The 69,191-nt window shown below is 50.8% G+C and overlaps 3 protein-coding genes across 6 annotated transcripts; 1 reads left to right on the top strand and 2 right to left on the bottom strand.

Moving 5' to 3' along the window:
* Window positions 1-500: 500 nt before the first annotated feature.
* CA6 (carbonic anhydrase 6) lies at window positions 501-17,643 on the top strand. 3 transcript variants are annotated; one of them, XM_039563886.1, is made up of 10 exons: window positions 501-838; window positions 7,557-7,648; window positions 8,602-8,787; window positions 12,087-12,235; window positions 12,628-12,723; window positions 13,237-13,303; window positions 13,787-13,944; window positions 14,815-14,938; window positions 16,098-16,196; window positions 16,716-17,643. In XM_039563886.1, exons 2-10 carry the CDS (start codon window positions 7,570-7,572, stop codon window positions 17,327-17,329), a joined length of 1,572 nt encoding a protein of 523 aa, XP_039419820.1. In that variant the 5' UTR covers window positions 501-838; window positions 7,557-7,569; the 3' UTR covers window positions 17,330-17,643. The 3 variants fall into 3 exon arrangements, with proteins under 3 accessions (XP_039419820.1, XP_039419819.1, XP_039419821.1); XM_039563885.1 differs by lacking the exon at window positions 7,557-7,648; XM_039563887.1 differs by lacking the exons at window positions 501-838; window positions 7,557-7,648 and having other exon boundaries at window positions 8,678-8,787; window positions 12,092-12,235.
* A 395-nt stretch (window positions 17,644-18,038) lies between these two features.
* On the bottom strand, window positions 18,039-29,714 carry LOC104693329 (solute carrier family 2, facilitated glucose transporter member 5). Its single transcript, XM_010405906.3, has 13 exons — window positions 27,631-29,714; window positions 26,460-26,590; window positions 24,787-24,885; window positions 24,264-24,424; window positions 23,644-23,768; window positions 21,736-21,888; window positions 21,528-21,653; window positions 21,068-21,255; window positions 20,580-20,690; window positions 20,212-20,313; window positions 19,734-19,809; window positions 19,296-19,423; window positions 18,039-18,660 (listed from the first exon to the last, which is right to left on the bottom strand). The coding sequence occupies exons 2-13, from the start codon at window positions 26,514-26,516 to the stop codon at window positions 18,433-18,435; spliced, it is 1,554 nt and encodes a 517-aa protein (XP_010404208.1). The 5' UTR covers window positions 26,517-26,590; window positions 27,631-29,714; the 3' UTR covers window positions 18,039-18,432.
* Window positions 29,715-29,809: 95 nt separating this feature from the next.
* GPR157 (G protein-coupled receptor 157) lies at window positions 29,810-46,158 on the bottom strand. 2 transcript variants are annotated; one of them, XM_039563888.1, is made up of 6 exons: window positions 42,320-46,158; window positions 41,688-42,192; window positions 35,719-35,932; window positions 34,294-34,488; window positions 32,799-33,055; window positions 29,810-30,578 (listed from the first exon to the last, which is right to left on the bottom strand). In XM_039563888.1, exons 1-5 carry the CDS (start codon window positions 42,768-42,770, stop codon window positions 32,834-32,836), a joined length of 1,587 nt encoding a protein of 528 aa, XP_039419822.1. In that variant the 5' UTR covers window positions 42,771-46,158; the 3' UTR covers window positions 29,810-30,578; window positions 32,799-32,833. The 2 variants fall into 2 exon arrangements, with proteins under 2 accessions (XP_039419822.1, XP_039419823.1); XM_039563889.1 differs by having other exon boundaries at window positions 41,688-42,581.
* Window positions 46,159-69,191: the final 23,033 nt, after the last annotated feature.

Raw genomic sequence — 69,191 nt, forward strand, 5'->3', positions numbered from 1 at the left:
GCTAATGGGTGGACACTGGGGACAGAGAGTTTGGGGACACATGAAGCTTGTGCTCCCATTCGACAGCCCACTCAGGAACACTAACACAGCAGAGGAACTGCTGATGGAGCAGATGGGGAAAAACCACCGACACAGACCTGGCTCACAGGCATCCACCAGCCAGAAATGGAGGACGACTCTCACCAGCAAAATCCCTCCGCTGCAAGGCCTCGCATTCCTTGTGCTTTACAGGTAAAATTGGAAGTGTGATAAATGTCAATTTTTTGTTTGTTTGCAACACGCTGCTGAGCACAGAAGCCGAGCAGGCCAGCCTTTCCCTGCCCTGTTTAGAGCAGCTGGGCAGGAGCCTCCTGAGCTTTGCAGAGTGTGAAATCACTGGTTCAGGCAGCTGAGGGTGCCAAGGTAGGAGCAGAACCACCACAGATCAGGACTTGTTTGCGATGCATTAAAGTGTTAATAACCATCAGCAGTGCAGGGCGCATTCCAGGGCGTGAGCTCTCAGAGCACCTTGAAAGCACTTCCTGAATGCTCAGGGACTTCTCTTTCTCCCCAGTGCCTCCCAGAACACCTGAAGATGTGTCTGGGTGGCTGCGTGTGCACCTCCCTCGCCCGCTCCATCCGACACTTCGGCAAGTGCCAGCCTGTTTGTGTTCTGATCAGGTTCCTTTGGGAGGGCAGCTCTGCATCTCAGGGAACCAGGCTCTGCACCTCACTCCAGTCCGGGTGGGATCTCCGGAGGGAAGCCATCGGATGCAGAAGTCAGCACTCTGTCCCTCAGATTTCTGCTCTTCGTTGACCCTGCAGATCCTGGTGTTTTTAAGGAACGCTCGTTGGAAAGGTAATGGCAGAGTCTGACTAATGCTCTTTCTGGGTATCTATTAAATTGTGGAGTGACTGTTTAAGATGTTTTCTTCCAGGCATTCAGAACCTCCTCAGACTTGACTTTACATCCTTCTCTCTCACTTTTTATCTCATTTTCTGCCATGCCTTTGTCTCACAGCTTCACCCTGCAATGAGGCACACGGGCTTTAGGCACATGAATAGTGAAACAGCTGGAGGTGACAGACCTCATGGCTTGCTTAATGCTCTTAACTTCCAGCACGTCTCTTCATTATCCTGTCTTCTCCCAGGGCTTTGGAGAAGGACTGGCTAGTCCATACTGGCTAGTGTGGACACAGGTTTGTGTGCAGTGTGGGTTCTTCCTTAGCCTTCACAAGTACACGAGGGCTGTGTGAGACACTCAGGTGGTACCAGGCAGAATATTCTTTACTCCTGTAAATGCTAACCTACATATACAACTACTACATCCATTTTCAGGGTGTGGGGAATGGTCATTTGGAAGGAAACCAATAGGAATCGATTAGCCATTAAGAAATAGTATTTGGAGTTTAGGGTTGGAGTTTTTTTGAATGATAACCTGAAAAAAACAAAAAAAAACAATAAAAAAAAACCAAAAAAAGAAAAGTAGTCCAATAACAACTCATTTGTTTCCTTAATGAGTGCAAAATACTTATGTAAAGCACAAGAGTTATCAAGCAGGATTCTCTTGCCACAGAACAGGTACAGCACAGACAGTAGGATTTAAATTTCCTTCATGTTGTCTTCCTGTCTTGAAATTCAACCTCATTCTCATGGGAAACACTTTTAGCTCTCATCATCACTTTTAGCTCCTCAGAATGCAGTGGTGATGAGGTGCTGGGAGAGGAGGCACTGGGGGCACTTTGCTCCTTCTGAAGGTCCCTGCAGTGACCTTGCCTGCAGAAGAAAACACTGCAGAGCTGAGCAAGCAAACGCTGGGGCAGTGATGAGCTCAGGAGAGCAGGGACCGGTTTCTTGGTCACTGAAACTGGATGCATCTGTCCTCAGTTTGGATCTCTGAATGCATCTCACTGAAGTCTGCTTTTATGATCAAGAGGAACAGGCATGCCTGGGTTGGCACCAAAGGTACCCATATAGAACACAGCTTCTCTGGCAAGGCTGGTTTCCTGCGTGGGCTAGAAAGGAAGTTTAAGGTAGCATCTCCTTACAGTCACATTTTGATTCTACCACTGCATTTCTTAATCCCAATCCACACTTGTGCTGCCTTCCCTACCTTCCACATCTATCAGCAAAGTCCTCTGATGTTTTCAGAAAATCTCTGCAGAAGCTTTTTCCTCAGGCCAGGCCTCTGACAAAGGATCTCTTCCAAAGCCTCTCTGGTCCTGCTGTAATCTCAGCTTTCCCCATCTTTTCCCCTCTTTTACCATGGATTTTTTTTCTCTTGGGAAAACAAGCACAACCTATCCCTCAGGTGTGGCCTCTTCATCAGGTGCTGAGTGAGCTGCACCTTTCTGATCCCTTATCTCTCAGCAGCTGCTCTTTGCCCTGGGGGGTGAAGGTCCTGCACTCTGGTCCTGTAGCAGGCTCTTCTCTCCCTGGAGGGCTGATTGCCATGTCTTTGGAGAGCTTGGAGAGTGGTGTCCCCCTCTCTTGGGATCACTGCATTGGTCTGCCCTGCTGAGCTGTGCAGGGGTTAATGAATTCGTGCTTATACAGCTTTTTGAAGATGAAAAGTGCCATGGAAGGGCTCTGTTATTGTTACCATGTATGAAGAGGTCTGTACCAGACCCAACCGTATTGTGTTTGGCCACTGGATGTCACAGCTGCTCAACACACAATGCAGAAAGGAAAAGTGCTTACCCAGCAATGGGCAGCAGCAGTTTCCAGAGCCTTTCCTTGTTCTGTGCACTGTTTGTTTGTTAAGGGGCTTGGGGTCTTCTCCTCTGTTTGTGCACTGCTGATGTTGATTTTCAGAGAGATTGAGCAGCAATTGTGCTTCCTCTGCCTGCCATTACACCGGGAGATCAGGAGCAAACGGAACACTTTTAAGGGGAGCAGTGCAGATAGGTGTAATTCACCAATAGCACCATGAACAGGTACTGGCACACGCTGCCAAGCTGCTTTGTCACAGAGTCATTCCTCCTCTATCCCATGCAGTGCACAGCACAGAGCCCTGGGATGATGGAAACATTTCTCTGAGACCCTCTCTTGACACAGCTCCTTCAATCCTCACACTCAATGCAGTGGGAAGTTTGGCCTCCCCCTTCCTAATCCTCCCTTCATGCTTTGCTTTCTTCCAAAGTCTCAAGCAGAGATCCAGAACGTGAAATCCCTTTCAGCAAAGTCTGCAGAGCAGCTCTAAAGAGGCATTACAAGAGCTGTATTGACATTTCCTGGAAATGGAAATGAAGGGGGATTATTTGACCGTGTTCTCTCATTTTTATAGCATCACATTGTCCTTTCCTCCACCTTGGGGAAATGGCACTGAAAGGCTGCTCCTGCCCACGGTACAGCGAGGTGATAACCACCCCAGAAGTGATGTGAACATTAAAAACAGAACACTATTTTAAGATAATCCAAGGGTTATAGCTATAACTAAGAGTAATTGGCTGAAACTGAGCAAAAGAAAATTTAGGTTGACAATGAACTGCAGGTAGCTAATGCTGAGATCTGTTAGACCGTGAAATGGAATTCACAGAGGAAACCTCTCTGCTTTCAAATGGGCAAATCCTGCCTTTAGGAGCACTGGTGTAGATCTCTGGTGTCTGTCTCTGACTGCCTCAAAGCCCATTTCTACCACAAAGCTTCAGCAGAATCAATAGAGGTGTCTGAATTTGTATCAGAAGAAAGTAAGAAGGTGTCCCTGCCCATGGCAGAGGGTTGGACTAGATGTTCTTTAAGGTGCCTTCCAAACCCAACCATTCTGTGATTCTATGATTAAATTTAGTCAAATACATCAAAATATTATATAAGATGAAGGAGGTCTAAAGGGATTGTGTGAACTGGAGAAATGAATTCCAGCGCTTTTCTACCTCTGTGATCTCTGTATGTACTTGAAAACCAGGGGCAAAAAGGGGGAAAAAAAAAAAACCATGGGCAAAATTTCAAAGAAAAGAGGGCCAGTTTTGGAAATAAGATGTAGAAACATTACAGGAATTGTTGAATAAAAGAATCTCATGTTTCAATCTGCACAGCTATTGTCAGCTTTCCTCAGGGGTCTGGGCCTGCCAGCACTGGCTGATCTTTGTCTTTCATAAAACTTGTGTAGGCTCTGGATACTTTCACTCATCCAGCACAACCTCAGCAGAGAGGGCTCTGTTTGAAGAGGTTTTAGACTCACTTAGAAAAACCTGGATAGCCTGACTGAAGGTACTCTGTCCATCTCACTTCAAACAGCCTGTTCCTGGTCAAATGTTTGCTGGTCTGGGGAGTGATGCAGCTCTTACTGCAAGCCCTGCCCGAATTCCTGCTGATTCAGAGGCAGAGGAGTTAACCCTTTCAAGTTCTGGGTCAAAGGAGCACTGAGGTTTGAGCCAGCTACTTCAATGCCCTGTCAAGGTTTTAATGTGGCCACCAATACTCAGAATGTCAGACTTGAGCTGAGCTTTAGGCCAGCGAGGACAGAGAGAATAGCCTGGGAGAAGCAGGATTTAAAAGATGGCAAAGAGTCAGGGAAAACTGTAGAGATAAAAGTGAAGTGCATGGAAGCCAATGATGTGGGATAAAAGGCTTATTTCCTACTGCAGTCGAGGCGGGAGGGGGAAGGCTGGAGTCTGTGTGAAAGTTCCCTGCCCTTGGGAAGAAATCATGCCAAGAATATTCATGGCTGATATATACAGCATCAGATTTTATCACTGGCTAAATCTCAGCGCAGAGATGAGTCCTGTTACAGTCTTCACCTGTGAACCCCCAGTTCACCTCAGGCATGGAGTTCCCAGGCACTTTGTCCCTATTTCTCTCTAGCAATTATATCCAGGTAGCAAAAGAGCTGACCAAGACAAGCCTCAGGCCAGCCAGATTTAACACCACATACATTAAAAAAGCTCCAAGATCCAGTAACCAGTGGTGGACGTGGGCAATACGTTATGTGGGAGAAGGACTTCCACAATATTCAGCTTGTAGTTAGAAGCTTAATATCCAAATACATTTAAATCACTTAATTAGAATTATTGTTCTGTCCTAACCCCAAAACAAATTCATGCTTTGTGCCCTTAGTAAATCCTTTCCACAGACTGCTGTCTTCATAGAATCACAGAATGGTTTGGGTTAGAAGGGACTTTAAAGACAATAATTTGAGCTAACAGAGATGTGGGGTTTGGATGTGCTGAGCACCCACAGCTCCTGCTGATGTCAAGTGAAATGTCACAAATGTTGCAAAAGCTCCATTAAAAATTAATTCACTGTCATCTCCAGTTTCCTGGCACTGGTACATTCCCGAATGGGCTTTAGTTCAAGTCCTTTGTGCAGACTGGGCTGGCTGATCAATAAAGCACAGGCAAGGGAAGCAGCTTGTCACCGTGTGACATCCATTTCCACTCCCTGGTGCCCTCACAGGCAGGTGACAGGAGAGGTGCTCCAAGCAGAGGTGAGCTCCTGTGCCTGACTCTTCACGCCCTCCTGTGCTGCTGTGTGGAATCCTGAAGTGCAAAGAGGTATAAACCCCCAAAATTTCACCCTCAGCTAATTTCAAAGCCTATTTACACAACTGGATACACAAGGATTAAGAAGTGCATTGCAGGGCATGTTTGCTTAGTTTGGTCCATACACAGTTCAGTGCAACCGTCAGAATAAATGACTTCTTTGGAGGAGAGAGGGGAAAAAACACATTTGGTTAATCAGCTCAATATTGCACCAGTTCCCAAAGATTAAATAGGCACTGCACCAACAGCAACCCAGGAAAGGCCTTTTAATGTTAACAATTCACTTGCAAAGAACAAAATTTTGAGTAGAAGACCTGCTTCTGTTCTGCAGCACAGAAACCTGAGTTCCCATGGCACCTGTAGCTCACCTGTGGCTCTTAGTGTTGAATTGCTGTTATTATTCATAGAATGGCTTGGGTTGGAAGGGGATCCTGAGGAGCAGCTTGTTCCAACCCCCCACCATGGGCAGGAACACCTTCCACTATCCCCAGTTGTTCCAAGTGCTGTCCAACCTGTCCTTGGACACTCCCAGGGATGGGGCACCTGGGGCAGTTGTGCCCCAGGTACCAACTGTGAAGAAAGAAGTGAATGGAGGGTGGTTCATACTCAGGGAGGCAGAAAAATCTTTCCTCACCTACCTCACTGCCCCCAACTGCCTGTGCTGCAGCATCTCGGGGCCTGTCCTGCCCAAACTGCCACCCAAACTGCCCCAAACTGCCCCAAACTGCCCCAAACTGCCACACCAGGTCTGGGCTTGGGACCCTTCTGTGCAGCTCAACTGACCCTCACCCCTAGACTCACCTGAGTCACCTCGCTGAGTGACTGAAAATCACCTTGTTCCTGAAAATAATTGCCAATTTTATAACAAGAGGCAGGCACACTGCGAACAGAAGTGTTGAGATATCACTGATCTGAGCTGCCTTGCCTTGTGTTTAATATTGCTGCCTGACACCTAAAACCAACAGCCAAGCTATGCTGCTTTTGTTGGAATCGCTAGTTCTTTTCCATAGAAGGTAAAAATTCCATTCCTGGGGAGATTTCTGCTCCCCTTTTGTTTTGGAACCGTGGGTTTAGGAGCTGGGGGCCACGGCTGGGAAGAAAGGGCTGGCAGCAGTGTGTCATTCCTGGAGGGAGGAGGAGGTTTTTCAAAGGGAATGGCATTTGCCTGGTGACAGGATACAAAAAGGCAGGCAGAGAATCCGTGGTCTGTTCCCTGTTCTGCCAAAGGACTTTTACTGGACCATAGACAAGTATTTGCTTGGGACACATTTTTAAGGAAATCAAGTGTCTGAAGAGATACAGAAGTCCACAAGAGCATTTAGACACCTGTCACCTGCTCGTTTTTATTTGCATTCCTGTATGATTTTTGAAAAGCCATCAGGGTTTCAGTCTGTTGTATGGTGCCTGTATCTTTCAAGTCTAAGTGGTTTTTGAGAGCTCTGAGTTTTTCAAAGGTTGCAAATCTCTCCCATTCAAAACTGGATTTTCAGTGATGAGGGAAGGTGCTGAAAGTTGAATGCTAAGGCTCAGGGGTGTGGAGTGCTTTAAAACGCAGTCTCAGGAGTCTGATTTTCAGACAAGCTTATAAGTGTCCACAGTTTCGATTTCTGGTAAGATTATGAATGCTCTGCACTTTTGAAATCCAGTCCTCTAAATGCCCTCTGCCTTGGCTCCTTGCTCTGTGTAAAGGGAAGCAGGTCTGAGAGCCGGGCTGGGTATTTTTGCTTACAGAGCACTGCTGCACCGGTACTTGCAGCGAGCAGCTTTTCAGCCCATTCATGGGGAATGAATGGACAGGAAAAGCGGGCAGAGCTGTGCAGCAGCCGGGGTCAGACAGCGACCCCGAGGGCATCAGCTTTGGCCATCGGGGGAAACGCGTCCCCTCTGCAGGGCCAGCTCAGCCAAGGGGGTCAGCAGAGCTGACTGGCCGGACAGATTGTCTGCGGGCATCGTTGGTGTTACTGCCTGGGGTGGGCGAGGAAAAGGGCAGGAGAGGTGCTGGAAAGGCCAGACCCGCAGTAAATCAGCATTTAGTGGGGGGTTGTCAGCATCCTGAGGGTGTTCTGCAGCAATCACTCCCCTGGGCTCTGGCTGCAGGTACAACACGGACATGCTGATGGCAGCGCTCCTGCTCCGCCTGCTCCTGGCGCCTCTCAGCCACACCCACGAGGTGCCCTGGACATACAAAGGTAACGAAAAACGGGGCTGCTTTGGGGCTGCTGCTGCTCAAGAGGCTCCCTTCCCTTTTGTGCTGCAGAAGCAGCTTGGCTGTCCCTTAGCGAGAGATCACAGAGCAGCTAATTTATTCCACTTTATTGATGCCTCTGTGTCTTGAAAGTGATTCTCCTCAATGTCACCTCTTTTTACTCCTTTGTGTGGTTAGGACACATTATCAGGGTTGGCAGCACAACGAGGTTCAAACAATGGGGGAAACCTTCAGAATGTGTTAGAAGAAAAGCTGCCCTTTGGGTGATCCTGGAAGGAAAAGCTTTAAATACTGCCTGCTTCTTATTTTATTGTCATATCCCAGGCAGTACAGAGCACTGAGAAGTACTTATTTAGGTATTTATATTTTTTGGGGGAAATTTTATCTAAATTTCATTTGTCAGGGGGTTGTTTGCAGAACTCACTGAAGTAAGTGTTAATCCTTTTATGATCTTCAGTGGCCTAAGCTAAAACAAAGGATATTGCTGAAGAGTTGCAATAATGCAATTGCTCTCTCTGTAGTTAAAAATAACTAATTGCTGTCAGTTCCTGATCCTAAGCTGAGCCTTCCTGCCTATTGCTCTGATCCTATTCACACACTGGTTAAGAAGCCAATTCCACACCTCTGGCAGTCGGGACCCGTTTAAATCCCCATTTCCATGTAAACACCGCTCCTCTTCTGCTGGAGGTTCAGTCTCCAGCCATCACTGAGCTGCTGCTGCAATGCAGGTTTCTTACTTTGCAGCACAGTTGTCCTGCAGACACAATAATGTGCATTTTCACTCTGGGGAAGGCAAAGCAACCTTTCATGGCTGCAGTTCCTGGTGTTACAATAATTAGATTGGCATTTCCTGCTGGCAGGTGAGGAGAGTTCTCTGATTCCTGACTAACAGCACTTCCCCCCGCGCCCCTGTCACCTCCCTTGCCTCCCCTCCAGGAGAAGGAGAGCTGGACGAAGAGCACTGGGGACAGCACTTCCCAGACTGTGCTGGCAAGCAGCAATCTCCAATCGACATCCAGAGGAGAAAAGTGAGGTACAACCCCCTGCTGCTGCAGCTGGAGCTCGGTGGCTACGATGGGCCCTTGCAGGGCCAGTTCAGGATGACCAACAATGGCCACTCTGGTAAGGCTGGGGGGTGTCAGGCTCAGGGCACTGCAGGAGCAGATCTCTTGTTTTAGCTATGGAAATGCACTCACAGACAATGCCCTTTTCTTGAACTCACTCTGCCATCTCACTTCGTTCTGCTCTCTTGGGTTTGCTGTTTTCCTCACTCGCCCAGGAAAGCTCTCCAGAAATACATAAATAAACCAGACAAATAAAAGGCAGTTAGGTCTCTGCAAGGTGTTTTCTCTGTTGGACATGAAAAAGGGATAAAATGCATCTGGAGAATTCTAGATTGACCCTTTCCTTTAATGTGCTACGAGACAACAGGACTGCAGCAGTGAGTGGTGTTTGGGCCACACTGACTCCTCTGCATTCAGAAAAATGCATCTCTTGGCCTGTATGTTAATAAGAAGTGACAGGAATGGAAACCTTTGCATCCCAGGTTTGGTTGGATGTAGGTCACCCAGAGTACCACACAGAGCAGGATCCTTCCCTCACAGCCAGAGGATTGGTATTTTGGGGCTCAGGAAGGGAAACTGAAGCACAGCACATGTTAAAAGCCTGGCCTTTGGCTGCACAGTTTCAGGGCAAGGCTTACAATTTAGGAGATCCCAGATTCCCCTGCTGCAATCTGTAATTCATTTCCTAAATAATTCATCAGCTGGTACTGTTGGGATAATGCCTTTGGACTACAGATAAGCAATGAGAGAATTTTCTGGCGGCTGCAGTGGAGAGAGGATGAGTGCTTTTGGGAAGGCGTTGGGAACATAAAGCTGTCGGCTCTTGAATGCTGCACAACAGCTCTTCCTTGCTCTCTGTAACAAGGAGGGAGAAAAACGGTGTGAGGGCAGCGCAGTGGAGAGGTGAGACAAAGTGCCAGCAGAGGAAGACTGTTGTGATTGTGTTCCTGAAAATTGTACCTCCTTTTGTGTTGCCACACAGACTCAGCGTTCAGCTCGAAGCTCTCCTGTCAGCACTACTGCCCTGCCTGCCTAGACATTAATTCTTGCAGGTTTAGCTTTTTTGACTGCGTGTGTGTATTTGCCCATTCTTTTGTTAACTTCCCAACAATGATTTTCTGATGCGGGGCAGTTTCCTAAAGCACAAAGACAAACGAGTGTCCCTATTCACAGCTCCTGTGAGTCAGGCTGGGGTTTTCTATTGGCTTCAGTGAGATGGGACGGGGCAGCAGAACCTCTCAGGGAAAACACTCAGCAGATTTGAAAGGGACAGCCGAGGGATTTATCAGCAGGACTCTCCTTACAGGCTCTCAGAGCCAAACCCCAAATGTCTCACCCAGGAAACCAGGTTCATTTTCTCTGTAGCTGTGTTAGCACCAGGCTAAACCCCACCTGCTAAGGCCTGTTTGCTGTGGTGTGAGTCTGGGTGCAGACACTCACACACAGAGCCTTGGGTTAACAAAACCTTTTGTATTTGGACCTTTCTTTTCGTTTTAAAGAGGGTTGGTCCTCCAGCTGGTAGCAAGGACAAGCACAGCTCTGAAAAATTAAAATATCATCCATGTGTGCATCTTCCTCCAGGGGCAGATTTAAGTGGGACCTGAAGTGTGCCCCTCGTTCACTCGGCCTCCTCAGGGGCAGAGCTGGGCAGGCAGGCTGGCTGTGTGCGCTGTGCCTGCAGGGCAGGGCTGGGCAGAGTCCAGTCTGCAGAGCAGGAACGCTGGGGAAGGCTCAGCTGCACTCTCACTGCACAGCCCCAGCTCATCCTGATGCCTTTTCCTGGTCTTAAAATCAAGAGGCATACACGGTTAGAAGGGGAAAAGGGATTTTACCTTGGGATTTATTTTAAGGATCCTTAGGTGCACACGTCCAGGTCATGTGCATCGAGATGCACCCCGCCCAGTCTGTCTCTGTCTGTGTCTCTGTGTCTCCCAACATTGGGTATAACATTCTAGGTGTTACTAATTAGCAGATCTATCAAAGATTCCCCAATGAGAGGCTCAAGTGAGCCCCCCTCCCCAAGGAGCCTTCCCCTGGATGGTTCTATCTTGGTTTACAGAATGTGTTCTGGAGGGGACCTTGCGGTCTGGGGCACACTGATCCCTAGCTAGGAAGCTTCTAAAATGTTGAGTCTCTTAGCTTGACAAACAAGTCCAAGAATGGAGGCAAAAAGCACTGGGAATACAGAAGTTGTAAAAAGGTATAACAGGGGTATAAAAGAAAAGGCAAAAATCTTCATGGCATCAATCCTCCACCGCCTGGCAGAGCCAGAGCAAAGCAGGAGCGAGGCACTGCCAGCTCAGAGCAGTCACACTTGCCACTCACCTCCACATGGGTGAAAAGTAGCAGCAAACCAGGCTATTCCCTACCTTCGTGCTTGCAGCAAATATTTGCTTAGAATATCTTAGAGGAGCCTTAAGCTTGTTACAAACTCACAACACGATTCCCTGGCTGTGTTTTGTAGAAAGTAGAAACCCTGGTGAGGTGCTTGAAGTAAATAACCCTCATTATGGAAGGCAGTCAGCAGGGAACTTGTGAAGAAGGTAGATTTTTTTTATCCCTCCCACTCTAGACCCTTTGGGATATTACAAGGAAGCATGCTTTTATCTTGTCTGTCTATAAACAGTTCACAAACAAAAGCAACTCCTCAGAAACCCAAACTATGACTAATGAATAATGTGCTGGGCTGCATTTTGCAAGGAGGGTTGCTAGTTTTTATGACATGCTGGGGGCCTCCATTTAGATGAGGCAATTCTCCACTTTCGCTCCCAGGTTTATTAACATAATCTATGATTTGTGGCAGGGAATTAGCAGAAGACAAAGGGTTTGTGACTACTCCTTGGCAAGGAGAAGAAAACAGGTTTGTCTCCATGAATCCTTCAAGCAATGACACAGCCTTTTCAAACCTACAGGGCTCTCCCAGAATGGCTGGGCCTCAAAAATGCAGAGTCCAGAACACTGGGAATTATGGTGACAGATGAGGCCACGCACTGTGTTGATTCCTATTCCCCTTTTCTGCCTTGGAAAGGAAGTGGTTAACAAATCTGTGCAAGATGTGCTGTGCAGTGTGAGAGCTGAGCATTAAAGCCTTTCTTTCGTGCCTAATGCCAAACCCAGAGCTGCTCAGGGAGAAGGAGTCTGCAGGCACTGCTGAGTGCCCAGTCCTGGTGTGCTGCACGAGCCTGAGCCCAGGAAAGGTTTTAAGCACACCCAGCTTTAAACTTCAGTGTTTTCCCTCCCATACTGGGGTCGTGACTGTGCCTGCTCATTTCAGGGGTGCCACTGGCACTGCAGGAAACCACCACAGGGGTGGGCAGGGCTGCACGCTCTGCTGTCTCCAGTGCTGTTATTTTTCAGTTCAGATCGATTTGCCACCCACCATGAACATCTCCAGAGGGCTCCCAGGTGTCTATACAGCTGTCCAGATGCACCTGCACTGGGGTGGGCTGGACCTGGAGACCAGTGGCTCCGAGCACACCATCGATGGGATGAGATACTTCGCCGAGGTTCGTGTGGCACAGGGGCTGCAGGGAGGGGGCTCTGGGCCTCTCACGCTGGGAAACTGGGAGCTGCAGGAAGAGCCTGCAGGAAGCAATGCAGAGGCACGGGGGGAAACCAGGGCTCCCACAAGGGTGGGTGGTTGGTGCAGTGGGAGGGCTGAGCCTGATGGTGCTGGCACAGAGGGCTCCAAGAAAAGCCAGGGCAAGAGCACTCGTGTCCTTCAGAGCTGGAGCTGCTCCCCCAGAGTCACCACAAACCTGTTAAACCAAGGTCCCTTTGGCCTGCTAGGAGGCACAAACAGCAGGAGTTTGGGTGGTGAATGTCCCTTCAGTCTGTTCCTCTAAAGCACCCAGAAGCCATTCATCACTTTTCGGTAAAAGACTCTCTCTCCCGACAGCTGCACATTGTCCACTACAACTCTGCTAACTACTCAAGCTTTGAGGAAGCCAAAGACAAGCCCCAGGGGCTGGCTGTGCTGGCCTTCCTGTACTCGGTAGGTGTGACCCCGGGCTGGGGGCAGGGGGCACTGGCTGAAACCTCCCTCAGGCACAAGCAGCCGTGCCACCTTTGTACAGCTGTCCCAAGGGATGGTGCCTGACACCTCTGTAGGAAGCTGTGCTGCTTCCCCTGGGCCGTCTGGGCTTCACAAGCACCAGCCAATACCACTTGGGAGCCCCAGAAAACTGCCCCATAACTAGTATTATATATACATATATATATAAAGCAGTATCAGGTGTAGCAGCTGCGGTTTCCCTGCTGTGCCTCCCAAGCCTTGCTCTGCTTTGCAGTGGGAACACTTGATTCAGTGTGGATTTAAAAGTAGTGAAAAAGAGTCCTGTTCACTGTTCTACCCAAGCTGTACAGGGCTGACCACGCCTTGCATTGCCCGGCCTATCAGGAGATCTGTGGTGGTCTCCCGGTTCATCAATTAGCCCCTCCCAGCTGATTAGCAGTGAGAAGGACAGGCAGGTCACGCCTTTTGACCAAGTGTCTGTGCTGTGTTTAGGATGGGCACTTTGAGAACACCTACTACAGCGAGTTCATTTCCAAACTGGCAAGAATCAGGTTTGCAGGTAAGAGCTGGGAACGCCCTTCTCTGTCCCTGATGCTCTCACAGCCCGTGTGTACACGCTGGGGCTGGGAACATCCTCAGCCCTGCACAACTCCAGCCAGCCCAGCCCAGCCCAGCCCAGGGCGGTGGGGAAGGTTCCCAGGGCAGCAATAAATACATCCTGGAGGTCTGTGCAATGCACTGCAGCACCAAATATCAGCTTCCTGCAGCCTGCACACCCATTAATGCCTCCTGGGAGCACCCCCAGGGACTGGCAGAGCACTGAGAGCAGCTGCCACCATCCCCAGGACCCAGATATCTCTGACTGACAAACCACAAATCCAGAAAGGGCCATTCATTCCTCTCCATCTCCATCCAGTTACACCAAAGGTCTAATGAGCCAGTGCTCTGGGCAGGGGGATGTGCCAACCCCAGCTCTGAGAGCACTTTCACCTCTCTTCCCTCCCCATTATCTTCTAATACCATCTCTCTGCTTCCTTTTGAGGTCAATCAACAATGCTCAGTTCTCTGGACGTCCAAGCCATGCTGCCAGAAAACCTTGCACACTTCTACAGGTACCAGGGCTCCCTGACCACCCCCCCGTGCTCCGAGAGCGTCATCTGGACCATCTTCCACTCCCCAGTTGTCCTGTCACATGCACAGGTCAGTGCTGGCTGTCACCAGCTTCTCTTCCCTCCACACATTTCCTTTTCTGTCCTCCAGGGATCTTGGGAACAGAAGAGCTCTTAGGGCATCTCTCATACAGAGCTTTTGGGCTGGATTCCTGAGCAACTGGAGTTACCGGTGGCTGTGATTCTACATCACAGCAGGGTCAGGCTGTGTAGCAGGTGACCCGAGGTCTGGTGACTGATAACAAAACTCTCTGCTCAGTTAATCTCAGGCACTCTGAAGCACTATAAAAAGGAAGAGACCAGTGAGAATTAACAAGGCAAAAACTACTGCAAGAGAGTCCCCCTGAAAAGAAAAAAAAACAAAAAAGAGCCATTCATAGCATTAAAATAATTACAGAATAATTGGCAGATTTTAGAAGGTATTTCAGGGGGTTTCCTTGTCTAGACTTACACTGAAAGTAATGCTTTAAAGTTAATAAATAATAAAGAAGCATCAGAAACATTTTCTTCCAGGAGAAGAACAAGATAAAACTGAGACCACAGTAGTGGGGGATCACAGTGTGCTCTCTTTGAAAAAGAAACACTCTTTTTGGCAGGGAAGGCTGCAAGGCACTTGTGAGAAAGGTACAGAATAGCAGCAAAATCTCCATCCATGCATATCATCAGGCAGGTGTTCAGAACTCCCCCCAGGCCAAATGCCTTTATCATGAATTACCTGATAAGAGCCTCACGTTCTGTTCCTTTCCCTCGCTGCTACTCAGCAAGAGACCCTGAGGACTCCTCTCTAAAGAGTTGCTCAGCCTCATCCCGAGCTGCAGGATGTGCACTGCAGCTCCAGGCAGAGCTGCTGCTGTGCCCAGCCCTCTGTGATGTCCCTGTCGTGTCCTTGTGCTGTCCCCAGATCCGGCTCCTGGAGAACTCCCTGCTGGACTGGCACAACCGCACGCTGCGCAACGACTACCGGCACGTGCAGCCGCTGCAGGGCCGCGTGGTGGAGGCCTCCTTCCGAGCCCACCGCGCCCAGGGTAAGGGCCACAGGACCCAGCACACCTGGGGAAGGTGGTGAACTGCAGGTGATTTCAGCTGGATGTGCTGGAACCCCCCATCCCGGGAGCAGCAGTGTCCCTGCTCAGGTGGAGGTGCCCATTGTGTTCCTGATTGTCCTCAGGTGTCCCCATTGTGTTCCTGATTGTCCTCAGCTGTGCCCATTGTGTTCCTGATTGTCCTCAGGTGTCCCCATTGTGTTCCTGAGTGTCTTCAGGTGTCCCCATTGTGTTCCTGATTGTCCTCAGGTGTCCCCATTGTGTTCCTGATTGTCCTCAGCTGTGCCCATTGTGTTCCTGATTGTCCTCAGGTGTCCCCATTGTGTTCCTGATTGTCCTCAGGTGTCCCCATTGTGTTCCTGAGTGTCCTCAGCTGTGCCCATTGTGTTCCTGATTGTCCTCAGGTGTCCCCATTGTGTTCCTGAGTGTCCTCAGCTGTGCCCATTGTGTTCCTGATTGTCCTCAGGTGTCCCCATTGTGTTCCTGAGTGTCCTCAGCTGTGCCCATTGTGTTCCTGAGTGTCCTCAGGTGTCCCCATTGTGTTCCTGATTGTCCTCAGGTGTTGCCCATTGTGTTCCTGATTGTCCTCAGGTGTTGCCCATTGTGTTCCTGATTGTCCTCAGGTGTCCCCATTGTGTTCCTGATTGTCTTCAGGTGTTGCCCATTGTGTTCCTGATTGTCCTCAGCTGTGCCCATTGTGTTCCTGATTGTCCTCAGGTGTCTCCATTGTGTTCCTGATTGTCCTCAGCTGTGCCCATTGTGTTCCTGATTGTCCTCAGCTGTGCCCATTGTATTCCTGATTGTCCTCAGGTGTGCCCATTGTGCCCCCAGTTGTCCTCAGCTGTGGCCATTGTGCCCCCATTGTGCCTCCCTGCTGGCACCCCGTGTTTAAGGTGTGTGCCAGCCCTGCCTTTTGAGTGTCACACACCTCCAGGGTCGCTGATGCTACCTGGCACCACGTCAGGACCCTCAGCTCAGGTGTGTCTGGTGCTTGGACCGTGGCGCAACAGCTCTGGCTGAGCAGCCAGGCACCACACAGAGGAGAGAAGCTGCATTTTAAAACTAAGGGTTTGCTTAGACTAGAAAATGTACCACATGTAGGCCCCAGGCTTCTGTAAGTTCAGCTGTCTGATTGCTCTAGCCCAGTGTCATCCAGAGGAGTTCACCCTCAGGCTGGACCAAATCCAGATGCAGCTCCAAGACATGAAGACAGAGCTGCTGAATGGACTGAGCCACACAGGTGAGAAACACAGGCTGACTCCAGCTTACCTTGTGAGGATGAGGAGCCCGTGCCCTGCCGACCCTGGTGGCCTAAATCATTGACAGGTTTGGTACTGACACCCACAGGTAGAATTTTGTCCCATATCTGGGCCTGCTGATGGAAATCCTGTATCATGAGGGCCAGCCCTAACCCAGCTACTCCCACAGCAACTGCAGCTTTCTCCTGCCACATGGGAGCCCATTTTTACAGACAAGTGAAAAATTTCAGCTCACAGTTCCCCCGGGATAAACAATCATCCTCTCTATTTTACACAACATGAGAAAAGAGGAGGAAGGAGGGAAAAAAGTGATTTCCCTAAACAGTTGGGTGGGGGAGCTCAGCTCAGGTTTTCATCATTTCCAGCCCCTTCCCTGCTGGCACAACACACACCAGTAACTGGAAAGCTCAGACTACACAGCCCTCAGTTCTGTGGGTGTATTCTCCAGGATTTGGACTTATTTACAGGAAATGTAACTGCTGGCTTTTTGGTTATTTCAGGTACGAAATCCAGCACCTTTCCAGCTTTCTACTTCCCCGTGGAAAACATTGAGAGCTTTGTGGAGGTCCATCCCCTCCGTGCTGTGTCCCTCCAAGCCTTCACCTTGTGTTTCTGGAGCAGAGCCCAGCCCGCTGGCAGCCAGACCATCCTGTCCTACTCCACTGGGGAGAGTGACCACGAGCTGCTGGTGACCGTGGGCGCAGAGCTGGGGCTCTGGATCGGAGGCCACTTCCTCAGCTTCCCCCTGCAGCACGGGGCGCAGGACTGGCTGCACCACTGCGTGACCTGGGCCTCCCAGGCAGGAGCGGCCAACCTCTGGCTCAACGGGGCAGCTGGCAAAGCACAGAGTGTCCAGAAGGGCTACGTGAGCCAGGCTGGGGGGACACTGGTCCTTGGCAAAGACAGGGACACTCTGCTGGGGACGTTCTCCAATGGTTTTGCAGGGTGGATGACGCAGGTGAACCTGTGGAGCCGAGTCCTCAGCGCCGCAGAGGTTCAGGCGCTGGCGCTGTGCAAAGCAGGGCAGCTCAAGGGGGACGTCATAGCCTGGGGACAGACCCCCATGGCCCTCCTCGGGGGGGTGCTTCTGCACAATGACACCAGCTGCCACTGATCCCAACCTCTGGGGTTTTTTTGTTGGGAAAACTGAGAAAATCTGAGATTGTTTGCTTGTTTCTGCTCCTGCTTTGTGTAGGCTCACTAAGCACCTCCTGGTGCTCTGGCATGTTTTTCCAAGAGAGCAAAGCCTCCATCAGTGAGATAGAGGCAAAGAACTGCAGGATTTGGCACAGTCCAGCACCGTGGGTTGTTACATCCCTGCCGAGGGGTTGATTTAGGTCCCCATATATGGATCTTTCTTCATGCCAAAGAGCTGCTCTCTGGTCAAAGGAGCCACTTCCTCAAATAAAATTTCTCTCCCATCCTTCACGCAGTCTGTGTCTCACCATCTTCCCTGCATGTGTCCTTCCTTCTGTTTGTCACCATCAGCTCACCACCCCTTTCCCTTGCAGTCGTATCCCACAGGAGGGGGGGGGATGTAAAGCCCTGGCAGGACAGGTCTTGGGACAGGCCCTGTGCAGTCCCTGTGTCTTGGCTGAGGACATGACTTTGCCTCCTTTTCTGTAGTGGATGTAGAGACAGAGCATAGAAACAGCTCCTTTTCCAACATTTACATATCACAAATTTGAGGGCAGAGATATTATATATATAACCTAATTTTCTAAGGTTAAAGCAAATCATGTGAAGGATTCTCCATCAACCACACCAAATCTGTGCCAGGCTGTTCAACATTTCTGCTTTTTTCAAAACAGAGGGCGGCACACTGATATAACAAATTAAATTTAATTTCCCCTTGCTGGACCCTCAAACACACAAGTGCCAATTCCTCAGAGGAATTTAGTGCACTCCTTACACACGACTGCCCCACACCCAGCCCAAGGGCTGGCGTGTGTCCCCCAGGACGTGTCAGTCAGGACACCAGGGACACACATCACCTCAGGTCATCGGCTGCTTGGTCACAGAACTGAGCTGGCTGAGGACATTTCCCTTTCCTTGGGACAAGAGGAGGACTTGGCAGCATCTGGTTTTCGGCTGGGTTTGATTTTAAACGTCTTTTCTGGCCTTAACAGTTCTGTGATTCTCAGATCAGCATCAAAGCAGGAATCCCTGTATTTGTTTTCCTGCTGAACAGATCGTGTCAGGCCAAACACAGCTGGGTCACATCTCAGTGCTGGAGAGTGCTTCCTTCTCCTCCTGCTTGCCTAGGGGGGAGGAATCTTTAAGCTCTTTGTCTTCCTGAATCTCCACTTTGTTCCTCTTGGCCATGATCCTGTTGATTTCCATGAAGGTTTTATTCTTGGTCTCAGGAACAATAAAGAAGATGTAAATCATGGTGGAGAGGCAGATGGCACAGAAGATGAGGAAGCTGTAGGGCCCCAGCCCAGCCTAGGGCAGTGACAAGAGAGAGAAGGGATCAGGGCAACATTCCAGGTGGGAATTACCTGCTCTGGACACGCAGGACCCTGCACTGGCTACAGAAAATGCAGCTCATAGTTTGAGCTGAACGACTCAAAGTTGGGGTGGGTGTAGATTCTGTCTTCTCAAACCACCAGCACGGGTTTATTGGGAACTGACTGGGAAAGGAGGGTGAGGGTCTGCTCCACAAATCAAACCCAACTCAGCAGCTCCCTTTGCACAGGTTAAAGTCAGGGACTGCAGCAGTTTATGGGTCACTTCCTGAGGGCAGTGTGAACTGGGCACCCAGATTTCAGAAGCTAAAATTGTCCCCCCAAGGCACATCCTGCAGTGGGAGATGGGGAATTTGTCATCTTTTCCACGCTCCTGAGCTCAGGATGAGACATTTACCTGGCAAAGAAACTGCTTTCTTTCAAAGCCTGTGCAACAGCCAGGTGTGATAAGAAAATGCTGATGAACATCAGTCTCTTGCCCTTAACACAATCCCACACACAGGTTCTGGGAACCAAGGAATGCGCTTACAGCTCCTCAAAGCCTCTCTGTAAGAGCACAGGGGTGAAGAGGCCGATTTTCAGATGAGGTTTTGCCCTGTGGTTGGTTCTTACCTCCATGTAGAGGAACAGAAGCCCCACGGTGAAGTTGCTCAGCCAGTGCACAGAGCCCCCCACCATGAACGCCGCAGGCCGGGACGACTGCAGGAACATCTCCGTGATCATCACAGCAGGAATGGGACCTGCAGGGCAGCTGCAGGTGAGGAAATCCCAAAGGCAATCCCCTCACTTGGAATTGCTAATCAGACAGCTCATTTCAGTGGCAAACAGTGGTTTCTAACTACCAGTGTTTAGAAGCACTCAGCAAATTAAACAAAGATTAAATTCAAAGAAAACAGCGGGGCAATGAAATGACTTGCATGGGGCATGGCCACACAGAGATGAAATTCAGCCTCCCTGCATGAGCTCCACAAAGGTTTTGGTTTGAAACTGAACGTACCACTTGGCTTTATTCGGCTTGTGGGGGAGACTGGGCAGGCTGTGGGTACTTACTGGGGCCAATGGCGTGTCCAATGATGTAGATGATGACACAGGCTATGCTGAGGTAGGACATCCAGGAGATAGTGGTCTGCAGGGATTGAATCACAGGTTAGACGCGGTTCCTGTCTGAACATCACCAGCACACTCGAGGCACTGCTCCCAGTAAGATGTGAGGGCATTCTGAAGGCAGTGCCACCCTCCAGTGCCAGGTGTGTCCACGATCAGACAACAGAAATCCCAGCCTGGGTATGATCCTTGCTGCCAAAGGGATGCAACAGGGACTATGAACGTGACATCCTGGAAGGAGCATTCAGGCAAGCAGGATCACAGCTTTTCCTGGCTTTTCTCTTGGTAGATACACAGGTACAGAGACCTTTCATATTGTCCCCTCCTCCCCAGGGTGTAGAACCACCCTCAAAATATTCCAATGGCCTGCTCCCTGGGGAGTCCAGAAATCATGGCTGGGACCACCTGAGCCATTCAGACACACCTGGAGATTGAGAGCCAGGGTTAACACTGCACAGGAGGCAGAGCACAGCACAAAGCCAGCCAGGAGAAGGATCCTCCTCCCCAGGGATTCCACAATGAAAACCTGGAAGAGACAGGAGAGGGATGACACCAGGGGCTCAGCACTTGCTGCAGATGTTTTCATCCACGGGCACCACAGGACATCTGTCGTGGAAAGCATCTCCCAGCAAATAACTCTCTACTGAAAGGTTTTGGGACGAGATGATCTTTAAGGTCCCTTCCAGCCCAAACCATTCTGTGACTGTAGGATTCCATGAGCACAACCTAATTTAAACAGGGGCAGGGGAGACTGCACAAGTCTGAACTCAGAGAGCCCCAGCACAAACTTACAGCAAGCAAAGTCATGACGACGTTGATGGCACCTATGGACACCGTGACGTACTGAATGCTGCTGCTGTCCACTCCTGCTGACTCGAAGATTCTGTCTGCGTAGTAGAAGACCTGCAGCAGAACCACAGCTGTGTCTATACGTGGCCAGAGGCAGAACATGGGAACCCCCTTCTGGCTGCTTTAAATCCTGGCACTGGTGCACAGAAGCCTGAGGACTGAATTAGTCCCTTTCTGGAGACACTGGTGTTTGGACGTGGGCACAAGCACTTCACTCTAAAAGCATTCCAATCATCCTTAACAGGGCAGCTTGACCCTGTACCTCGTCCATGGATTTGGTACTGGCCAGGGTCAACCCACGCCAGTGTGACACTGGGGGTGTCCTGGGTGAAGAGGCACTCCCAGGTTTGTCTCCTGGGTCAGCACTGCCCCCATCAGCCCCTCTGCAGCCCCACCCCTTTGTTTGTACCCCCCTGGCCTTCCCCACTCACCGCATTGACCCCCGAGAGCTGCTGCCCCATCATCATGACGATGATGGAGATGAGCTGCCACCTCAGGCCCCTGAAGGTGCACAGGCTGAGCACAGAGAACTGCCCCTCCTCCTTCTCTGACCGGTCCTCTTGGTACATCTCCTCTATCTCATCATCCACGTCCTCCCAGCCCCTCAACCTCTGCAGAGCTGGTGGGGAGAGCACAGGGAGTTGTGAGCCCCAGGTTTACAGAGAGCTGTCCTGCTTCAGACCAGAGCAGAGCAATGTGTGACCCTGGGCAGCAGTGCTTCCGTGGTGGGAACCCGGGGATCCACACATGCAGGGAAAGGAGCAGTGTTCCAAGAATTCCACCCCCCAGCAACACGTCAGTGGAGAATTTCACACTCTCTTGCTGTCAGCCACGTCCCACAGTCAGATCCATCCCACCCCACCTCGCCTTCCAAGGAAGGATGGACCATACCTCTCCGTGCCTGCTCTTCGTTGCCCTTTTGGATGAGCAGGTACCTGGGGCTCTCGGGGAAAAAGGGCAATGTCAGGAGCTGAAGCAGGGATGGGATCCCAGTGAGCCCCAGCAGCACAGGCCACCCTGCAGAAAGGACACGAGACATCAGCTGAGAGAAATCCTCCCCCTGTGGAGCCCACAGAGAGGCCCTGAGCCGGAGCTTTACCTTTAGCATTGCCAAGGATGCTGTTGAGACCAAGGATCTGAGCTGCAAGGATGCCAATGGTGATGAAGAGCTGTGGGACCACCCCAATAGCACCTCTCAGGTTTTTGGGGGACATTTCTCCAAGGAACATGGGAACCACATTGGAAGCCAGACCTAGCAGTTAAGAGAGCGGTGTTAGACATGCAGCTCTGATTTCCCGTGGGGGCAAAAGAGATTCCTGATGAACCACAGGACATGCAGAAACTTCACACTCAAACCCTTCTGCTTTGAGTGCCTGGATAACCAACTGCTGGGCAGCAAAGCATTTTTGGAGTCTGACAGAGTTAGCGGGAGCCTGCCTTGCCTACAGAGCCAGCAGATGATTTGGGGGCTCTCAGTGTTTATCCTCCTAAAAGCAGCTTTCTCCCAGCAGGGTCTGCCAGGAGCAGCACAAGACACACAAAGAAAAATGTTGCTGCTTCAGATTTGGAAACAAACTCCAAGTGTAAGAGAGGAACTTTTGCTTCCTCTAAAAGAAGAGGAGAAATCAGCATCCAAACACGCTGACGTGAAAGTGGAAGGAAATGACTTTGTGTCGGCTTTTAAAAATTCCCTGCTCAGTAACGCAGTGCTGAGAGCTTTGCTGGTCGGAGGTGGCTTGCAGGTGGCTTGCTGGAATAGGTATTTATGCTCTAATAAGGACACCAGCGACATGGGTTATTTTGAGGAACGTTCTAGGGCTGCCCACAGTGACCCCAGCGAGCTACCAGCTCCTGTGCTTACGCTGTAAATCCTGGCAGCCCCCAAATTCCTGGAATCAAATGACCACGGGAGACTCTTATCTGACATTTCTAGAGTTCCTAGGCTTCAGGAGCCAGGGGTTACAAAGGTAATCAGGCTGATATTTGAAAGCTAAAAGGCCTAAAAAGCACAGAAACAAGTGCCACCAATGCTGGAGGGTGACACTTGGATCCTCCCAGATCCTCCCCAGGCACAACATCCACAGTTCAAGTGAGGTCAGCCTGAGAAGGACAAGTCAGGACAGCCAGGCTGGATTTATTTGTGGGTTATAAATAACTGGAAAGAGGGATCACATTTAACAAGACCCTTAACGTTTATTCCAAGCTCCAGTGCTGAGAGCTGCTGCCAGGTTTGAGAGTCAAAAGCCAAAATAAAACCATTGGACTAAAAAAAAATGGAAAACAAGAAACTGGCTTGGGAAAGCAACTTGATCTGTACATGCAGCAATTACCATTGGTGAGCTAAGGCAGGAAATTTATCTCTACAGGCTACCCCAGCTCATTAACAAACCATGGAGTGTGCCAGCCTTGCCAGCCCGAAGCCAGATAATTGAGTGTAAATGCTCTCAGGACCCTCATAGACCTGGCTCTGCTGGGGTACCCAGCATGGTTCTGTTTGTTCCCTGTTACCGTAGCTCCAATAAAGCCACACCAGCAACACACAGATGTCCTTGGCTTCCCTCTGTCTCTGTGGCTCTGAGCCCTTTGCTCTCCCTTTTAACATGTCTTTTCTCCTGCAGAAGGAACAGTCAGTTCCAGGACTGGATTATTGGACCTGGCAATGATTTTGATGGATTATTCTGGTTATGTTAAAAAGGAAAAAAGTAGACTATCTGCTTTGTCTGGGAAAACAGGTTATCCTCAGCAGGTTTGCTGGCTGTGGGAGCTGCAGTGCCCAGCAGATGTTTATTGCTGCATTTACAGACACACATCTCCTCCCTGCAGCTTCAATCCCAGTCCCAGGGCCGTTATCTCCCCAAGATCTTTAGTACTTCTGCACCACTGCTAAAGCACAGCCTTGTCATGCAGATCCTAAAGTGTGCTACCTGTGAAAGCATCTGCTGGGAGAATGAAACACCTTTACAGAGCCCAGGGAATATTTATTGCTCTCCCTTTACCATCCACTTACCAGCAAATACTCCCATGACAACACGGGAAAGGATGATTACTTCAAAGGTTTTTGCTAGCTCTGAGGTTCCCATGAGGATTGCAGCAGCGATGGAAAAGAGGTTATTTATCAGCAAAGTGCCCTTTCTGCAAAGTAGCAGGAAAGGAGACAGAGTCAGCAGGGTGTTTCTAAGTTGCAGATAGATCCCCTCTGTGTCCTGCTGTCCAAAACCCAAACAAATCATCATCCCAAACACTGAGCAAGGAGAGAAAATGGCAATTGTCACATTTTTCCTGCAGGCAACGAAGGCTTCCAGGAAGAAGAGAAGTTTCTCAAGAAACCTGAGCAGCAGATCTGGGCCTGAGCTGGGATCCCAGGACTTTCCTCCCTGCTCTGCCTGGCTCAGTGCCCAGCCCACAGCCTGGCCTTGGCCATACCAGAACCACATAAATTCCTTCACACTGGGGGGACAACGCTTGTGGCTGAGCCCAGCAATCCACCCTCATCCCACCTGCTTTAGCCTCAAGGGGTGTGTGGCAATGTCATGCTCCTGAAGGGCTGGGCAAGGTGGAGTCACCACGGGATGAATCTTATCTGATCCCAAATTGTGGGGCAGGACCTCGGGCACGGCTCCCACTTACCGGCCACAGTTGTTGACCAGAGGCCACACCATGAGGGACCCGAACAGGCCACCCAGGGGGAACATGGACACGGTGAGGGACCAGAGCAGCGTCTGGAAGCTGCTGTCCATGGGCACTCCAGTCCTGTCCAGGTAGGTTCTGTTGTAAAAGTCTTGCATGTACTGGAACGAAACACAAAGCGTGTTTAGAGCAATAAATACAATTTCGTGCTGTAAAAGCCAGATAACAAATGCCATAAAGCTCTAAACTACTGTCTTGATAAAAAAAAAAACCAGGTGGGGTGAGCTGGGAAATGAATGCAAGAGAGGGATGGAGAAGGCTGGGCTGGGTAACTGTTCCTACAGGGTGTCCTGCCCTGTAGGATGTGCCTGGTTCCCAGAGGGGGAGGCACCCCATGGCTCATCTGTCCCAGACACAAAGAAGGGACGGGCCCCTGCCCACAAACACCCACAAAGTACATTTTGGGTACGTAATGCTACATCTGCCTTGCCCTGCTCTGACCCTGCTCCCAAGCACAACCCACCGGGGCAGGAGAGTTGATCACAGACACGTTGTAGCCGTACTGGAAAGAAGATCCAAATGCAGAAATCAGAGCTACCAGGGCCAGGGAAAGTGTCATTTTCTGTGGAGGGAAAGAAAAAAGCATAACCACCACCTTAGAAGTGGGTCTGGCTTTTAGGCATTAATAACATTCAATAAAAACAAAGAAATACCCAAAGTCTTGCTTTCTGTGTTTTTCCCTTCATTTTACTGCATATAAAAGCCCAGTGGGTAGTTTTCATTACAACTCATTTTGTTCTGCTTGATATGCCCACAGTCATTACAGTCATTCACTCTGCTTTGCTGGTATTGATGAATCATTTGGATGATTAATTTTTTTTCAAGTCATCATTCTTAAAAAGCCACCCCGCAGGGAAAAAAAGTTGTTTGCAATTATTCTTTTTCCAACATGCAAATTGGGTAGTGGAACAACACAGGATATTGGCACAGGAAAGCTTTAAAAAGAAGTGATTTTGCATCAAGTGGCAAAATCCCTTTCCTGTTCATTTCTTCTTCCTCTGCATTTTGGGATAGAGCTATTTATGGATCTAATTGATTGCCACTGAAGCCAATTAGAACTTCTCCAAGCAGCTCACGGAGGCCTTGGTTGAGGGGTACAAGAGCTTTGCACTTGAGCAGAGGAGGGGAATTGCCATCTGGAGCGGGATCAAACCCCGCTGTGGGCACCCATTCCCAGCGTTACAAACAGCTCAAACAACTCCCTTTGCACAACAGTTTAGTTGCTGTTCAGCCCCCAGGCTGTGTTGACAGAGCTGGGTTGTTGGGGTTTTGTCTGGCTGGGTTTTATAGCTCACTAATGCATCTCGTTGCTGCTACATCAATAAAGTCACTTTCCATTTTCATCTCGTTTGCTGCCACCGTCACCAGCCTTAATGTCTGCGAGGTTTTCCATCCCAGCACTCAGCTCAGGTCCCACATGAGGACTCTGTCATTTCCCTAATTGAACATTTGTCCAAAAAGCTGCTGGTGCTTCTTTCTATTCCTCAGAATCTCTGGCAGTTCAGCTCCAGGGATCTGCAGAGTTTAAGGTGTTACAGGAGATCGAAATTCAAGTTGATCTCACACAAAGGATCAGGGGGAAGCTGAGGCTTCCAGGTCCATTTTCTAGGAGTACACTGCTGACATTCTCTCACTGGTGATGAAAAGCAGCTGCCTTGCTCCCAGTTAACCTAATCCCAGGAGCTCAAAAGAGCCACTGGTGTTAATTATTGACATCCAGCACCTTCAGGAAAACCTCTGGCATCCCCGAGCAGCGCGTTGTGCAAGACTCCCCAAACACTGCTGTGAAAGGCAGCCCCATCCAGGAGCATCTGCAGCCTAAAGCTGATTAGAAAGTAGGAAAGAAAACTCACACACAGAAGGGGAAAGTGACACAGAAGTTACAGGGTAGGAGAGCTGCAGGCAGGCACCAGACTCGGTGCAACACCGCGTGCAGACAGACACAAACTGGGCTCAGGAACCGAAACATCTCTGCTCTCCCTGTGGGCATCTCAGCCCAAAAGACCGTGGTCTTTTCCTCTCTTTACAGGTACCCACAGGTCTTTTCCTCTCTTTACAGGTACCCACAGGTCTCCAATGCTTATTCTGTATCCCTGTGGGAGACTCAGGTTGGAAGAAGGCAGCGATAATACTCACCCCCTTTGCACCTTCAGTGCCCTCGGAGCCCTCCTGCTTCTCTCCTTTCAGCTTCATTCTGGTGTTTGAATCTCAGATGCTGAGCACAGGTTCTTCCAGCCGAGGCAGCCACGGCAGGGGATGGAAACGCCCTGCACGGAAAAACAAACCCCTTCTGCTGATACACGGAAAGACTCCACTACTGGAATAAGCAGTAAAGTAGGTATATTTATTCCAGCGCTGGGATGCATGGGGGATAGCTCCTCCGAAGTCATGTGTGCCGACACCTGCATTGAGCTTGGTGTAGATCGGGTTACAAGCTCCATGTTCCTTAAGTTTCCCAAAACAGCTATACATATTCATTACCTGGCCCCGCCTAGCATTACAATGAGCCCAAAAGTCATTTACATCCACGTTGTGCTTGTGAAGTGTCGTCTGGTGGTCGTGGGCAGGGGTCTTCCTCATTCTGAACTGTTCACCTTGCTTCCCTGCACAACTGGCCCAACTCCAAACTTCAAGGCTGGTTTAAGTTAGTTTTAGGTTAAAACCAGGATTTTTGGTCAAGATTCCTTCCCTTTATCAATAGTGTTATACCTTCTCATCCTGCTTTGGTAGGCACAGTAAGTGTTGAGCAAGCTGTATGCATTGCTTCTAACAAACTGCTTCCTAGCAAATCATTTAACCTCGGCTTCCCCCCCTCCCCTGATCCACTGTGACTCTTCCAAACACATCCAATCACCCTCAGGCGCTACCGGCGGGGTAAGGCACTGTGCCTCATCGTTCCCTTCCTCTGCCTGACTCTCCCATGTCTTCAACTCATTTTTCTTTCAAGTCTGTTGCCAGTGTCAGATGTTCTTTATCAGATCCTGTCTCAAAGAGAGGTGCTGCCCAGCTCCAGGGGGCACAGGCTCACCTGTCCAACCAGACGGGGCAGACTTATCACCAAAGTCGCTAAAATGAGCCCATTTCCCCCGATATCTCTGCAAGGACAAGGTGAGTCTACAGAGCTGCAGCTCCTGGGCAACCGTGGATGGCACAACTGGAGATGCTGCCCAGCAACTGCGGCATCAGGGAACACAGAGAGCAGCCCTGGCAACAGAGAGGGTGTTTGCCCTGAGCCCCAGCACTGCAGCTGAGCCCCACCAACCCCCCTGCAGCCACAAATTCACAAATCCATCTGCTCTTCTCCTACCTCGCACGGACCAGCTGGTTCAGGCGCTCCTGTGCTTCTCAGAGCTCATCCTCCCAGAGCTGGGTTTTTGACAGCCTCTCCTCCAAAGCACTTTGGTTCCTTTCCCTCCTCAAGCACAAGATGCACCACGTGCTGCTGGTTCAGTATTAACCTCCTCTGTTACGGGCTTGCTTTAACAGCCCAAGACCTTGTTAATCATCCACTACAACTCCTAGGGTTTATCAGAGAGATGCAAAGTTCACAGATATCCCCAGCAGCCGGAGAAACTGGAACCAAACCTGCTGTTTATTGGCTGTGTAACTTTAACAAAAGGCATCCTCTTGAGCAGCAGCTCCTTTCCACGTGTCCTGCACACGTTCTCTGGCTGGCTGCAGCATTCCTTCCTCCACGTGGAAGCACTGTGCTCCAAAGCAGGAAGAAGAACAGAGCCCCGCTGCTCTCAGGGTGGTGGAATTTAGTCCTCAGACTTCTTGGCGTTTCTCTTTTATTGCATTTGTTTTTAGTGAACAGCCTGAAGGACACTGTTCCCAGGTGTCTTAATGGGGATCACACCTCAAGGACGCTCCTGTGTCACAGCTGCTGAGCCCACAGCTCACTCAGCAACTCCTGTTGTCCTCACCTTTGCAGACCATCAGCCAAGAGGGAAAATTCTGCCCCAGAGATGGGGAAAATGCAAAGAGTACAAATTTCCATCATGGAGTTCCACGTATCAACCTCTGGGAGCTCTGGGCAGAACGACAGCTGCTCTGACACTCAGTAAAGACAGGGAAGGAGAATTCTCTGCCACGGTCTTCTGTGACCGATAGGTAAAGCTCTGTCCAGGGAAGGCCTGGTAAAATTATGGCTCTGTTACTTAGCCTGAGTAGAAATGGGCTGAGGGAGAGTGACTCAGCTGGGATAGAGGAAGGGAGGCACGCTGGCTGCGTGAATGCCTCGTGCCCGCACCGTGGTGTGTGGTGGTTGGTTAAATTCGGTTTGTTGTGCCTTAACACTGTGTAAACTGGCAACCGACTAACAGCATAAAAAGGCCGGGTTTTTGCAAATAAAAGTCCTCCTTTGCACCTGCCTGGGGACTCCTCGCTGCTCCCTTGTGTTACAGTCTTTAAAGTCTGTTCCTGAACTTGAAGAAATAATCTTGAAACATACAGGAATCAAAGAGAACACATGTTTGTCATCCAAGACCCTTCGTTAGAGTAAATATTTGCTTATGGCATCAGAACAGTTTGAATATTTTCCAGACGCAGCAAGAACCTGATAAAAACATCTGCAAGGTTGTAGTTGGCACTGGGATGATGTTGGAAGAGGTCGATGAAGGGAGACAGGATAGTAAATCAGCTTCTTGGATTTTCAAAGCAATTGCAGGGGCATGACATCTTCAGCAGTTGGGCTCCTGTTGGACTTGGGCAAAGGACAGAGCCAGGAACAAGCAAAAAGCTGATTTTGCAGGCATTTTACAAGCACATTTTCCATTTCAGCTACAGCAGGTATCAAGGTTCTTACATCTGCTCTTCACCCCAGCCCGTGCTGGTCGGGAGACTTTAACTCCGCTCTGGTGTCACCCACCTCATGGTAAGAGTTCCCCTTTATTTATTTATTTACCCTCAGCCTAATGGTCTGTGCTCAAGGCTGGATCCTATGAAACCCTGATATCTTTGGGGGAAAAAGATGATTAAGAGGGCAAGCTTAGTTTCCAGGACAGTACATCTGCTGGAGAACATTAGTGGTGAGCTCTAAACGGGGATGTTTGAGCAGGAGCTGGCAGCCAGCCATGCTGCAGAGTGTTCATTGCAACTCCCACCCTGAGGAGGCAGCCCACAGAACATGTCCACGAGTGACATCAGCACCTTCTCACCTGCATTTTGGGAAGGAATCGCATGCTCAGGCAAGGCCAATTCAATACTCTGGGCCCCTGAGCTACAACGGGCCTTGGGGTGAAACAAGGATTTAAGAAATAAATTATCTGCCTGAAAGTAAGTGATAAACAGACACTGCTTTATCAGCGGTACAAATGGCTCCCAATCAAATAAGGAGGAGGCAGATTTGGCAGTCTGATCCCCCAGCAACAGGAAAGGGCCGGATCCATATGGACTGTGCAGGGAACAGCAGCAGAGCTGCGGCTCTGGAACCAAGAACCAACCCAGATCCTGTTCTTGCTGCACGAATGCAATGCTGGGCAGCGTCCTGGTGAAGAAACAGAACTTTATTTTGTAAAACTTGGAGAAAATACTTAAAAACCAAGCAAGTGAGGAGCTGTGAATAAGGCAAAACATTATCTCCGAACAGCAAACAAAGCCCCATGCCCTCCCCAGTCCGATACAACACTCCCAAGGCACGGACAAAGCAGAGCACCTCTGGGGCTCAGAGCCAGGCTCCGTCCTGCTCCTGGCAGGGGCTGTCCCTGGGGGTACATCCCGATATCCCTGAGCACCAAGGGAGCCTGGAGGGCTCCGATTCCCTCAGGAGATGCCCCCGTGCTGCCACCACAGACAGCGGCCCCCAACCACCGAGGAGCAGGGATAAACCATCCAGAGGAACCGTCTGTCCAGCACCAGCTCAAACCAAACTTGTCAGCACGGTGCTGCCCACGTTCAGGCGAAGAGCAGGAGCCAGGCTGGGGCTCCCGGGAAGGCTCACACCCCACGACTGAAGTCCATGCCCAGGACAGTCGGTCCAGCAGCTCCTCGAGTTTTCCCCACGGTGTTTGTTCACCTCAGAACTCACCACACATCGGCCTCAAAAACCCCAAAGCAAAACCCCAAACAAGTTTTTACAGTGGAGGGTGAGGGGAAGGAAGGGAGATAAACCAGGAAACCGGAGTACAGCTTGTCGCAGAGCATCCTGAGCACAGCTGAAGAGCAAAGGCTGGGACCTCTCCTTGGCTCAGCCTCTCCAGCGGCGCTTTCCCCGGGCTGTAGCTCCCTCTGTGGGGCTCTGGCTCCATCCCGCACCTGCACAGAACCAGGCACAGTCACGCTCCGGGGCTGTCCCAGCGCCCCGCAGCCCGGGCACGCTTTGCCCTGGCCCAGGAGAGCGGGCTGGCTGCAGGGATGTCACCTCGCAGCAGCTCAACAGGCACAGCCTGGCACCCCAACCTCAGCCCCTCCTGCTAAAATCCCCCCGCCCATGGTGACAGGGAGGAGGTCAGGGACACCTTCAGAGCCAGCTGAGGCACCTCCCCTGCACTCACACCTGGTGTGGGGACAGAGGGGGCCCTGCCAGGAGCAGCCGGGCACTTCCACACCCCTTCCCTGCTCTTCCTCCTCTGTTTGCATTTAGGCTGCCCTCAGCTGCAGTGTTAGGAACCACAGACGTTTCTGAGAGGTTTTCTGTTGGCTGCTCTCCTCTCTCTGGCCTCTCTGATCTGAGGATGTCAGAGATGTCCCAGACTTTCCCCATGTGTGTCAGTGCAGGTGCTGCAGCCCAGAGCTGGTGTTCGCAGCCCAGCGCTTCCCTGAACCCCTGGAGCTGGAAATGTGACCCTGGCACATTCCTCCTAAAGCATTTCTCAGAGCTCTGTAATGGAAAAAGGCAAACTGACAACATGGGATCTGTTTTGATTTTTTTTTGGTGTTGTTTTTTCTGCTGTTTTGTTTTCCCTTAAGCCAAGTTGGTGACAATTTTACTTTTTCTCTTCAGGGCTGGCTCCAAAAAAACTGAATATAGCATAATACTAAGCTAGATAAAATTAAAGAATTTCTATCCTACTTTTCTGCAAGAAGTTTAACACAGCTCCTCTTTCCAAGCCTTGTGGGATTCACGAGAGGTTGAGCTATCAAGGTTTCTATTTAGCTTTTAGAAGTTTTAAAAAGCTTTTTGAAAGGAGAAAAAAACCTCTTGAAGTCATCTGTGGCAAAAATAAGATGCTTCCAGCTACCTTTCAAAGACTCCAGGGATGCTGAGAAGCAGGGCCATTCAGCAGCCCCATGAAATTGGGCTCATGAGCTCTTGAGGACACCCCACGTTTACACAGCCTGTGCACAATAGGGCTTAAATATACTAATAAAATTACAAAGTTAATGCCAAGGCTTCAGGAAATAGCAGGACTCACCTCTGCCCACAGTCCCCTAGGACTCTGCGCCACGTAACTGTGCTGCCTGCTGTAAACTTGACTAACATGGGCCAATAAAGCAGCTTTGGAACAGCTGGGGGCCTGCAGCTGCCCTCCCTCCCCAGACAGCTCACGAGGCTCCTGTTCCCTTTGCAAAAACCTCTTCTACAAATTAAAAATGTCAGCTGATGACAAATAAAAAGTCCTTTGGTTTTTTGAGCCGTGTGGTCTGGGAGGAGGAGAAACAGGTGTATGGAGAGAGGTCTGCCATTCCCAACAGCCTGCCTTCTTCCCAGACTCTGATTCCTGCCATGCCCCACGGCCCAGATGGGCATCCTGCCCTCCAGACTCACCCTTTGGACTGAGTGTGAGCTGCAGGGTGAGTACAAAAGTGCCCTTTCATAGCAGGTTTCACACTCTGCCTGAAGAGACAGCACATGCCAGCACATCCATCTGAGCAGCCACGACAGCTGCTCTGGGTTTTACCTCCTTCAGCTGCACTCTGGGACTGCAAAGAGCTCTATCAATATCTGATTCACAGACAGGAGCCCACATTAAGTTTGACACCCCTATAAATTCTGCCATGATCACTCCTGAGGTCGAGCTCCAGGAAGCGAGGTGCTTACACAAATAGACCAATCCAAGGATCCTGCACCTGCAGTGAAGAGCTTCTGGCAATTTTTTTGCTCCCAGACACTTTCTAGGCAAGCTTGGGTGAATCACTTCCCCTCTGTCCCCCTCTATGATGATGGCAGCAGGGGCTGCCATCTGCTTGTGGGGAACTTGGGGCCCTGAACAGCTGATCTGTGCAGTACTGACGAAATGTGTGTGCATGTGGCATTTCACACTAAAAACAGACACCAATTCCTCTTCAGTTTTGACTGGTGTCCTGTCCTTGTGGGCCAGACAGCCCTGCAGTTTAGTTCCTCGTTTTGCAGGCTCGAGGAACAGCTCAGAGGGAAAGGAGCAGAGCAGTTCTGTGAATGGTTTGGGAGCGTGATGGGGGCTGCAGAGTCAGTCAGGGACCCCCCAGAGCAGCAGCAGAAGCCCCCTGTCACTGTTCCCAGCCCTCAGATCTGTGCAGGCAGGGCAGGAGGAAAGGCTCACTCTGGGTTTTTACCATAAGAGAAGGAATCAGCAGCAGACAGAGGCAGCTCAGGTGCTGGAGAGCAGCGGCTTCGTCTGTTCGGGGCCGGGCACATCCTTGTCCTTGTGGGGCTGTGGGCGCTGCCAGGAGCTGTTGGATCCCTGCACAGGCCAGTCCAGCTCGTCACAGTGACCACAGCAAAGGAGGGAGAGCAGCCGAGCCCGGACCACCCGTGTGCACAGCACGAACATGATGCAGTTGGCTCCTCCTTGGAACGTGTTTCCAATTCCCTGCAAAGGCAGGAAAGGAATCACCCAGGGCTGCTCCCACGGGCACCCCCAGAGAGGAGCAAACACCGCGTCAGAGCAGCTGCAGTCCTGACAGTCACCGACTTCGACCTCAACGACAACAACAAATTCCGAAAAATGAGCTTTCTTTTTCCCAAAAAGCACCCGAAAGCAGACCAGGGGGCTGTTGCGGGCCGGCACCGGTGTCGGGCAGCAGCAGGCTGAGCCCTGCTGGAGGACAGCCAGGCAGCACTCCCACCGGAGCTGCTTTCCCTGCCGGCTGCGGGCCCTGGCCCTCCCTGCCAGCGCAGCTTTCCCCTGCAGCCGCCAGATGCTGCTGGAGCAGCTCCTGCCCGGAGCTGCTGCTGCTGCTGCTCTTGCAACCCTCCATCCTGCCAAAGAAAGGGATACTGAGAGCACCAAACCCATCTCTCCCTCCCAGCTCTTGCAACCCTCCATCCTGCCAAAAACAGGGATACTGCAAGCACCAAACCCTTCTCATCCTGCCAAAGAAAGGGATACTGCGAGCACCAAACCCTTCTCTCCCTCCCAGCTCTTGCAACTCTCCATCCTGCCAAAGAAAGGGGATACTGCGAGCACCAAACCCATCTCTCCCTCCCAGCTCTTGCAACTCTCCATCCTGCCAAAAACAGGGATACTGCGAGCACCAAACCCTTCTCTCCCTCCCAGCTCTTGCAACCCTCCATCCTGCCAAAAAAAAGGGATACTGCAAGCACCAAACCCTTCTCATCCTGCCAAAAAAGGGGATACTGCGAGCACCAAACCCTTCTCTCCCTCCCAGCTCTTGCAACTCTCCATCCTGCCAAAGAAAGGGATACTGAGAGCACCAAACCCATCTCTCCCTCCCAGCTCTTGCAACCCTCCATCCTGCCAAAAACAGGGATACTGCAAGCACCAAACCCTTCTCATCCTGCCAAAAACAGGGATACTGCGAGCACCAAACCCTTCTCTCCCTCCCAGCTCTTGCAACTCTCCATCCTGCCAAAAAAAGGGGATACTGCGAGCACCAAACCCTTTTCATCCTACCAAAAAAGGGGATACTGCGAGCACCAAACCCTTCTCTCCCTCCCAGCTCTTGCAACTCTCCATCCTGCCAAAAAAAGGGGATACTGCGAGCACCAAACCCTTTTCATCCTACCAAAAAAGGGGATACTGCGAGCACCAAACCCTTCTCTCCCTCCCAGGCACCCCCCTGGATGCGTTTGCTGGCAAACACTCACGTGCAGGACAACCAGGACGGAGTTCTGCACGGCGGGGGAGTTGCAGAGGGTCAGGATGAACCGCACTGTGCTCCAGATGCGGAGGAAGATGAAGATGACGGGGATGAGGATGAGCTTCTTGTCTGCTATGGAGGTGCGGGGCTGCAGGGCCGGGGCTCCCGGGAGGATGGGCCGATACTCGGAGAGCGCGGCGTGCTGCGGGGAGCGGGGAGACAAGGACGTGAGCAGAGCCTACAGTCATGGGACCCCGGCCCCAGGGGCTCCTGCCAGAGCAAACTGGATCCCTGAGCCCTGCAGGAGGGTAACAGGGGCACAGCTGTGAGCAGCAGCCACACTCTGCCTTCGGAAACACAAACATTCCTGCTGCGGCCAAGGAGCGACAGCCCAGGAGGCTCCGTGTGCTGCTGCCCTGAACCCCCAGATCCCCGAGGAGAGAACAGGGGCAGCTGCCTGCCCTCAGCACTGCTCCCAGAGTGGGGTGGGGAGGGACAGCAGCGTGCCCAGGAATCCCTGGCACAGGCAGCAGCCCGGCCGGGCAGGGTCAGGTTTCCAGGAGGTCACGCTGCTATCTCTGACCACGGCCGGGACAGCGTGTCCTGCCTGCTGCACGTCAGGTGATGCTGACAGGCACCAGCAAACTCTCCCCGGCTCCCCTTCCCTTCCCAGGACGCTGGGGCTGCTGGAAACTGCCTCACTCTTCCACCTCCTCTGCAGGATCCTGCCCTAAGCAGGGCTGTGTTCATCCTCAGCACCGCCACAGCTGCACCACAAGCAGAGGCAGAAATTTCCAGAAGGGCATCTCTCCACACGGGGGGCTTTTTTCCCTAACACAACCCAGAGAAAAAAGGAAACTCTGGGTGCAGCTCCTTCTGCCACTCTCATCTGGATCTGTCTGCTGTGCAAATGCTGTCCTAGATGCCTGGATTTTGTGTGTTCACAAGGAACAGCAACAACTGAACCTCTGAATTCCAAACCCCTGCTAGGACAGGGAGTCTCCTCTGTGGCGTCCAAAGCCATCCAGTGCCTGGACTCCCAAATGGAGCTTTAAGCTCCAGTACAAAATAAATTCATAAACACAAACTTTCGTTGGAGATACTAAAAGGACTGAGGTTTGAGAATTCCAATCTTGGTACAAGTGGAACTGCGGAAAACTGATTAAAGCTGAATTTGTCCTTCACATTGTGTTTCAGTTCTTACTGTAGCATTGAACATTTCCCTCATGAACATCCCACATCCCTGCTCGTTTTCAAAGGGCTTTTACATCCTGCTTGTGCTAAGTCACTGTGTGATGGTGCTGCTGGATCGGGGCACTGCTTCTCCCAGGGGTGGGGACATTTCAGTGTCATGAAGCAGCTCCTGCCTGTGCAGCTGCTAAACAAGGAGCAAAGAGCATGGGGGGATGGAATCACCCAGCAGAATACTCACTGCTCTGTTAATGTGCTTCTTGATGAGGATGTAGAGCACTGGCAGGGTCACATAGGCCAGGATCTCCCAGACCTTCCCCGTCAGCAGCATCCACAGGAGCCGATCCTCAGCATCCAGGTTGACCCAGCACCAGCCCACAGAAACATTGGAGGCGTCGTAGCCGATCTTCTTCAGAGCCACAGCCGCCACCGTGATGGCCAGGGGGACACCCCAGCTGAGGGGGGGACACAGAGAACGAGGTTAAGCCAAGAACATCCTCAGCTGAGCCCCCCACACCTCGGGAAATGGGTGGCAGAGCCAGGGATTCTTCCCCAGCCAGGATTCCAGTGCTTATCCCAGACCATCGGCGCTGCTGCAGCAGGTGAGGGCAAGTGGCAAACAGGCAGTGTATGAACGAGGACTGCAAATCCACCTCCTGGGGACCCTCTGTGGGAATGTGGAGCCCCAGCCCCGAAGGGCAGAGGTGCAGTGATGTGCTGCACTCCCCCCTGGCCTGCACAGGGTGCAGCCAGGGCAGCAGCACCCAGCCCACCTCCTGCCCTTCTCCCACTCCCTCCTGGACTCAGGGAGGTTGAGGATCTGACAAGGCCAGGGCACTGTAAAATGTGATTTTCCTGCAGGACTCAGCCAGCTGATCCCGAGCTTTCCGAGCACAAGCAGCCAAGTCCCACCTTCTGATTCCAAAGTGAAACTCAGCACACAAAGAAGTCCACAGCTTCATTCCATCAGTGGTTTGTTTGTTTGTTTGTTTGCTTTTAAGTGAAGGTGTAGTCAGTATTTTGGGAGCAAAAGTATAATTTCTGAAGGACAAAGAGCCAGGGAAAAATACTGGCAGTAACAGCAAAAAGCCAAGAAAGCAACGAGGAGCCACACTCACACAACTTGGAGCTGTGACTTTGGCTTCTCACTTGACAGCAGAGTCAAATACAGGGAAGCATTTAGAAGAAAAATAACTGTGGTGACACATAAATTAAGTCACTCAGCAGTGTAGGCTGCCCACAAGAAACCACGAGGAAGAACAGAAAAATCCCACCAGCCCAAACAAAAATTACACCACAACAGTGCCCTGCATCCAGCTGAATGTGTCACCTGCCCTCCCCACAGCCACCCTGGAGAGAGGGATGGGGGCCACAGCTCCAATAAAGGACACAAATGCTCAGAGTGCTCAGACTGAGCTTCCAGCATAACCCTCCTGGTCTCGCCAGGTGCAGAGAAAACAAATTCATGACTGTCTTGCTCTCATACAGTCTTCCACTGACAGCCTGGAGCAGCTGCAGGGAGCATGGGAAGGATCTTGCCCCCAAAAATCAGTCTCAGAGACACCAGGCTATGCAGGCAAACAGCAGTTGCCTTGACCAAATTATCTGCAATTCCATAGCCAGCAGGGGCCTTGACCAGATTATCTGAAAGTCCATAGCCCAGCTGTAAAATCAGAGATAATCCCATGATATTAGATTTCAAAAATACCCCATTTCCTACTCTTAAACAATGTCTGGATTCACCAACTCATGAAAGAACCAAATGTAAATATAATACTGTAAAAAAATTCAGAGTCAACTCTTCAGCACATTTAGAACATTTTGTCTCAAGGTTCAGCTCAGAACAGGCAGTGCTAATCCAAGCCAGTGCTGTTATTTAAGGACAGTTGTGCTGCAGGAAGCCCTCCCCACTCTGTTATCAGAGCAGACTTTCTAAAAACATCCCAAACGTCACCACCACCATGAAAGTTTCCACACAATTCACGAGTCATTTTGGTTAAACTGGCAATTTCTCAGAAAACAACTGCACATGCAAAGCCATTCCATTCTCAGCACTCCTGGAAGAACTGAGCACTAAGGTAAAGAATTCAAGAGAAATGGCACTTCCTTAGAGAAACCATTTTAAGGCACACAGGCACCAAGAAAAAGGAAGTGAATTTAAAAACGCATTTGCCTAAATAATGATCTCAACAGTGACCTGAAAGAGAATTAAGACAAAACCAGGTGAAATTATGGTGTGTGGATGTAAGACAGGACAGTGTAAGTACAGACACAGAGAGGCCACAGGAGGCAATAACACACCACTGAGCAAGGGACTTAAAACCCTTCAGGAGATAACTGGTGAAAGGAAGAATAGAACTGCTGCATTAACAGGCAGTAAATTTTCACTGGAATAGCATTCTGGGATCAGATGGATATTTACCACTAATACCAAGCACAAAGGATTACCAACAAAATGAAATTAGAAAGGATCTAGAAAGGAATCAGACATTTCCGTGAACTTCAGCTCCATTTCAGCAGACTGGAAAGGAGAACTGAGACTGGTGATCTGGTTGTTCTTAAGAGCTCCTAAATGACAGATTCAGGAGGGCTGCAAAACGTCAATGCTGTTACTGAACCAGGAGAATGCAGGAACTGAAGAATCAGGATTCATCACCCAAGGTGTGAGTAAGGCCTGGAATAAAAAGGATCCAAGATCACAGAGAGGCAGAAATATTCCTCTGAGCCCCAAAGAGCAATTATGTAGGCTGGGCCTCTCCAAAGCACACCTGGATCTAGGCACAGTGTGGGAGAGAAAGGAAAACGATTCCTCCTTTCTGTAGAAAGGCTGGAAATCCCACCTGTAAGGCAGACACAACCGTACTTATTCCTTCAATACAGCTCCTGACCATCTGTGAATTAAGAAATCATCCAACCCAGCATATCTTTGCACAGTCATACCAAAACAAGGCAAGGCGAGGACCCTTCAGTTCCAGCAGTGTTCACCTCGACTTGTCCTGGTCTTCTTGGGTCAGATTGCTCAATAACCACGTTTTGATTTATGCTGCACAGCTGCTTTTTCCTCCCTGGAGGCTCTCAGAAGCAGGTGATTTGCTGTCACCTGCCTGCACAGGTTAGACGAGGAGCCATCCTGCCAGCAGGCCTGCAGGCAGTTCCTTCAGGGGACAGGAATTTTTACTCTGTGAGGAGTGAAAAATCAGGCTCCTGGATATCCCAGCCAGTTCCAGGAAGGAGCTCTGAGCACACATTGTAACCAGAATTCCAAATCTGCCCCAGTTTAATCCTGCAGGAGGCAGCCCATCAAGGGCTGAGATGAACAGTGCAGCAGTGCATGAAATGACCCCAGGCACTCGATGAGCATGCATGGTTATAAATGTAAATACATATATAAACACGTATATTTTAATATAAAAGCATGCATATGTTATAGATACATATATTTTTTAAAGTAAGTATATTTATGCTTATAATGATCTGCACAGCCTGATCATGAAATGAAAACCCTTCAAACATTGGCAGCAATTGGTATCAAAAGCCAAGCAGGAAACAATGCCAAGGTGGGTTCTGTCTGTCTGCTCCATTCCTCACCCCAAGTTTGGATCAACTTCTCTGACAACAAAGGTGATGTTACCCAACCAGAGGACGCCTGACACCTGGAAATTCAGGAGCAGTGAGGCAGCCTGGTCGTTTGCACTCTGGATGCCAGAACTCACATTTCACAGCTACGTAATTATTTCCAAAGCTGATGCAGGCTGGTTTTCAAAGCTCATCCGAGATCAACAAGTTTAAAACCAAAGCAGAGGCTGCAGCTCTCCAGCCTGGAATTGGTGGATGTGTTACCACAGGAATCCCTGTGGCACAAACCTGTCTGACAGGTCCGATCCACTGTGACATCCTGACTTCCCTCAGGAAAATTTCGGGTACTGACTTCCAACATGTATTTAGTCAGCTCCACTCAGCTAAAGAATCAGGAGTCTCTGGTTAGAGCCAACATTAACCAAGTACTCGTCTTTACAAGCACTTTGCCCTTAGGAGCTTGTGAAGAACAGGGAACCTGCCTGACAGAACTCCATCCTGCCTTGGGTCCCTCCCAAAGGTGTCTGGGGATGACTCTCACCCCATGGTCCCTGCATGGCTCTACTGGCAACCTACAAAGCTAGGAAGGGAAAAAAATTCCAGGTTCTTGCCTAGGCTAAAATACTGGAAATTTAACTTTAAATCCTTAAATGCATCTTCCTTTGCCAAGTTCCCTTTTGCTCTAAACAGCTCTCCCTCACCCACCCCTTGCAACTCACATACAAAAAGACACTCTCCATACACTGCTTGAAGCAGTTCTACTTGCGTGGTTCTAACAGATTTTTAGCCCACCAGCACCACAGCCAGGGGACCCTGAAATGCTGGAAAGGGTGAGAGGGAGCCATCTCCAAGCATTATGTCTGGAATTTTATTTCTCAGGTAACTGAGATAACAATAAAGGTGCAGGGAAGGAAAGCAGGATGATGTGTCACGAGGGGATAGGCAGGGAACACGTCCTCGCTTGTTTTCTCTGGCTTTTCAGACAGATCATAAAGCAGAAGCAGCTTTAAACACTGGCTCTGCACAGAACAGGAGGCATTTACAAAGCAGAACCTGATCAGAGGTGCTCAGTAGCCTTTAAAAGGAGCAAGTGGTGCTGATCAATTCCAAGGACTGAAGGTGGCATTTCATTTTCATTGTGAAGAACTGAACATAAACCTAACAAATTCACCCAGAAGCAGCTCAGTTTGAGCATCTCTCCCTCCGTGTCAGGGGTTAGAGCGATCTTCCAGGATTTCTAGTTTTTAGAGATTGCACCAGCGCTGTTTCAGTGGCTCTGTTCTTTCCACGCTTGGTAGCTTGGTAATGCTGAGGAGCATTAAACCAGATGGAGAAACTGAAGTACAGACAAAAGCCACACAGGCAATTAGCAGACAGGAAAATTACAAACAGGCCAGATTTGCCTGAGCTCTTTGATGTGCCTGATGGAGCCAGAATGCCCAGGAAGGAGTCAGACTTGTTTTTAACATCCATTAAGCGACACGTGGCTCTTTACCAGCACCCCGTCCTCACCACAGCTCTCAGAGTGCAACTCTCTATTTACTGGAGATGAAATAACCTCAAAACCCTTCCACTGCATCTTCCCTCAGCTTCACCACCACCCTGGTGTGCCAGGGCCATGTGCAGTCCCCTCAGGCTCCCTCACACTGCCCCTGCTATCAAGCAGCAATTCCAACAGGCAGGGCAGGAGTTGAAGTTCTCCCTGGTTCACACTCAGCCTCAAAGTCTCTCTCTGGCCTCACCTGGACTCAGCTCTAGTTCAGTCATCTGCCAAACGATGCTGTTTGAAACTCAAAGATGACAAATATTTGACTAAGAAACCTAAGAAAATTCTGTACTTGTCCTGAGGGCTTTTTTTCCTTTTAAACCAGATCACTCCTCATAATTTATTGCAAAAGCTTGGCAACACAGAGGACTAAAGGATCACTGTTTTGCTCAGTGTGGACGTAGCACATGATTCCACAAGCTCCAATTGCATAATGAAAGCCTTTACTAAACATGATGTGGAAAATCAGCGCCCTAAATAGCAGAAACTGAGACATAAAGCTACGCTGTGGTCTGGTTTGTCTTGCTTTCAATCAAACATGCCAAAACAGCCTTCCGAGTGCTTTTCTAGCAGTTTCATCACTTGTAGACAACATTGTCCTATGAGTATGGAACTACAGCAACCTGCCTGCGGAGAGGGGAAGGATCCACGGGCCAGGCTGACAGGGGGAAGTTGGGGACCCATGGAAACAGATCCCAACCACGGAAGCTTGGGCAGCAGCAGACAGGTATCACAGACACAAGTTTTGTTACATTATTTCTAGAACATCAAAGCAGACTGGAGGGAAAGCAGAAGCCAGGATTTTCAGTCATTAGAACTTGCCAGAGGTTTTTCTAAGTGACCTTGAACAAAGAATTTTTAACTTTTCCATGTCTCCAACCCTTCACTTGGGGAGGGAAAGGGGATACAAACAGGGTCGGTTAGTTAAAAGACAGCAAAATCCCTGTTGAAAAGGAATTTGAGAGGAAGAAGAGGAGAAGAAAAGCACAGAAACTCAAGCGACACCCGAGGCTCCATCCCGAGCGGAGCACACGGCAGGAGGGGGGTGCCCGGGGTCCCAGCCGGCAGCAGCAGCTCACAGCACCCACCTCACGGCGTGGAAGCACCAGAGCAAGCCCGTGCCCGTGGGCGAGCCCCTGACGATGGTGAGGTAGAGGTAGAGGGCGATGGCCATGGTCCAGAAGAAGGAGCTGGTGTTGGCGAAGGTGGACAGGGCGCCCTGCAGCACGCAGTCCCACGAGGTGCGCTCGAAGTCCTGCAGCACCCCGTAGAAGTAGGAGAGGGCCGAGAGCAGGTCCGCCAGGGACAGGTAGAGCAGCAGCTGCCGCGGCCGCGTCCGCAGCTCCGGCCACTGCGCGTGGGTGCAGAGCAGCAGCGCGGAGCCCACGCAGGACAGCGCGCACGACACCAGCACGGCCCCGCGCTCGGCCGCGAACAGCGGCGTGGGGGGCAGCGGGGCGGCCATGGCCCGGCCCGAGCCGGGGGACAGCGGGGAGGAGCGAGGGGACAGCGGAGAGGAGCGAGGGGACAGCGGAGAGGAGCGAGGGGACAGCGCGATGCAGCCCGCGGGACGGGCGCGCTCTGTCCGGAGCGACCGGAGCGCTCTGTCCGCGGTGCCCGGAGCGCTCTGCCGGAGTGCCCGGCCCGCAGTGCCCGGAGCGCTCTGCCGGAGTGACCGGAGCCCTCTGTCCGGAGTGCCCTGTCCGCGGTGCCCGGAGCGCTCTGCCGGAGTGACCGGAGCCCTCTGTCCGGAGTGCCCTGTCCGCAGTGCCCGGAGCGCTCTGCCGGAGTGACCGGAGCGCTCTGTCCGGAGCCGCGGGACCGGCTGGGAAGGCGAGCGCAGGAGCCGCAGGAGCAGCTCCGGGAGCGGCGGGGCCCGACCCGCCCCCGCCGTCATGTGAGGCCGGGCCGGCCCCTCTGCCCCCGCTCCCGAGGGAATCCCCGCCGGGACCGGGATCGGGATCGGGAGCCGCTCCCGCTGGGGCGCACGGAGCGAACCCACCGCGGCCCCGCAGCCCAGAAAAGCCCTTTTCTCTTTCAATCGAAAAACCCGCCCTGGCCGCCGAGAGCAGCGTCACAGCAGGAAGCGGGACAAATAAACGCCTGGGTTGCTGTCGCCTCCTCTCCTTTACTATCGACACCTCCTTCCCCAAGGACAGCGCACAACTCATCTCCCCTGCTGAGCCAGAGCTGCCGGGATTTATGGACACACACACGAGCACTCAGGGAGTGCTTTCCCCCCCTCCTCTTCAGAGAACTCCCAGGCTGGAATCGTGTCCTTGTTTGCTCCTAACCTGCCGGATCCCTCTGTGGCATCATTCATACTTCACCCCTCTGATGTGAAGAGTGATGTGCTCCGTTTCCGAAGGACAGGGCTGTTGTTTCAGCTGTCTTGTTCTCTCAAATAGTTTAATCATTTCCCAGCCACCCAGCCATGAAGGATTCCCACTGAACTCATCTTTTGACAAGGTTTAGTCTGACCTGTAAAACCAGGTGTCTTAGCCCCACCCAAGCTTCTCCCAGCACCCTGAAGCCAACCTACCACACCCTTGAAAAAACACCTGACAAAAACATCTTTAAGAACTACAAATGATTTCACGTTCTCATAGTACTTTTGGCCATTGTGTCCTTTCAGTTTCACCTTCCCATCTTCCAAACAGAGAGGATTCTCCACATTTTAAATCGCTCAGCCAGTTCTCAAGGAGGATTTCACTAACAAACAGCTCTGCCTTGGCTGCCCTGGGTTGGGTGCCAGTGAAGCCTTTAGAGCTTTATATCAGGTTGATTTAAATCAGTTTTGCCACAGCATGTAAAGGGGTGCCCATGGGTCAGCACCTCACAAATGGAGCATCTTAGAGCTTCCTCCCTGTGCCACCCAAAGACATTCCTGCTGCTCCAGAGAGGCAGCTCCAGGGACAAGTCACACCAAAACCTTTCCTAGAAGACACTGGATAGAACTTCAGAGCCTTTTAAAACTCTCTTCACTAATTCTTCACCTGTACCTAGGCCTGCTGTGCTGCTTCTTGCTCACCTTGATGCACCTTTTGGTTGAAGTTGCTTCCTTTGGAAACAAGATCTTCTTTCAACGTACCTTAATTGCCACCCAGTTAAACTTCTGTCAAGCAGGCTTTGCTTTTTTAGCAATTTATTTTGGAGCCTGATGCCCTCTGCATGTTCTTTATAGAAAAAGGAAGCTGCAGCAACTTGCATTTCCCCCCCACACACAATCTGACACCAATAGCTTTTTTAACTTTATCATTGTTCCAGGCTTTCTTTAGCTACCATCTGACCCCTCAAAAAAACCCCACGAGACAAAGCTTTGTCAAGGCTGCATTCCCAGTTGTTGCTCTTGCACATTTTGGCTTCTTCCTTGTTCCCTGGTTTCCCTTTTCCCCACTTTTATAGCACAGGACCCACCTATCACAGACATCCAGACACACCAGGTCAGCAAACACCCTGGCTGCTGAGTGCTGTTTTATTTTGGGTGATGGATGTGGCTCCACAACACAGCTTAATTAAGTCTTGCCAGATAGAGAATCAAGATAAATCCAGAATTTGCATTTCCACTAACTTGTGGCTGTGATTCAGATACTCCTTTCTCCTCAGTTCTAAAATAGTGGCTTGTCAGGTCATCATAAATTGTGGAAATAAAAAACTGAGAAATGGATCTTTGCCTTAACCATCAGAAACAGCACAGGCAGAGGATTCGAGCATGGTAAGTTTGCACACAGAAGTCACCCCTCAACAGCAGGGCATACTCAGAGTTTGTGCTTCAAAACTGAGCAACAAAAGGCAAATAATTCTTACTGAAGAGTCCCATCACCTTCCATTTTCTCGGCACCTCCACGTGCAAGACATTCAGCATCTCTGTGGCATTCCTGTCACTTGGTGTTGTCACCTCCTCACCGCGGGGCAGGGCAGCAGCTGTCCCTGCCCAAACACACATTCCTCCCTCCAGACCCAAGGAATCTGCAGTTGCCCAGAGAACAGAAATACTTGGAAACTGCCCAAAGACACATCTCAATTCAAAGGCAGCATTGTCTGTAGCTCAGGAATAAAAATCTAAGGAAGTGGCTTGTCATATAGCAACACACACAATGAAAATTCTCCCTTCAGAATTTCACCTTCAGATGCTTTTTACAGCACAGGGAGATAAAGCAACGTGGCATTTGGTGAAAAGACATAGGAAATCTTTTTTAATGACTTGAATTCACCCCACCAACTACTAAAAGAGCTTTCTGACACACAGGCTACACTCTGCATCTTATAAAGCGCTGGTTGAGCTGTAACTACATAAATTTACCTCCACTGTGAGGCAGAATGTACTGACACAGCCTTTTAATTTTTTTTCTCTTTAATGGCTTCTTCAAGTAAAGAAGTTTTTACTTTGCCTTTGCAGCTGGGTAGGAAGCTGGGCTGAGGCACAGCTCTCCATTAACTGGGAACCTGGTCATACGCCTTGGGGCTTTTAAATGATGATTAGGAGCTGAGACCCCACAGCACCTCTGCGTATCACAGGCAGTGCCTTCACAGCGCCTGCTCCTCTCCTGGATTTAGTGCCACATCAGTGAGACACTTTCATCAGAGATGAAGATACTCAGTGGGAAAAGCACATGAGCAGAAGTTCTGCTCTTGCTCTGTTTCACTCCCCTGAAATGCTCAAAGGCCGGCTCTGGGCTCGCCTGGGAGAAGAGTCTGGGCTTCTCCTGAACCATTAAGACACCATCTCACATCCCAGCTTCGGGGCACAGACTGTGAGGAAGAGAAGACTCTGCACCATTTATAGCTGTTTGTTTCTGATATCTAAGCCAGGAGGACCCGAGCTGCCTTTAGCACACTCACTTTAAGGCCACAGATGGAATAACACCCTCTGACTCCCAAGTCCCAGCTGCCAGCATCCCCAGCGTGCCCCCGTGTCCCCAGCCAGCCTCACCACCCACAAGAGGTCACTGCTGGTCCAGGCAAAGGATTCTTTTCCCCATCACCACCGTCCTGCTCCAACCAGCTCTTCTCCACCTCTGATGGACGCAGCTGCCTCTAGCAGCAGCAAAGGGACCTTGGTCACCTTGTTCCGTCCCTGCATCATTCCCACAGATCAGACAGCCCTTTCAAGTAGGAGCCAGGAAAAGAAGCCGAGTCCAGTTTCATTGAACCCATTAAAAAAAAGTAAAAAGCAGATGAGTACTGCAATAACCAGAACCCTTTAATGTTTTAGTTCTCAAACCACCATGCAGCTAATTCCAATCAAGGAAGCCAGAACAACTGCTTCTTACACTCATTAGCTTCTCAGGGCTCAGCCTCAGAACAGTTAAGGCACCCAACTCCCACCCTTCTCAGAGGAATCCAAAATTAAATGCATCCTGCACAAGTTTCCCTGGTACAGACCCTGAGCCCAGCCTGGCTGTGCCCACGCAGGGCACGAGGTCTGTGTGAGACCCCAGCCAGGAGTGAGCAAACCTGAAACAGAGACCTAACTCTGGAATTGCAAAGCAATCTTCAAAAAAAGCCAGCCAAGAGTTTTACCAGCACCTGAGCTCTTCATTTCCAGGAGAACAGGACCATTTTCCTAAGTGCTCACCTGGTCCTTGGGGTCGCTGCACCAGCTGAAAGGGAAGCCGGGGAGCATGGTTAAGGGAAGGCTTCTGAGAGAGGTGAAAATCCTCATGCTTGCCCTTTGTTGCTTTTTCTAGCATGTGACAAAAAAAAAAAAGGTCCACATTTCTTGCACTCCTGGCACAGATTAAGGACCTAATCCTTGATTCATTAACCCCTTCCCTTCCATTCTGGATAGACACTAATACTGACAGCTTTTGATACAGCACTGCTGAGAGACATCCAGGGCTGCTCAGAAAATTCCAGAATGATCACTCAGAGCCTTCAGAACCATCTCTCAGCAGCTGCCCCCTCCAGACACCCTTCTTTAAGGAGATTTAGAAGACCCCCAAGTAAAAAACCCCCAAGGAAATACATTCTCTCTGTATCTACCAAGGAAAACGAGCAGCGAGGCAGGCAGGCAGTTAAAGAGGTGCAGACATTCCGTCTGCTCCGCTCCCACTCTCCTGCAGGAGCCAGATGTGTCACACAATAAAAGCCAACCCAAGGTGCCCTCATGTCATTACACCAACTGAAAATAAATGGAACTAAAGCTAGTTTTAGTTTATCCCAAGTCTTCTGGATACACTAACTGAAAATAAGTTGAATTAAAATTAGTTTTAACTTATTCCCAGTCCTCTGGAATTAGCAAATGCTGTATGAATGAATTCCTATTTTAACCTGATCATGCAAGACCAAACATCATGACTTTACTGCTGCTGCTGCAGGTCAGTACCCCCCTTCTCCTGCCTCCCACCCCTCTGCTGAGGAGCAATAACACAGCACCGAGCCCCCCAAGGCAGCCAGCTCTGCTGCCAGGGCTGAGAGCTGACTCTGGCACCTGAGCTCCTCTCCAACCTGGCTCCTTGGGGCTCCCTGGAGCCTGAAATCCCCTTTAACCAGACCAACACAAGAGGCAGCTCTTGAAGACACACGTCACCCACGCCGAGCGCTCCCCCTCAGGGGCTTTCCTTGCAGCAAGCAGAGATGCTCAGTCATTTTAAACAGTTCCATCAGCACAAAAACGTGTAGTCAGGCTGCAGAGGTGGCACAAGAATTCAAGCCAGCAGCTCTCAAGAAAAAACCACGAGCAATGAGGATGTTTTTGCAGGCAGAATGTAATTAGTGACACTGCTGGAATTAAGCCAGCGACAATCAATGGATTAAAGGATGCTCCAAGTGTTGAGATAGTTATTAATTTCAAATTTAAATTAGGGGATTAATATGGGATATTCCTTCATGCTGCAGCTGTGTGGAGAAAAATAAAGATATTAATATTGTACGTTCATAATGAAACAGAGAATGCCACCAACAAACATCAAAAATTACACTTAAGACCTGATCATAAGACCCCCCAGCTCAGACTCCAGCATGGAGGGAGGGGTGGCACTTTGGGAAAGGGCATTTCCACAGAGTGCAAAGAGGCTGCCTCTGCACTGCTCTTCGTGGAATTTTTCAGTGATATTTTTCTAATATTCTCATTACCTACAGTACCAAAGTACTTTATATTTAGCAGTTGAAAAACAGGCCAGATTGTAGGATTTTTCAGGTGTAGCTTCCTGTAAATCAAACACCGTGCAGGAGAAAGGGCTGCCCACAGCCTGTGGTTTTAGCACAGGTGAGACAGAAAATCTGATGAGAGCCTCAAGCTGGAAAACAGTCATGATGCACATCAGCTTCCCTGAAAGCCTCGCTCGAGTTATTTCACACCAGTGACCTGGAACAGAAGAAGTGCAAAGCAGCAAAAGGACAGCTCTGCTACAGGGACAGGGTGCAACAGAGCCCTCCAGAGGCATTCGGGAAGGACAAAGAAAGAACAAAACTTGCAGCAGCGTGTTCATCTTCTCTTTTTCTTCCTCTCCGATGCAGTGACAGCACCCCGGGGCACTCCTCACAGCAGCTCCAGCTCCACACAGATCACCTGGGCAGCATCCCAGCCCCGATCCCCTCACCCGAGGGCAGGGAGGTGAGGCAGCCCAACAATGTGCAGCACTTCTAGGGCAGTATACTTGCTGATTGCTTCCTTGACCATTGCTCACAACAACCAGCTAAGACACTGCCAAAGAAACACTCACAGCCGGCATCTCACAAGGGGGGAGTTGGGGCAGGGGGGTGAAATCCTCCTCTCTTCTCATTCACAGAAGGTCAGAGCCTGGGGACAAACAGAGTCAGGGAAGCAACTGCAGCAGTACTGAAGAAAAAGCTTTCGAGGGAGAAGAGGCTCGAACTCATAAATCAACAGTTGTCACGTCCCTTACCCCCAAATCTTGGTTAGGGCCTCTAAAAGTTACCAATACTAACAAGATAAACACAGCTGAGTCGTCTGTAACCCACTCCGAGCTCAACGAGCGCCCAGGTCTCCCACAGCACCATTCAGACAAGACAGTGGAACAACAAAGTGTTTCCAAACGCCGAATAGTTTAAGATACAAACCTGTTTAAACTGTCGGTGTGCTCACTGCACTGCACAGCTCTGCTCTGGGGTCACACACGCTGGACAGAAAGAGAATTCACTGGGAACACGAAGGAGAAAGGCACCAATACTCACTCGTGCTAAAGCCAGCGGACTTTGCTGCTATACATTGGAAGGGCCTGGGGTACACAAGATACGGGGTTATCCAGCATTCCTGCAGCCCTCAGCTCCTGGAAACACATGAACATGTGAGAAGACAGCCTTGAGGACAAAGAACTCCCCTGCTCTTGCCCCACAGCCTCAGGAGCAGGAGATTGCTCGAGGGCCTCTTGTGCAACAGCTGAGTGCAAAGGTGCTGCACAGGAGGAGCCCCGTGGCATTCACCAGCCTCTGATTCCTGCCAGGGATCCACTGGCAGCACCACACCTGTGGATTCTGAGACATCTAAGCCTCCTTTCCCCCTCCCAATGCACCAGGTTTTGAATTCCAAAACCTCCAGAATTTGGTTTGTGTTTGGATAGCAAGACAGAGTGAGCGGAGACTTTTGGTTCTTTTTTGCTGCCACCCTGTTTTGCTCACAGTGAAATTGTATTTCCTCTTCCAACAGGTTACCAGACCCCTGCCATCCTGCAGAGAAAGGGGTGAGCACCAGCTGAAAGGCAAGAGGGGGATGTTAAAGCCCCAAACTCCTGGCTCTCACCGAGTCCCCAGCATGGTCAGTGTTTGGGAGCAGATGTTTTTACAAAAGACATGCAGTGATTCAAGACAAAACTGTTGTGTTTTTGCCAGAATCACGACAAAGTTCTGTGGCTTCTCTGGCACAGGACGGCAGTGCGGGTGGTGGGGACAGCTCCTGCCCTCGGTCTGACACCAAAGGGGACAGACAAAGGTGACACAAAGTGCTGCAAGTGCCCATCCAACCAGCCAGGACAGCAGAGACCAGCGATACCCACCAGGCACTGTGAGGGCACAGCAAGGGCTCCATTCCCAGGAGACTGCACCAATTAATTAAAAAACCACTTCTTGACTGTAACCTTTTCACCCTGAGGAAAAAAGCAAGCAATTCCAAAACATCAGAATCAAGACCTGACAGCAGCACCCACCTGCCTGTCCTGCAAACACGTCCGGCTCTGGAAGGAGCTGCCTTGTTTAAACAATGACCTCACCATCCCTCCAACATTTCCCACCAGGATCAGGACAAACCAGACTATCTCAAAGGCAATTAACAGGTCAGGGACAAGCACAGCCATAGGAGAGCAAAACAATCTGGTACAGAAGAGGAAGATCCTGCTTTATCTGTCCTCCTCCTCGGGGGACAGACAAGGCTGCAGAATTGCTGTTTTGGGAACTGTAAAACTTTCCTTTGAGCCACTAAAAACTAAGCATGACAGGGCCAGGGAATGATGTTTTGGGGAACATCTTTACAGCAGGATAATGATCCGCTTTTAATTTTTTGAATGGTTTTAGTTCCCCTCTGCTGCTTGCTACCTATAAGAAACCCTAATGGTTTAGGGAAGGAGGAAACAAATAAATTCACAAGCACAGTTTAAAGAGGTGCTGCTCAAAGTTTACATGGTCATGCACATTGAGTTGAATTTTCCATTTAAGGACTCAGTTTGGCCCTGAGAAGGCAATTTTCCCTTTAGAGAAAAGATAACACATGACCTGTTTTACTTCACGTTGACTGTTGGGGTGCTTTACCTGGAGAGAGGTGCCCCAGCCTGCACAAATCACACCAACTCACCCCCAGCTGCTGGGGTAGGTGGCTGGATGCCAGCTCGTGCTAAATCTCACTGTAGGGGTGACAAAGCAGCAGGAAAAAGCTGCCTGGTGGATCATGTAACAGTGAATTAGCCTATGAAGAAATCATCACCATAAAACAACAAGCTGAGGGGTGTGGAAGGTGGAAATACTCTCCTGTTACAGAAATTCTGCATTCCAAGAAAGGTAAAAGGTTCTGTCAGGTAAGACCTGCAGCAATCACTTTGTCAGCACAGAAATATGTGATACCACAAGCTTCATTTAATTCAGCACATTTGTTTCAGTTCATTCCCAGCATTGTGTCTTCCTCCTCTTGTCAACAAGTGGAGTTTTACACTCTGACCAACCCAGTCACAAGCCCTGAGCCGGGAACTGAAGAATTGCTGAGTTTCACTAAAGATTTGAGCCACTCTCACTGAAAATCTGATGTAAACGGATCATCTGCCTCTGAAAGCTTCAAATAATTCCTGCAGCAAGGCAAAACAAAGCTGAATTTTCATCTGTGAAATGTTTGGGTGAAACCCAGCAAGAGGAGAAAGTTTGAGTGAAAAAGACAAAGCAACAGTTTTCACACCTCAGAAAGATTTGGGTTGAAATCAGCTCCTTCAACTGCCTGTTTTAAACCAGGCTGACTTCGAAACTACACCAGGATGCCCAGGGTCTTTTATTCAGGCTGTTCTAATCAAGCCTTTCTAGCTCTAAGCCGTGGAATTAGAAGTGATGTCTGAGCTGGGTCCATTATGCTCACCAGGATGAACTGCCATCCCAGAGAAAAGTCAGCCTAAACCTAAACAATTCCATTATTCCAGACCAAACCACTCGTGGTGGTGGCAGAATGAGAACAATTTCTCTTCTTTTCCCCAGAGATATCAATCTTTCCTGTTGTGAACCTTCAGGTAGGAGAGGAAGGGCCTTGCTTCTCCAAATACACTCAGTTTCCCTGACTTTCAACCTTACACACAGGCTTCCCTTTTTAAGCTGAGACCACATTTGATAAATTCTGCCTTTGGTTTGACACAAATCCTACAATCTGTGGGTCCTGAGTTTCAGGTTAGTCGCCCCAAAGGTTTTCAGGTCAGTGCTGTGTTAGCCCACCTTCTGCTGCAACTCCTGCAACATCCCACCAAGCCATCCAGAAAGTGCTTCTGGGCTTTCATTCTTGGCAGTGCTTATTAATCACTGTTATTATTGTATTTTCCCCGTTGCTTTCTTCTCCTCCAAACTCCCCATAGCATCCTAATTCCCCAAATACAAGACACCAGCTTAACAACTCCTGTTTGCCTTTCTTTAATTAATCACATGGCAGAAACTTCCCTTAAGAGATGAATTGACACTCCCCAGAGAGGAGAGACATTTACCAGTTCCCTCCAGGGCCGTGGTAGGAGCTGATCCAGCTGGCAGCAGTCCCTGAGGTCCATCTGAAGGTCCAGGTGATCCCACCTTCGTGCTCCCAGGGCTGATCCGAGGCAGGGCAGCCGAGCAGAGGCTCCGGGAGGTGCAGGCACCTGCTCAGAGCTCTCCCACTCCAGCCCCGGTCAGTTCCGCCCCTGCTGGGGCTCCTCCCAGCACTGCCACTGCTCCTGGGCCGAGCTCAGGCTGGGAAATGGGACAACACCTTTGCCCTGAGCCACAGGCGGCTGAGAACGGAGCAGAACTGAGAGCAGCACAGCCAGAACGGGCAGCTGCTTTCTGTAGAACGGTAAAACAGGCAAAAATCACACAGAAACGGCAAGGGAAGAGTCCTGTGAGAGCGGCCAGCAGTTCTGCCTGTAGGACAACTGCATCCCAAGCCCCACTGATGGTCAGCTGGTCACTCAGCTCACAGGGACGCGGCCACTCGGGCTCCCTGCATCTTATTGCAGGGACAGGTCAAAAGGCAGCAGCAGTTTGGCAGCCCTGGGATCGCATTGCTGATGTGTAGGAACCACAGCAGCTTCTCTCCACAAGCTTTCCTGCACTCTCTGATGTAACAGGGAACATTCAGGAAGGATTTCAGGTCATTGCAATACCCAAGATCTGCAGGACAGCCCTGTTCTGTCACTCAATCCCCTGCTCCAGGTAATACAGACACAAAAGTTCCATAAAACACGGTACAGGTAAGGATACTATGAAGAAAACCTAAAGCAACAGTATCCTCCCACCCCTTGAAAGGCGTCATATTGAAAATCCATCTCCTCTCAGCCAAGTGAATCCTCATTTGGGATCTCACTGGGCCTGGCTAATATCACTGGCTTAAGCCATATTAAATCCCCACATCAAAACAAGCTGAAGCCACAGAATCAATCCAAGCATCACTTACTGAATTTGTCCACCTTCTGTGCAGGGAGAAACACGCTCACACAGTACCCCAGACCTGGGCCTTCTCCCCCAGCAGGGTTAAACAATTCAGTGAAATTTCTTTCTTTCTTTTAGATTTAATTTTTCTTTTTACATGAAGACAAGGAAAAAAGCCCCTTGCTTTCCACATTCTAGGAAATTCTGTTCTTCCCCTTGCAGTAACAATGAGTAACAGAGCCTTCATCACCTTTTTCCACTCTCTTCTCTCCCAAATGGGATCAGTCATGTCCAGCAGCAGCATCCTAAGCTGAGTGCAAGGTTTTCAGAGCAGCCCTGTCTCAGTGAGCACAAGAGCACCTTTGTGTCACCCAGAATGCATTTCACACACGAGAGCATGAACTTAGTGCGTGTTCTCTTCCCTTTACACCATTCCCTCCCCATATCTTATCTAACTTAGATAAAACACACAGACTGAACCCAAAGGTTTAAGCAGAAGCCAAAACATTCTGCTTTGGCTGCTCTGCGGTCCCTTGTCACACACCCTGAACACCAGCTCTGCCTGTATTGCACCCAGAGAAGGTCCTTGAGGAGCTGTCATTCTGCAGCTCGCAGCTCCACCAGCAGCTGAGTGGGAGCTGTTAATGGTTGTGCAGACGTGGCCCAGACACCATCACCCTCCAGCCACCTCCGAGGCTGCAGGGATGCTCCTGGAAGCAAAGCTGCCCCTGCTCCCTGCCAGCTCCACTCTGCAGAGCCAGTACAACCTAAGGACACCAGGCTGAGGGATTCTGCTGATTCAGGGAGCAGCCTGGGCAGAGTCCAGGCCATTGCAGCCAGGGAGGACCGGCAGAGCCATGACTCATTAACCCAGCACTGCGCAGCATTAGGCAGAGAGCAGCAGCCAGGCAGGGCTGGCAGCAGCCAGCAGGGCTGTCAGGAGCCAGCAGGGCCCTCAGCACCCCACCCCTGCTCCAGCTTGTCAGCCCAAACAGGAACCTGGGGGTTACAGCCGAGGTGGGCCTGGAAAAACAAGTTTATCCAACTCCAAAAGTTCCTGACCTGGCCCCCCAGATCAGCCAGCTGGGACAGAGGATGCTGCCACGCTGATCCATAGCAGAGATTTTACACTCACAGCACCTTTTTCAGCTTTTTAAACTCAAGCTCTTCCTTCATCAGGACATGGAGGGGTCTTTAGAGAACCTCCAGGACATGCCTCTCTCCTTTCTTCCAAGGCCAGACCCACCCATCTGTACATTTGTTACCCTCAGATGCTCCCCACATCCTCCTCCCCAGCCTGGCCTGGGCTACACCTCCCTAACAGAAAGAACCACCACCCCTGGAAGATGCATTTGTGGGCTCCCCAGGAGTGCACTGCAATATCCCAGACAAGGAAAGAGTCTTGCACCTCAGCTGCTTCCCTTGTGAAGGGGTACAACAGCAGACTCACATCACCAGGGAGGCTATGCAGAAAAGATTCCCACTCCATCTTCAGTAGTATACAATTTTTTAACTCTAATTCCTCTTACCAAAGCCTTCTCTTGTCCACTGGGTGAAGGATTCTTTTCTCAGGGAGAAGGTTGCTCCAGGCAGGCTGGGCATAGGTTGAATGCCTGGTCACTTCTCCTACAATGTATTCAAATGAAAACAAAAAGAAATATATAAAACTGAAAGCTGAATTAGATCCCCACTGTTGTATAAGCCCCTTCAGCTGAGTCTCTCTTTGGAAACAAAACAATGGTTTGTGTGTTATTAACTTCTCTCCATTTGCATTAAGAAATGATCTGTACCAGTTACTGGAAGATTACTGGTGGTTTACCTTCAAAATACAAAGAAACACAGACTTGCCTATAAAATGGACTAAGAAGTTTCATTGTACACTCAAAATTTTTTTTTTTGTTGCCTCAGATTTCTAAAGTTGCTTCAAATAGATCAATCAACTTCCTCAGGGGGCAAAACACCATGTGAGATGACATGACAGAGGGTGCTCACCAGAGCTGCCTGTCTGCAGCATCCTTGGGCCAGGTGCCCTGGGAGGGAAGGAAAAAGGAGCCTCGTTATTTAAGAATCCTTTGCCCCCCTGATGTACCAAAATGAACAAAAAAAACCACCTTACAGCACTTAAAAGTTACAAAGGCAATTACAATCAACCAAACTCACCCCCTGTAGGTGGAAACTCCAAAATACCCTGGCAGATATACAGCTAATAAAATATCAAACTGACTGTACAGATGAGAGGTAAGCTGCTTACAAATGAATATATTTGACATCAGAGATATAAAGCATGGGTGGGCCTGTCTCCAAAATAAAGGCAAAACAGAGCTTTCCTCCCCCATGTGAGCATTTGAGCTGTGTTATTTATCCTTTCCATCACAAAGGGAATGTGGAGGCAACACACCGAGCCAGGTAACAGCACTGGAAACAGGACGGAGAGGACACTTTGTGCCAAGTGTGGCAGGAGAGGGGAGCAGCTGCCAGCTCCTTACAAAGAATTAAGCATTCAGCTTTATGTTCTCTATGTAAACGCCTGACATGACAATGCACCACAGAGAGCCTAATTCCACATCAATCCAGGTACTTTGTCTCAGGCAGCTCCCCAGGATCACTCGCAGCTCCCGGGCTCCAGCGCTCAGGAGCACCCGGCTCTGCCTGCGCAGCTCCAGCACGCTCGGTGTGAGCACACGGCTGCTTCTCGGCTGCTATCGCTTTCTGGGATCCCCCAAAAACCACACCAGCACCCCCAAATCCAACGTGCATTTTTGTATGAGTGGCCTGAAGGAAAAGGGCTACAGAAGAGGCAAGGAAAGAAAAGGAAACATTCTTTACCCCGACATGACAGACGAGCAGGGGCAGCTACTGTAATGTTCTACGAGATTCCCAGAGCTCTGAGAGCCCACGCGGGCTCACAGACCACCGGCAGCTCCTGCCACAGCCCCGAGGCACGGACGGGCTCTGCGAGAAGCTGCAGGGAGGGCAGGACAGGCAGGAGCATCGGTGCAGCGGCGGAGCGCGCTTACCTGGGGCACAGGACGGGCACAGAGCGGGCACAGAGCGGGGCACAGAGCGGGCACAGCGCTCGCACAGCGCTCAGCTCCTTCTGCCGGGGCTGTCCCGGCGTCCCCAGAGCGGCTGCAGACCACGGAGCCAGATCCCCCGTGCTCCCCCGGTCCCGGACCGCGCAGACAAAGGCGGGCTCAGGCCTGAACAAGCCCAGACAAGCCCAGGGAAGGCTCTTCCTGAGCCTGCCCGGCCGGAGGCAGCGCCGGCCCCGCGGTGTCACCGCCCGGGGGAGCGGGGACACGGGGACAGCCCCGCACGCACCGAGCCCGGACAGGACCGGGCTGTGGCACACGCTCTGGGTTCTGCCCCAGCTCCGGGCTGTGGCACAGCTCTGGGTTCCTGCACAGCTCCGGGCTGTGGCACAGCTCTGGGTTCCTGGCACAGCTCCGGGCTGTGGCACAGCTCCGGGCTCTGCCCCAGCTCCCGGGCTGTGGCAACCAGCTCTGGGTTCCTGGCACAGGCTCCGGGCTGTGGCACAGCTCTGGGTTCCGGGGCACAGCTCTGGTTCTGCCCCAGCTCCTGGTTCTGCCCCAGCTCCGGGCTTCTGCCCCAGCTCGGGTTTTGCCCCAGCTCCGGGCTCTGCCACAGCTCCGGGCTCTGCCCAAGCCTGGGATCCTGCCCAGCTCCGGGCTCTGCCACACGCTCCTGGTTTCTGCCCAGCTCTGGGTTCCTGACCCAGCTCCTGGTTCTGCCCCAGCTCCTGGTTCCTGACCCAGCTCCGGGCTCTGCCACAGCTCTGGGATCCTGACCCAGCTCCTGGTTTCTGCCCCAGCTCTGGGTTCCTGCCCCAGCTCCCGGGCTCTGCCACAGCTCTGGTTCCTGACCCAGCTCCGGGCTCTGCCCCAGCTCCTGGTTCTGCCCCAGCTCCGGGCTCTGCCCCAGCTCTGGGTTCCTGACCCAGCTCCGGGCTCTGCCCCAGCTCTGGGTTCCTGCCCCAGCTCCGGCGCCAGGGGAGCTCAGTCACCCCGAGCTGCCACACACTGAATCCAGTCCATTTCACAGAGGAGGAGGAATGCAAGATTCCTCCAGGATTGCTCCCGGCGAAGGGATGTCACCCACAACTTTGTAATCCCCTCCGAGGGTCCAGGAACTGGGAAAGGGAACTGGGAGCTGGGATCTGTCGTGCAGCGAGGACAGCAGAACGCCCCGGGTGCAGGGCCCAGGCTGGAGTGCACACCCCAAACTCACCCCACAGGCGCTGCACGATTTCCTCTGCCAGTCCCTGCAGCTCAAGGACCCATCTCCCGAAAAGCTCCCCCTCTCCCCCAGCACTGAATGTTAAAAATGCAGGGTGCGGAGGGAGGCGAAGGCACCTGGTTCACTCTCCAGAGAAGCACTTGCTGTGCACACAGCTAATTAATAACGAGCCCTTCAGAGACAGAGCTGCAGCAGCCTCCTCCCCACACACAATGCAGATATTTTCCCTCTCCTTTGTACCAGCGAGGGTCCACTTAACTTTTCTTAATACAACCGCAGGGCCAGATGCAGATGCCAGCTCAGCACAAGCTCAGAGTGCCCCTGGTGCCTCACTGGATGACCCCACGATTCCCCACCGTTCTCCAGGTGCCCTGGCTTCCCTTCTCTGCCCTCACCTGAAGATGCAGCTGGGGGAAAAAGAGGGTCAGGATACGCAGTGTGACAGGGGTGAGTGGGAGATCCGACAGCTCCAAAGCATTCTTTTTATTTTTTAATGCATTTCTACAAATATATCTAAAAAATAAAGTAGCTCTAAGCTTGTACTACAAGGGGATGGGCCCTTCACCCTTTCCCCTTCATCATCTGGGGAAGGATGCAGAGCAGAGTCCCCTGGAGAGGAGTGTGAGGGCTTGAACAGTGTTAACAGCAACAGGCAGCATAAAGGGCCAGTTCTGCGCTTGTTCATGCAGTTCCTCAGGGCTCTCCTACTTCAAAGGAAGCGTCCACCTTCCTCATCCATTCCAACGCTTTCCCACCAGTGGTAGCCCCGTGGAGGCAGATTCCTGTGTGCTCGTGCAAACTGCCAGTCACAAGTCACTAATATACAGTTTCTTTCCCCTCAAAACCCATCACTTTAACATAGAGATGACAAAATTCTTGACATAGAGGAGAAAAAAAATTCAGGCTTTCCCCAAAGTACATGTCCAGATCTCTTTTGCAAGGGCAGATAAGCTGAGGACTTTGTAGCTGTGCACCTGTAATGAGCAGAGGAACCAATTACCTTAATTGCAGCAAAGTGGCCTGTTAACAATGAACAGAAATAGTGTATATGCAACACCAGTTCCTGTGTTTGAGCTTGTATTTATCACGTAAATACCTTGTGCCTACTCCACAGGCCCTTTCTCTCTGTGTGATGAGTAAAACCTGCCCAAGGTCTTCACAAAAACCTGACAAACCTCAATAACCTGTTTGGCACCTTCCCCTGCAGAAACACCTTGGGCAGCACCAGAGCTGGGAAATTCCAGCAGTGAGTGAGTGTGGAAGGCAACCAACTGCAGTGCCATGTGTTTGGACAAATTCTCCAGCTGGGAGCATTCCCTGCTCCAGCAGAGCTGGGTTCCCTGTCCCTGAGCACCAGCTCACAGCCTGTGCTAGCAGGGGTTAACAGCACACAGCAGCTCCCAGCCCCCTCAGCAGCCTCGAGGGTGCCACAGCTGAGAGTGCAGAGGCACGGCTCACCCAGCAGCCCATCTCCAAACAGCCCCACTCGTGTCTGACCCTGTCATTGCTTCACCCTTGCTGGCCTGCTGCAGCTTTCACTGACAGCAGTGAGGGGGACAAGGCTGGTGACTAAGGCACTTTTACCAGCTGGAACTTGAGCAGCAGCGCAGGAGAAGTCCTCAGGCTGCTCAAGGAACTTGAGCTGTCATGAACTCGCTGACTGGAACACTCAGATGCTGGTCCAGCTCTCCTCAGCTCCTCTGCAGATCCCTCTGGCACCTCTGCTGCAGCCATGCACGACTGCACACACACTTTGTAGAGGCAAATCACAGATTATGAGATGGGCACAAGTCTCTTCAGTTGCACAGGTGTAAACACAGGGCGAAGTGACCAGGATCAGAGAGCTCTGGGATCACTGGCAAAAGCTCTCCCAAAACACTGTGGGTAGAACAGCCTGTGAACGCTTCCCCTTTCGCAGAAACAGGAAACAGAAGGATCAGCACAAGGAACTGAACCAGTTCAGGCACAGAGCAAGGGGTGACGTTCCAGGCGGTTGAGCGTGTTCCCAGTGACAGTGAAACATCTGACTGCTCAGACTCGAGTGCCTTCTTCCCCCTGGTAGTCTGCTCTTGCTCAGACCCGTACCAGTTGAAAGATGAGGACTTTTGTTCCTTAGGAAGATGCAGCTGCCAGGTGCAGCTACATCCCAACACACTGTCATGTCTTGCTGCTGTCCTGTTAGAAAGGACTTGCACCACTGGGGGACTGAGACACACTGAAATCCACTAGGCTGCAAAAGCCCAAAGCAGAGGGACGTACACATCTTTTCTGCTTCTTTTCTGCAGTGGAAAAACCTGTCCCTGTAGTCTCAGGGGGGAAAATGCTGCTGAGGACATAGCAGCCACATTACTGCTCCACCAAGCAGACACCCCTTAAAAAGCTGCTGATCTCCTGGACTGTGTCACTCCTCTCCAGGGTCACACTGTCACACTCACAGGAGCAGGGCTTGGATGGCACAGGGATTCTGCCAATTAGCTGATGAAAAAAATGGAGAGCAGCAAGCTGGAGACCCAGTTTCAGATCAAAAAAAAGGCAAAAAGACAAAAGAGACTTTTGGACTAAGGTCATAAGAGCAAAGCGTCACAAGAAACTGAAGTCATTCCGTTTTCTCCTTCGGGCTGAGTCAAGGCCAGCTACAGTTCCCCAAGTTCATCCATCTGCATTTTCACCACTTTCTAGCATTTCCATCAGCACTGGACTTACTTCCCTCAGAAAAGCAGGGTCTCCATTATTCTCCTGCATAATGGAGAATAAAAGGGAAGATCCTTCCCAATCCACTTATCCCACTAATCTGTCCAAAGGCACAGACCAAGCCTCAGCATTTGCTCTGTTAGGAATCCAGCAGGGACTGAACTAAGAATAGCACCTGAGGTGAAGGACACAGCTTGCAGGTAGGATTAGCTGGTGCAATTACAGGTAGCAATTCCCTGCTACTCAAAAGCTTTGCAGTTAAGCAGCAAGAGAAATTAATCTTTACTTGGGGAGGTGTTGTGGAGTTTTGTTTGGTTGTTTTAATGACACCAAGGCTGGAGGAGCACAGAGCAGCTCAGGGCTGCAGGTTGGTGAGCTGCTGCTTCCCTCTGCTGGGAGCCAGGCAGAGGGGACACCTTGTCCTGGGAATGACATATCCTGGCCTCCTCCAAGCTGCTGGAGAGACATCCCCCACCCAGGGGCTCTGCAGATGGGACAGTCTCCTTCAGTGACATCTGGGGGAAGCTCTGACTGAGGGGTGGAAACAAAGGGTCCCTTTGGTTGATCAGTTTAAGAAAACTGGGCTTTTTGCTGTCAGCTTTTTTCCCTCCCCCATGCCCAGCAGACTGCAGGTATTTTTATTTTGTTCCATGCTCACATGTGCAGAACCAACAGTTTCCATCAAGAAAAGGGGTCAGGCTCAGTTCCTCACACGCAGAGGTGCTTAGGGAGGGCAGTCTGTGCAGCAGCATCTGCCTTTGCACCCAGGGATGCTGCAAGGCCAGCAGAAAGCTGCCAGCTCTGTCACCTGTCCACACTTCCTCTCCTGCCACTGCAACCCCTCGATTCTTCTTGAAATGACAGCCATGGAAAGAAATGCTCTTCCTAATCCTGCCTTCTCCAAACTCTCTGCCCGTTCCTACCTAAGGAAGAGCAGTTTGAGGCCACGGAGTGGCACTGCACAGAACAAGCATCAGGAGCAGAACTGAAAGGTTTTTCTGTATCCAGGCTTTCCTGCAAACTTTGCTTCCCCAGTGCCAAAGCATCAGCCACTGGCACCACGAGAAGCTGCACCTCAGGTAACACCAGCAAGCACTCCCTTCTCTTCCTCACTGTTTTTTCTGTAGTATGAGGAGTTAACAGGTTCACTGCAGGACACCGAGTTAAAAAGCCCTACCACACTGCCTTGCAACTCCTTGCAGAGCAAGGTGGCCAAACTCTGCTCTGTTGTGCTGCCAAGAGGCCCAGCTTGGAAGCAGCGTAGCAGGATGCCCACCCTTAGGAGCACTCCTGTGGTCCCTGGCAGACTGTGGCCAGCAGCCCTGCACCTGCCCAGAGACCAGGGGGATCTTCTTCCATCCCTGGGTTGCCACTTTGGGTGTAATTCCCCCAAGGGGGGCAGAACAGATCACCTGATGGGGTGGCCTGCAGGTTGCAATCTGCATCTGCAGCAACAGGAAATTAATTGGGGGCCAGCAACTGAAGAGCTTTAACCCCTTTAGATAAGACGCATGAACTCCCCCTTACCTCACCTTTGCCCTGCAGTACAGGCAGGGTACCCTGCACATGCTGCAACACCGAGCCAAGGATCACCTGCACTGCATCAGCAGGAGGCTTCTCTTTGGTCCTCAGCTTCCCTCCCGTCAGCACTGCTGCTCCACCGTGCGCTGCATCTGTCACTGCTGTCCCCACGGCGCTGGAGCAGCCTGGCCGAGGCGACTGCAGAGCTGCTGCAGTGGTGGCTTCTCACCCAAGCTCACTTCACCTCCTGGAGCTGCTCCCTCGCCCTGGATGGTCCCTGAATCACTACCCTGAGCCCCTGGGGATGCACCAACACGCAGTCCTGTCCCTCCTGCGACTGAAGGGCATCCAGGGAAAGGACACTGCATTCCACCCACAGACACAAGGCAATGGGCTTGGCCAACTCAATCACCAAATGGGTGCAGGGGAAGCAGCACAGGCCAGGCTTGGCTGTCACAGCACTTGCAGCAGCATCTTTGTGTCCCGGGCGTCCATCGTCCCCCCTCCCCTTCCCCTGCAATGTCCTTTTTGCTGAGGAGTTTTCAGACAGGGCTTTTGCTGCAGTGCATCAAAGAGCGGGTGACTTGCCAGCAAACCACAGAGTGCTCCCTTCTCTCCCCCAGACATGGAGCTGATGCTCAGTAACTGGACACTGAGTCCCTGAGTGAGTGCCCAGCTCTGGGCAGGACTGAGCCTTCCAGGAGGAGCAGGTCTGGTTTGCACCACCCTCCTCCGAACGCCCCAGCAGCGGCCCAGGCTCCTGCCCCGTCTCACCCTCTCTGTGCCACAACCACACTGCCACAGCTCCTCTGCAGAGCACCTCTGCCCTGAGCATGCTGAGGTACCAGCCTTGGAGCCTGGGACGTTTCCTGGTGCTCAGCCCCAGGTCTGGCTCCTCAGGACTGCAGCCAGGGCTCCAACTCACACTCCCACAGCCCAGGCTACTTCCAAGCCTTCAGCGTCCAGTTTCTCCTGCCCTTCACCTTGAAGACCTTTACCTGAGGCCCCTCTTTGCCTCGAGCAGGTCAGGGGGTGCTCTCTGAGGCACAGCAGCACTGTCAAACACTTCTAGAAGCCCTGCAAGGGACACAGGTGAAGTCACACTCTGCCATGGCAGTGCCGCTGCATTAGCACAGCGACTGCTGCCAAGAAAAGGGTTCTTTGCCGTGTGTGAAGGCACACAGCGGTGTCCCCTGGGAGAAGGGGGGAGTGGGGAAACATCCCAGAGCCTGGGAGCCAAAATGCAGCACCTGAGGGATGACCTCAGCCACCAACCTCCTCCCTGCTCTGCCCAGTCTGACGGTGACCTTCAAAGTGGAAAATGGCTCTTCACATCCTTTCCCTTTGTTTAATCAAATGCTACCAACCAGCCAAGCCTTTTTGAGTGACAGGACTGGCAAAGGGCTTATGAGTGATGCTCGGTTACGATCCACCGATATTTTAAAACCAAAAATTTCACCAAACAACTCAAGGTCAACAGACAGCTCAAGCCCAATTCCACTCTTTTCTTGAATAAGCTCTTGTCTGTGAGCTTTCTAGGGCAGGGACCTTATTTTGTTTCCACAGGATTCAACACAATTTCTGCTGCTAAACCAAGTGAAAGGCATCTTCGATAAGCACATCCCTCACTGAATTTTGTACTTTCAGACAAGAGCAGAGTACTTCCAATTCATCCCAAGAAAGCTCTTAAAGTGTGGTAAGTTTGCCCTCTGTTTACAAATGTGCAAAGTTATTTGCTGCAGAATATTGACGCAAATGAAAACTCATTTAGATTTGCCAAATTTTAGTTCTCCCTCACTCAGCAGCAGGGGCTGTCCCTTCTCAAAAGCTCAGTTGTCTGGGAAGCAGGGGAAAGGCACAAGGGCAGCCGGATGGCAGCCCCACTGCAGCTCAGCTCTCCTGGCATAATTAGAAATTCTGAAGGCTGAGCTGGAAAAATTACATCTTAAGGACATTTACACCCAGGCACAGAGGTAGGAGAAGGAAACATTAAGATTCCCAGCACATGGGAATTCCTGTGTTGACGTGTCAGACAGGGATGGGCAGAAAGCAATTTACAGCAGCTGGTGAGGCTTTTTAATTCATTGGTGCATCACAGCACAGGACTGAGCCACCAACCCCCCCCACCCCCTGCACTCCCGACCACTCCGATTCTGCAGGGGCAAAGCCACCTGGGAGAACCTGCAGAGGTTTTGCAAGAAGCAGCCTCTCTCCTTGCCCCAGCCTGAGAGTTTCAGGTCTGCAGGAAAGTGGGCAAAACTGCTCTACACTAATCGGGAAGGAAAAGTTCATCTTCCCGATCCCTCACAGGAACAGGCATTGCCAGTGACCCTCCACTGGGCTCCAGGAGCTATTTGTGAATTCCACTTTGTACAGAAGGCCCTTCCTCACAGCACTTCTGTGTTTCTTCACTCATGATAACACCAGAGCTCTTAGAAGAAAGAAACTTGGAGCACGTGGGTTTGCTGCAGTGCTGCTCAATACCCACAGAGTCTGTCGTAAATTAAGGGAGGGAATAAGAAGCACAAATTAGCCTGGAAAGAAGCTCCATCCCTGCAGCCGAGCACAGAGCCTGCTGCTGCACTGCACTGCCTCTGCCTGAGCAGCACCAAGGAGTTAAAACAAATACACCCAGATATTTAATGGCTCTCTGCCCTTTGCAGTGGGGAGCCAGGCACAGGATCCATGACCTTCTCCAAAAACACATGCTGTCACTTGACCCAGTCCTTCAAAAACATTTCTCTACCAGCCCCTGGAAACAGAACTGAAAAGTCAAGTAGCAACAAGCAAACCACAGTTTAAGTCCCACTCCTTAAACATGTGGTGAAGCAGAGTCATCTGAGGCCCTGGTAGCAGTGCCGGCTGTGACCAGAGGATTTCAGGTGGCATCTCTCTGTGCAAGCTCATCAGCACCAGGAATAAACCTCCTTACATTTCATAAAGCTCCTACTTTCTCAAGACACTTTACTCTTATTAAAATAAAAGATTCCAGCAGGAGCGAATACCCCAGGCGGCCCAAAATACTAAAACTCACTCTAAAATCCACTATGGCAGCCAGGAAAAGATCACTGCTTTCCAGATCAGAGACTGGCATTAAAGGAAGAAATCAGCTGAAATATGGCCTTTCATCAGGCACAGCACAGTCGAGGTGTCAGAGGCACTGAATCTCTGCACTCAGGCTGCTCAGTGCCTGGCTGATGTTGTACTCACACTGCCTGGGGACCTATCATGGGCTACTGCAGGCACAGCACAGGAGTTTAGGGTGGCACTGGAGGTCCTGTGAATTCCTGTTAAGATTTAATGTGTGCTGAAGGCGCCTTCCCAGGTGTGCAAAGCAAGAACTGCCGGAGCAGCAGAGGATGTAAAAGGAGAAATAGCATTGAGTGCATCCTCCCTCCCCAGCCTTTGCACTCTGGTGTTATTTTGTCTTTTGGGACTCTTCCTCCCACTGCTCAGCACTGAAGGGTTCTTTGCATTAACTTCCCTACAGCAGCCTGGCACCCGTCACACATCACCTGATTACCAGGACAGGGACACTTTAATACAGGGGCTTCTATCTCAGACTCACAGCTCTCTGATTTGTCTCCTTTTTACCCTCTACAATCATAATTTCCTCTCTGTTGGACAGACTCACACCAGCTTTGCAGGGGAGAGGACATGAGGAGAACCCTTTCAAGAGGCTCTCTGCCCACTTCTGGAGAGCAGAACTCCAGGGAATGTGGCAGCTTCCCCCCCTTGTACCACCTTCAGGGAATCTGTTCTGTTCAGTTTTACAGCAGTTGCGTGTTTTTCCTTAAGGCAGAGACTGATATTTACTCATGCTGAGAACCCTTCCTCAGCAGCCATCTGCAGGAACACCCTGGCGCAGTCATTGCCCCTTGGTGATTTACACCAAGCCTGCTGTAAACTCAGTTACTTTTACTTTGTTCCTATTCTACCGATTAGAGAGTTCTTCATAAATGCCACAAACATTAGTACTTTACATAAAAGTAAAGCATAAGTACTTTACAAATGAGTTCGAGTCTCCTTGCTCGTTAAGATGATGATGCAAGGAACAGAAGTAACGCGGTGTTAATGTGCTGCATAAAGTCTGCATTAAATCACACCAAATTCAGGGGTTTGGCCTTACATCTGACTCCCCTTGTGCCTCCATGACTTGGGGCCAGAGACATCTCTGAAGGAAGATATGAAAGTTTCACTGAATTTAAAGGAGCAGCTGGGAGCTGAGGGTGCCAAGGGCTTGTCTCTAGCATCAGCTGGCACTGTGTGACCTTGAGAGATCACACCTCAGCCCCAGCTCCTCTGTGCCGAGGATAACACTCACCTTTCCTACGGATCTGAGTGACTTTTCTTAGTCCTTGTGCAAGCACACGATAAAAGCCCACCCCAATTACAGATCTAATCAGTGTAAACACGCGCTCCCACTCTCAAACGGAGTCGCAGACAGCAGTAATTGCCTCAGCCTCGGTGGGGACGAGAACACCCTTCCTGGTGTCAAGAGACATCACTAAAATAGGGAAGGCAAATATTTGGTCATTTCAGATGCTGCTAATGTCATCCAGCATCAACTCCAGGCTGCAGCGAGGCTCTGACTCGGGATGTGCTGTAAGCACTGAGTGCTGAGCAGCCTCCCCCCTCGCCCCCAGACACGGAATAGCAAACCCAGATCTGCAGGGATTCCAGCGCAGCTGACTTCACTGCTATTGCAACAGAATTGATAATTGCTCAAACTGCATTTTTCCCCCTTGCCCCATACAGTTCCCAAGGCTCTGGAATTGCTAAGAAGCTGCCTTTCAATTAATAGATATTTTTATACTAGGAAAATGCAAGTTGCTAGCAGACGTTTATGTCAAAGTGATGTCTTTTTTTTTTTTTTTTACTTTAGAGTTAAAATAAACCAACCAGTCCTTGCGCCATTAATAAATCAGACTGCACATGCCTCCAGAAAATGCAAGTTAAACTTCTGCAGTAAGAGGCTGTGCTGACACATTCCCATGCAAATTCAACTTTTGACGACTGTAGAAAGGCAGCAACGCCTGGAGGTCATCAGCCCGCTTTTCTCAGATTCATCCAACACACTTTCTAAGCTCGGCTCACCAGGTACAAGGACACGCTCAGTTGGGAGGAGGGCGCTGGGGCTGAGCTCTGAGCCTGGACATTTCAAGACGCAACAATTTTTTTTTTTTTTTTAACCTACTGCTTGAAAACGCGGGGTGGGAACGCGTCATTTGGGGCTGCAAACCCCTGAGTGCAGCCGGCAGCTCCGGCGGGCGCGGGCAGGGGAATCCCTGGCCGAGGATGCTGCTCTGCAGATCCCTCGGAGGAGAAGAGCTCGGGCACCTCCGCACTCTTAAAGCGGCCGCGCCGCATTCCCCCCGCGCTCCCCGGCAGCCCCGCTCCGGGCGGGGACGGCGACAGCGGGGACACGGCGGGGAAGGGCCGGAGCTGCGGGGAGTGCCCGTCCCCGAAGTGCTGCAGCAGCAGCAGCAGCAGCAGCAGCAGCAGCGCGTCCTGCTGCACTCCTGCAAAGCTCCGCAGCCAGCACAGGGCTCGGACTGCAGCACAACTGCACCAGCAGCCAGCCAGGAAAATCCCACCACCTGCCCGCGAGCCAGCGGCCAGCACGCAGAACCACAGGTCCTCACTGGTCCCTGGACTGGGTTTGGTTGTGAGGGTTTGTTTTTTCTTTTAATTATTATTATTTTATTTGGTTTTGTTGGCTTGTTTTAGAAAAGCAGAATGGAGAGGAAAAAAGAAAAAAAAGCCTTCGCTGATTCAGCCTCCCTCATATTAAAAGGCAGAAAGGAAACGAACTGAATGAAGTTTAATTAGCAAGCACACAGAAGAAGTTGCACTTTTTAATCTTTTATCAATCGTAAAAGACAGCCCTGCAGAAGGAAGGACTGCAGCCTCTTTAAAATACCTCCCTTCCTAAAAGAGCATGCAAAGGAAAGAGCTTCCATTAAAGCAGGTTAGGAAACCTTCCCTCCCTCCCAAGTTGTCTCTTCTTACCCCAAATCCACTCTGAGGAGCTCTGCTTTCCCAGGGATGCAGCGTTGTCTGGAGCAGCAAAAGTTGCAGACGCTTCTCTGGGAGGGAGGCAGGACCTGGCAGAAGCGGTGTCAGACGGGTCCTTGCACTGAAGTGATGCCGGGAGAGCCCGGAGCTGCTCAGACGGGCGAGGAAAAAAAACGGGGGAGGGGGAGTTAAAAAGTCTTAAATCCCTGACACTGCAAGAACCCTGATCCTATAGGATTGGGTCTAAAAAGCCGGCACCGGCTCCCTGTGCAGGCGGATTTCCCAACGAGGTGGGGACTCAGACGTTTGATTGCTGCCGGGGTTTCTCACCTGGAGATGTTGCTCTCCCAAGAGCAAAAACGAAAAGCAAACCAGATATCTGCAGAAGCCTCTCAAGTGCACTCTGCTCCCACCTGAGCTGGTCTCAATTTGGGGAGCAGGCTGGAACTTATCCAGGAGTCGGCAGTGTCTTCTCCAGTGTGAGACGCAGGGAACGCGCTCTCAAATTGTGGCAGCGAGGACAGGGGGTGGCAGAGAGAGCAGGGGGAAATCTCATTCTCCACGGCAGTGCTAAGAGGTCTTAACCACATCAAGAATTCAGACAGAAGCTGCAAGTATAAACAATAAATTTGAAAAAAATGAAACTAACACCCACAAACACCCAAACAAAAAGCTCATGCATCCCCCTAGCACTCGACAGGTCCATTTATTTTCCTGATACACAGAACAGTGCAATGCCTCGTCCAAAGACCTGTCACTAACTTCAGCTAAACTGCATTGTTCCAAACCAGCTCAGGCCTCGAAATGCTTTTTGCCCTGTGCAATTTAATTCCTGCCCCTTGTTGGTTTGAGGAAATGCACAGTTTGTCCCCAGCTATTCCATTGCTTCAGGCCCTGGAAGGCTACAGCCACTGATGCTGTGCAGACCCTGCATTTCGTGGGGATTCAGCCCATTTCCATGGCAGAGCACAGAGACAACAGGCACCAGTCCATTTTCCTTCTGTTCCGTGGAAGTGAAGTGTCCAGAGAACACACTTGACCTTACATCCTGCAACTACCAAGTACGGGGATTCCTGGTTCTGCTGTTCTGGTCTTCAGTGAGACTGAGGCAGGGGAAACCACTGCAAGCTCAAGGTTATTGAAGGACATTTCCAGGGGCACAGAGCATCTAAAATACTTGGGCAAGAGCTCTGCAACGCGCTGGCTCTGGAACCAACAGTTGCGAAGGGATAATTTTGAAATATGTTAATTTTTCATCTACACACGCCAGTGCATCACAGCAAAACACCAAGTGTACCTCAGGGTCAATCTCAATTTATTACTGCCTTTTGCTACCCCCTTGAAAGCTTTCAGATCAAGTTTTCAGATCTGCTGATAATCTGCATCTGAGTGAGTCCTGGCGCTGCCCTGGAGCCTTTTTCTTCCCTTTCACTGTCACTGCTTTTCCATTTGGAGACCAGTTTTTTGACTGGACCTCTTACACCCACCAGCTGTACAACCCAAGGCACAGGATGCCTGGAAAGATGGAGATTCAGGTCTGCACCCAGCACTCCACTCATCACCACCCCCTCTGCAGAGGTCTGGGTCGGTTTTTACTTCTTTATACCTGTTGCTTAAGGTAACAATGCTTAATAATCCTGGTTTTCACCACCCCAGAAGAGCACAGAGAGACAAACCTGGGTACTCAGCATTGTATTTATAGTTCCTTGTGCCCTGCTGCCAGCATTGCACTGCTGCAGCTCCTGCATGGCAGGGTGAGCATTCACAGCAGGAAATTCCCAGCCCTCCGTGGCACCTGACAGTGTGCTGAAACCAGCAGCAAGAAGAGACTCCCCTGAACAGCAAAAATATTTCACCGAATATTTACCTATCTTTGCACGGCTTAGGAAACGCTGATTTATTGAGACATTTCACAGCATTTCAAGGCCACTGAGTCCACAAACCAGAAACACGGAGTTAATCTGCAGCAGGCAGGGTGAGGAAAGGCAGCAGTATTTCACCGGCAGCCCCAGCGCCCGGGCTGCGTGCAGGATGCCAGGAATGCACCGCACAACACGTACCATCCC

The sequence above is a fragment of the Corvus cornix genome, chromosome 21 (genome assembly GCF_000738735.6).
Source record: "Corvus cornix cornix isolate S_Up_H32 chromosome 21, ASM73873v5, whole genome shotgun sequence".
NCBI lineage: Eukaryota > Metazoa > Chordata > Aves > Passeriformes > Corvidae > Corvus > Corvus cornix.

Bases quoted from the DNA above. Each gene is read 5' to 3' on its own strand.
- CA6 (XM_039563885.1), top strand. From the start codon at position 526: ATGCTCAGGGACTTCTCTTTCTCCCCAGTGCCTCCCAGAACACCTGAA. The intron at 12,724-13,236 runs GTAGGTGTGACC...TGCTGTGTTTAG, and splicing joins TGCTGGCCTTCCTGTACTCG to GATGGGCACTTTGAGAACAC. The intron at 14,939-16,097 runs GTAAGGGCCACA...TGATTGCTCTAG, and splicing joins CCGAGCCCACCGCGCCCAGG to CCCAGTGTCATCCAGAGGAG.
- LOC104693329 (XM_010405906.3), bottom strand. From the start codon at position 26,516: ATGAAGCTGAAAGGAGAGAAGCAGGAGGGCTCCGAGGGCACTGAAGGT. The intron at 23,769-24,263 runs GTAAGTGGGAGC...GCTACTTTGCAG, and splicing joins CTGGTCAACAACTGTGGCCG to AAAGGGCACTTTGCTGATAA. The intron at 18,661-19,295 runs GTAAGAACCAAC...TCACTGCCCTAG, and splicing joins TTCTGTTCCTCTACATGGAG to GCTGGGCTGGGGCCCTACAG.
- GPR157 (XM_039563888.1), bottom strand. From the start codon at position 42,770: ATGAGTTGTGCGCTGTCCTTGGGGAAGGAGGTGTCGATAGTAAAGGAG. The intron at 35,933-41,687 runs GTGGGTGCTGTG...TCCCCCCCTCAG, and splicing joins TGGTGCTTCCACGCCGTGAG to CTGGGGTGTCCCCCTGGCCA. The intron at 34,489-35,718 runs GTGAGTATTCTG...CGCTCCCCGCAG, and splicing joins AGAAGCACATTAACAGAGCA to CACGCCGCGCTCTCCGAGTA.